The sequence below is a fragment of the Coregonus lavaretus genome (assembly GCF_964263955.1).
Source record: "Coregonus lavaretus genome assembly, contig: HAP1_SCAFFOLD_488, whole genome shotgun sequence".
NCBI lineage: Eukaryota > Metazoa > Chordata > Actinopteri > Salmoniformes > Salmonidae > Coregonus > Coregonus lavaretus.
Genome location: NW_028156813.1, coordinates 202949 through 275037, shown reverse-complemented (window position 1 = coordinate 275037; position 72089 = coordinate 202949). Strand labels below are relative to the sequence as shown.

At 43.3% G+C, this 72089-nt stretch overlaps 2 protein-coding genes across 2 annotated transcripts; both read right to left on the bottom strand.

Moving 5' to 3' along the window:
- Positions 1–29799: 29799 nt before the first annotated feature.
- Positions 29800–51513, bottom strand: LOC311119671 (uncharacterized protein; the record flags this gene model as incomplete). The annotated part of the gene is made up of 4 exons (XM_084194339.1): positions 51061–51513; positions 44256–44411; positions 43800–44067; positions 29800–29809 (listed from the first exon to the last, which is right to left on the bottom strand). The coding sequence occupies exons 1-4, from the start codon at positions 51317–51319 to the stop codon at positions 29800–29802; spliced, it is 693 nt and encodes a 230-aa protein (XP_084050465.1). The 5' UTR covers positions 51320–51513.
- Positions 51514–56194: 4681 nt separating this feature from the next.
- Positions 56195–70256, bottom strand: LOC311119672 (uncharacterized protein). The gene is made up of 5 exons (XM_084194340.1): positions 69467–70256; positions 68222–68319; positions 67914–68091; positions 62980–63102; positions 56195–57816 (listed from the first exon to the last, which is right to left on the bottom strand). Exons 1-5 carry the CDS (start codon positions 69990–69992, stop codon positions 56915–56917), a joined length of 1827 nt encoding a protein of 608 aa, XP_084050466.1. The 5' UTR covers positions 69993–70256; the 3' UTR covers positions 56195–56914.
- Between the last annotated feature and the right edge of the window lie 1833 nt (positions 70257–72089).

Genomic DNA, 72089 nt, shown 5'->3' with positions numbered 1-72089 from the left:
CATCCAAACTATGAAATAACACATATGGAATAATGTTGTAACCAACAAAGTGTTAAACAAATCAGAATATATTCCAGGTGACTACCTCATGAAGCTGATTGAGAGAATGCCAAGAGAGTGCAAAGCTGTCATCAAGGCAAAGGGTGGCTATTTGAAGAATCTCAAACATCATATTTTGATTTGTTTAACACTTTCATGATTCCATATGTGTTATTTCATAGTTTTGATGTCTTCACTATTATTCTAGTGAAGACATTTATTATTGTCTTCACTTCATTATTGTCTTCATTGTCTTCACTAGACACTATTATAATAATAATAATAGTGTCTTCACTATTATGCTAGTAAAGACACTATTATTCTTTGATGTCTTCACTAATTCCTGATAACCAGGTGGCGAATCGCATCTCTGCATGTCTGGCAGACATATCAGTATGGATGACGGATCACCACCTCAAGCTGAACCCTGGCAAGACGGAGCTGCTCTTCCTCCCGGGGAAGGACTGCCCGTTCCATGATCTCGCCATCACGGTTGACAACTCCGTTGTGTCCTCCTCCCAGAGTGTGAAGAGCCTTGGCGTGACCCTGGACAACACCCTGTCGTTCTCCGCTAACATCAAGGCGGTGACCCGCTCCTGCAGGTTCATGCTCTACAACATTCGGAGAGTACGACCCTGCCTTACACAGGAAGCGGCACAGGTCCTAATCCAGGCACTTGTCATCTCCCGTCTGGATTACTGCAACTCGCTGTTGGCTGGCCTCCCTGCATGTGCCATTAAACCCCTACAACTCATCCAGAATGCCGCAGCCCGTCTGGTGTTCAACCTTCCCAAGTTCTCTCACGTCACCCCCCTCCTCCGCACACTCCACTGGCTTCCAGTTGAAGCTCGCATCCGTTACAAGACCATGGTGCTTGCCTTTGGAGCAGCGAGGGGAACGGCACCTCTGTACCTTCGGGCTCTGATCAGTCCCTACACCCAAACGAGGGCATTGCGTTCATCCACCTCTGGCCTGCTGGCTCCCCTTCCTCTGCGGAAGCATAGTTCCCGCTCAGCCCAGTCAAAACTGTTCGCTGCTCTGGCACCCCAATGGTTGAACAAGCTCCCTCACGACGCCAGGACAGCGGAGTCACTCACCACCTTCCGGAGACATTTGAAACCCCACCTCTTTAAGGAATACCTGGGATAGGATAAAGCAATCCTTCTACCCCCCCCCCCCCCCCCCCCCACACACACAGCGGAGTCGCTCACCAACTTCCGGAGACATTTGAAACCCCACCTCTTTAAGGAATACCTGGGATAGGATAAAGTAATCCTTCTACCCCCCCCCCCCCCCCCCCCCCCCCCCCCCACACACAGCGGAGTCGCTCACCACCTTCCGGAGAGATTTGAAACCCCACCTCTTTAAGGAATACCTGGGATAGGATAAAGTAATCCTTCTACCCCCCCCCCAAAAAAAAATTGTAAAGTGGTTATCCCACTGGCTATAGGGTGAATGCATCAATTTGTGAGTCGCTCTGGATAAGAGCGTCTGCTAAATGACTAAAATGTAAAAATGTAATTCTACAACGTAAAAATAAAGAAAAACCCTTGAATGAGTAGGTGTGTCCAAACTTTTGACTGGTACTGTATATATTTCTTTCCACTTTCAAATGGTACAACAAAGACGTTTGGAGGTAGAGGGCTGCGGGCTCTGACAGAGATCATTGCAGCGCGGTCCGTATTTTTCATGTTGAGGGCGGTCAGACAGAAAACGTTGTGATAAATATACTTGTCCCTTAGATTATTTGGAAACGTTGTCTTTCTGCTGTGTATGCGTTAGCCTAGCTATTGTACTAAAAGCACCTCTGTCGTATTATTCACACACTAGCCTACCAGGCTGCCTATGAATGGGATAATAAGTCACGTGGCAGTTATCTTTCCAAGGAAAATCACTTAAATATAATTAGGCTATAGTTTACTACAGTGTCTGTTAATAGAAAGAAGTTGGGGACGCTCAACCAACGTGAGTCGAGGTGAAATCCCAAAATGTGATTATCAAAATAAAGCAAAAGGCGCAACATGGGGATCGAGCGTTGAGTCTTCTACTTTTCAATATATATTAATTATCTATTTATTTGTCTCTGACTGAAAATATTCCCGCTCCTGAAAGATAGGCTATATCCTACATGCAAAACGTAGGTCAAGAGACAGTGCAACGGACCACTCATCTTTCTTGCTGCTCCTAGTTCGGCAGCCACACCTCTCCTCTCCTAGTTCGGCAGCCACAACTCTCCTCTCCTCTCCTAGTTCGGCAGCCACACCTCTCCTCTCCTAGTTCGGCAGCCACACCTCTCCTCTCCTCTCCTAGTTCGGCAGCCACACCTCTCCTCTCCTCTCCTAGTTCGGCAGCCACACCTCACCTCTCCTCTCCTAGTTCGGCAGCCACACCTCTCCTCTCCTAGTTCGGCAGCCACACCTCTCCTCTCCTCTCCTAGTTCGGCAGCCACACCTCTCCTCTCATCTCCTAGTTCGGCAGCCACACCTCTCCTCTCCTCTCCTAGTTCGGCAGCCACACCTCTCCTCTCCTAGTTTGGCAGCCACACCTCTCCTCTCCTAGTTCGGCAGCCTCACCTCTCCTCTCCTAGTTCGGCAGCCTCTCCTCTCCTCTCCTAGTTCGGCAGCCTCTCCTCTCCTCTCCTAGTTCGGCAGCCTCTCCTCTCCTCTCCTAGTTCGGCAGCCTCTCCTCTCCTAGTTCGGCAGCCTCTCCTCTCCTCTCCTAGTTCGGCAGCCTCTCCTCTCCTAGTTCGGCAGCCTCTCCTCTCCTAGTTCGGCAGCCTCTCCTCTCCTAGTTCGGCAGCCTCTCCTCTCCTAGTTCGGCAGCCTCTCCTCTCCTAGTTCGGCAACTCTCCTCTCCTAGTTCAGAATCCTCTCCTAGTTGGGCGTGCCAGATTAGGTGAGCGTTTGGTCTCAATTAAATAGAGTAGTCTATATTTGAATGGATGGAGAAGCACGGGCAGTTATCTTCCCAAGGAAATGAACTTCCTAAATATTATTAGGCTATACAGTTCCTATGGAAAGTCTACACCCACTATAACTTTTTTCACATTTTTTTGCTTTAAAAAGTGGGATTGAAATAGATTTGATTATAATTTTTTGTAATTGAATTACACAAAATACTCCATAATGTGAAAGTGAAAACAAAATTCTACAAATTTGTACAAACAAATAAATAACTAAAATATAGTCATTGCATAAGTATTCACCCCCTTTGTTTAGTTAAGCCTAAATTAGTTCATAAGTAAAGTTGGTGTTAAGAAATCACATAATAAGTGATATGGACTGTAAACTAATAGCGGTTAACATGATTTTTTTGAATGACTAACCCTTCCTCTGTTAATAATGATATTGTGTATGGTGTATTAAGCCACCCAGACACATCAAAGATGTTCACAATAATCCCCAATAATGACCACCTACAACCCTGTACATGTGACTATTCACAATAATCCCCAATAATAATGACCACCTGCAACCCTGTACATGTGACTATTCACAATAATCCCCAATAATAATGACCACCTGCAACCCTGTACATGTGACTATTCACAATAATCCCCAATAATAATGACCACCTGCAACCCTGTACATGTGACTATTCACAATAATCCCCAATAATAATGACCACCTGCAACCCTGTACATGTGACTATTCACAATAATCCCCAATAATAATGACCACCTGCAACCCTGTACATGTGACTATTCACAATAATCCCCAATAATAATGACCACCTGCAACCCTGTACATGTGACTATTCACAATAATCCCCAATAATAATGACCCCCTGCAACCCTGTACATGTAACTATTCACAATAATCTCCAATAATAATGACCACATGCAACCCTGTACATGTGACTATTCACAATAATCTCCAATAATAATGACCACCTGCAACCCTGTACATGTGACTATTCACAAACCTCTCCCTCAACGTGACCAAGACAAAGGAGATGATTGTGGACTACAGGAAAAAAAAGAGGACTGAGCACGCCCCCATTCTCATCGACGGGGCTGTAGTGGAACAGGTTGAGAGCTTCAAGTTCCTTGGTGTCCACATCACCAACGAACTATCATGGTCCAAACACACCAAGACAGTCGTGAAGAGGGCACGACAAAGCCTATTCCCCCTCAGGAGACTAAAAAGATTTGGCATGGGTCCTCAGATCCTCAAAAAATTCTACAGCTGCACCATCGAGAGCATCCTGACTGGTTGCATCACCGCCTGGTATGGCAACTGCTTGGCCTCTGACCGCAAGGCACTACAGAGGGTAGTGCGTACGGCCCAGTACATCACTGGGGCAAAGCTTCCTGCCATCCAGGACCTCTATACCAGGCGGTGTCAGAGGAAGGCCCTCAAAATTGTCAAAGACTCCAGCCACCCTAGTCATAGACTGTTCTCTCTGCTACCGCACGGCAAGCGGTACCGGAGTGCCAAGTCTAGGTCCAAAAGACTTCTCAACAGCTTCTACCCCCATCCAATAAGACTCCTGAACAGCTAATCATGGCTACCCGGACTATTTGCACTGCCCCCCGACCCCATCCTTTTTACGCTGCTGCTACCATGTTAAGTATTTATGCATAGTCACTTTAACTCTACCCACATGTACATATTACCTCAACTAGCCGGTGCCCCCGCACATTGACTCTGCAACGGTACCCCCCTGTATATATAGCCTCCCTACTGTCACTTTATTTTACTTCTGCTATTTTTTTCTCAACACTTTTTTTGTTGTTGTTTTATTCTTACTTTTTTTGTTTAAAATAAATGCACTGTTGGTTAAGGGCTGTAAGTAAGCATTTCACTGTAATGTCTGCACCTGTTGTATTCGGCGCATGTGACCAATAAAATTTGATTTGATTTGATTTGATTTAATGACCACCTGCAACCCTGTACATGTGACTATATACAATAATCACCAATAATGACCACCTGCAACCCTGTACATGTGACTATTCACAATAATCCACAATATTAACACACTTTTTGGGCCTAAATGCAAAGCCTTAAATTTGGGTCAAATCCAACATAATATCACTGAGTAACTGCCTCCTTATTTCCAAGCATGGTGATGGCTGCATCACGGTAAGGAAATGCTTGACATCGTCAAAGACTGGGGAGTTTTACAGGATGAAAAGAAACAGGATTTCCTAGAGGAAAGCCTGCTTCAGTCTGCTTTACACCAGACACTGGGAGAGGAACTCACCTTTCAGCAAGACCGTAACCTACAACACTAAGCCACATCTAAATCTGTGGGAAGCTAAAAGGCTAGCTTGCTTACAGTTTTTAGCAAGCTGCTAGTGGAGTAGCCTACAGCCAACTGGCAAGCTGCTAGTGGAGTAGCCTACAGCCAACTGGCAAGCTGCTAGTAGAGTAGCCTACAGCCAACTGGCAAGCTGCTAGTTGAGTAGCCTACAGCCAACTGGTAAGCTGCTAGTAGATTAGCCTACAGCCAACTGGTAAGCTGCTAGTGGAGTAGCCTACAGCCAACTGGCAAGCTGCTAGTGGAGTAGCCTACAGCCAACTGGCAAGCTGCTAGTGGAGTAGCCTACAGCCAACTGGTAAGCTGCTAGTGGAGTAGCCTACAGCCAACTGGTAAGCTGCTAGTAGATTAGCCTACAGCCAACTGGTAAGCTGCTAGTGGAGTAGCCTACAGCCAACTGGCAAGCTGCTAGTTGAGTAGCCTACAGCCAACTGGTAAGCTGCTAGTGGAGTAGCCTACAGCCAACTGGTAAGCTGCTAGTAGAGTAGCCTACAGCCAACTGGTAAGCTGCTAGTGGAGTAGCCTACAGCCAACTGGCAAGCTGCTAGTGGAGTAGCCTACAGCCAACTGGTAAGCTGCTAGTGGAGTAGCCAACTGGCAAGCTGCTAGTGGAGTAGCCTAAAGCCAACTGGCAAGCTGCTAGTGGAGTAGCCTACAGCCAACTGGCAAGTTGCTAGTGGAGTAGCCTACAGCCAACTGGCAAGCTGCTAGTGGAGCCTACAGCCAACTGGCAAGCTGCTAGTGGAGCCTACAGCCAACTGTCACAAAATGATGTAAATTTAATACAAACCTAAACTTTTATTACATGTAGCTATTATTCAAATATGCAATTTCTTTGAAATGAGCTAACAGTGGTTATGTTTTCAACAGGATTATTTTTTGCTTTTATCCCAAATGGAGAGTCACTGCTATCCCCATTGTGAATATTGCTATTCGGGGGTCTAGGCACACATGGTGAGGGTATCATGTTACCAACAGGTGCATATTGCTCCAAAAGATCAGAGTCCACCCAAGCCCATACCCACACCAACAAAAAAAGAGTGATCTCTGGATTGGCCTTAACCCCCCACTTTACCCAGGCCACGTCCTGTTTCCCTAGGTCAGGGATGTCAGAGACTAATTATAATATGCTACAGTAGGCCTACGCAACAAGTACCAAAAGAACCGATAGATATTAAGCAAATGTCTGATATCAACAACTTGAGCTATTTGCTATAAAACCATTTGTCAGTCATGAATATATAACGAATCCATAATGAAACCAGAGTGTGTTGTTGTGTGTTAATAACATTAAGACTACGTTACCCAGCAGACAATGCGAGGGTGGGGGTGTTGAATAATGCCTTACGTGGCTACACAAGGATATTGGTAGCTGTAGTATCTGATTATTAAAAGAAGTTCAACCTACGCCCCGGGTTGTCATTAAACAATGAACAAACATAACATGGTGTCAGATTGGTAGTCGCTATGACGAGACAGAGAAAAGAAAGCACTAACTCTGAAAATGTACGCAAACATTCAACAAGTCAATAGACGTGTGTAGTCGAAGACTCTAGCTAGCAAAAACGTGACAGCAGAGAGAACGAGATGCATTGGAATTGGAAATGCATTGTATTGGCATGAGGAAGTGTTATTACGGTAATTAGCAACTGTTTTGCATTGGATTGTTGGGTATTGTGCATGTAGCTGTGTAGCGTTGTCATGACTTACTATTTATGAATTGTCCATGTTTGTAAAGCGGTGCAGTAGCCTGTATTCCTGCTGCAAGACAGCCGTGCGTGGCTGCAAATACATTGTGTGTAATTGTACTATCGATTATTATCCATCCTGTGTTATCAGCAAGCGAAAATAGTTGTGCCCCCATAGTCATTTCTGATGCCCCCTTGCCGAGTTCATCCTGCCGCCGGGCCTGGCTACGAGTAACCAGCTAAACTACACAAATTATTTTCCAAAAGTCAAGGACCATTAAATGCGTCCAGTGTAAAAGCATGAAGCAGGCTACAAAGACCCGTTATAAAAATGATTAAATGAATCTAAACTCACCTGATTCATTGTAGAAACGTGTGTTTATGGTCGATTGCAGAGTTCAGGCGAAGTTAACTAGATGACAATGTTTATCTGTAGTCTACGGACCTTTTAGATCAGGGAGGTAGAGGACCAAGACGTTATATTTCAACATGTGACTCTCTGCCTAAAGTCACAAGACAAAATGGAGAATAGAGAACATTCCGTTCGACTGAAAAACTTCCGCCAACATACAAATAATACTCCAGCAGGAGGCTTCTGTTTAGCTCATTTTCAAAAGTTACCGTCCGATATCATTTTAACATTCCTCCTTTGTTCAGTCATGTTGTCTGGTGTTCTACTCTGCACGGAGCGTAAAGTCACAAGAGAAAAGAGCCAGGCTCCGCCTTCACTTCCGTTCAACTGAAACGTTGGGATTCGGCCAACATACAAATAATACTCCTGTCGTAGGAAGCCTTCTGCTTTTAGTAACTCATTTTCTCAAGTTAACGCAGTTTCTCTGGACCCTACAATATTGGACATTGGACTTCTCCTTAATATTATAGATTATTTTCTGAGGCAAATGTTGGGAAATGACAAGGGTAAACCATAGTAAACATGGTTGATACTTTATAATCCAGATGCATGCCTGAAAAGGGAATGTAGCCAATACAGTGTGTAACTATTCTATCATGTATGTATGTATATTATTTTTTAAGAAAGTGTATAAGTCACGCCACCAATATAATGACATAAGGGAAAGAGGCCCCACCTGGAACAGCTCACATAGCCCTCGTAAAGTAAACACTACGTGGCCCTTGGACTGTGAAAGTGTGTTTGTGGCGTGGCACTGAAAGAGGTTAATCATTTACATAAAGAGGGGTAACTGTGGATGCATGACTATGCATTTGTGTCTGTATAAAAGGACAGCTTTGAGTCAAGGAAAGTTAGTTGCTCAATGGACAAGCTTGGATTTGTTTTACGAGTTATGATGAGGGAGGACATTTACATTTTAGTCATTTAGCAGACGCTCTTATCCAGAGCGACTTACAGTTAGTGAGTGCATACATTATTATATACAGTGGGGAGAACAAGTATTTGATACACTGCCGATTTTGCAGGTTTTCCTACTTACAAAGCATGTAGAGGTCTGTAATTTTTATCATAGGTACACTTCAACTGTGAGAGACAGAATTTAAAACAAAAATCCAGAAAATCACATTGTATGATTTTTAAGTAATTAATTTGCATTTTATTGCAAAAAGTAAACTGCTTTGCCACATTTTTTTGCATTATTACTTTAGTTCCTTGTTGCAAACAGGATGCATGTTTTGGAATATTTTTATTATGTACAGGCTTCCTTCTTTTCACTATGTCATTTAGGTTAGTATTGTGGAGTAACTACAATGTTGTTGATCCATTCTCAGTTTTCTCCTATCACAGCCATTAAACTCTGTAACTGTTTAAAAGTCAACATTAGCCTCATGGTGAAATCCCTGAGTGGTTTCCTTCCTCTCCGGCAACTGAGTTAGGAAGGATGTCTCTATCTTTGTAGAGGCTGGGTATATTGATACACCATCCAAAGTGTAATGAATGAAGGAATATTCAATGTCGTCTACCCATAGGTGCCCTTCTTTCCGAGGCATTGGAAAACTTCCCTGGTCTTTGTGGTTGAATCTGTGTTTGAAATTCACTGCTCGACTGAGAGACCTTACAGATAATTGTACAGTATGTCTGGGGTACGGAGATGAGGTAGTCATTCAAAAATCATGTTAAACACTATTATTGCACACAGAGTGAGTCCATGCAACTTATTATGTGACTTGTTGAGAAGATTTTTACTCCTGAAATTTCTTAGGCTTGTCATAACAAATAGGTTGAATTCTTATTAACTCAAGACATTTCAGCTTTTCATTTTTAATTAATTTGTTTCGAAAAACATGATTCCACTTTGACATTTTGGGGTATTGTGTTCATGCCAGTGACTAAATTAATCTCAATTTAATCAATTTTAAATTCAGGGTTGTAACAACAAAATGTGAAAAAGTGGAAGGGGTATAAATACTTTACAACATTTTATAAATCATATAATTGGTTTGTTACGTTGTCTAAGTAGTTAACTAAACATCTCCAATACGAACAGCTCTTAGTTGTGTTATTCACTCCTCTTCACGTCATGTTAGACAACAACTCTTAGTTGTTCACAATAATCCACAGGGTTGAGTGCCTTGTTGTTTAAATTCAATAACATCATAGAGATTTCAATCATATCAGTCTATCTTACCTTATAGGCCTAACTCAATATTAGGGACCTAATAACACCATAGAGAATCAAATCAAGCTTTATTTATACAGCACATTTCAGACATGGAATGGAACACAATGTGCTTCACAGGAAAAAAACTAATAAAAACAATTAAAATAAAACTAAATATATACTACACAAATATAAGAGGATAAAAAAACTAAAGAATTACAATAAAAAATGCACGACTAAAAAGCACCCTGAGGAAAAGCACCACTAAAAAGGTGTGTTTTAAGATCTATTTAAAAAAATGCCACAGTTTCGTTCCCCCTCAGGTTCTCTGGCTATTCCAGAGGCTGGGAGGCATAGTAACTAAAGGCTGCCTCTCCATGCCTCTTGGTCCTAGGCTTTGGGATAGTTAAAAAGGCCAGTGACACTGCAGGCCTTTTCTCTAATCAGAGCTTTCTGCTTCTCCCCAAGACAAAACTCACTGCTGTTAATCAGATATCCATCCTCCTCCTCCCCTTTCACTGTGACAGTCATCTCCCCCTCCTCCCCTTTCACTGTGACAGTCATCTCCCCCTCCTCCCCTTTCATTATGACAGTCATCTCCCCCCTCCTCCCCTTTCACTGTGATATCCTCCTCTTCCTCTTTCACGACAATGTTCAGCCCCAGAGCTTCTTTCTCCAACCAGCACACATCTTATTTTGTACGGGGCGAGTAGCTTATTGAGCTCCTGGTTGTGGACGTTAGTTGGCTAGCTAGTTAGCCTAGCACTACGCTAATGCTAATTATCTCAACAAGCTAACTGAACAACAACACAGGTGAGTGTTGACGAGGACAAGGCTGGAGATCACCCTGTCATGCTGATTGAGTTAGAATAACAGACTGGAAGCTTTAAAAGGAGGGTGGTGCTTGAAATCATAATTGTTCTTCCTCTGTTAACCATGGTTACCTGCAAGGAAATACGTGCCGTCATCATTGCTTTGCACAAAAAGGGCTTCACAGGCAAGGATATTGCTGCTAGTAAGATTGCACCTAAATCAACCATTTATCGGATCATCCAGAACTTCCAAGAGAGGTTCAATTGTGTGAAGAAGGCTTCAGGGCACCCAAGAAAATCCAGCAAGCGCCAGGACTGTCTCCTAAAGTTGATTCAGCTGCGGGATCGGGGCACCACCAATGCAGAGCTTGCTCAGGAATGGCAGCAGGCAGGTTTGAGTGCATCTGCACGCACAGTGAGGCAAATACTTTGGAGGATGGCCTGGTGTCAAGAAGGGCAGCGAGGAAGCCACTTCTCTCCAGGAAAAACATCAGGGACAGACTGATATTCTGCAAAAGGTACAGGGATTGAACTGCTGAGGACTGGGGTAAAGTAATTTTCTCTGATGAATCCCCTTTCCGATTGTTTGGGGCATCCGGAAAAAACCTTGTCCGGAGAAGACAAGGTGAGCGCTACCATCAGTCCTGTGTCATGCCAACAGTAAAGCATCCTGAGACCATTCATGTGTGGGGTTGCTTCTCAGCCAAGGGAGTGGGCTCACTCACAATTTTGCCTAAGAACACAGCCATGAATAAAGAATGGTACCAACACATCCTCAGAGAGCAATTTCTTCCAACCATCCAAGAACAGTTTGGTGACGACCAATGCCTTTTCCAGCATGATGGAGCACCTTGCCATAAGGCAAAAGTGATAACTAAGTGGCTCGGGGAACAAAACATCGAAATGTTGAGTCCATGGCCAGGAAACTCCCCAGACCTTAATCCCATTGAGAACTTGTGGTCAATCCTGAAGAGGCGGGTGGACAAACAAAAACCCACCAATTCTGACAAACTCCAAGCATTGATTAGGCAAGAATGGGCTGCCATCAGTCAGGATAATAATAATAATAATAATTGGTCATGTAGCAGACGCTCTTATCCAGAGCGACTTACAGGAGCAATTAGGGTTAAGTGCCTTGCTCAAGGGCACATCGACAGATTTTTCACCTAGTCGGCTCGGGGATTAGAACCAGCGACCTTTCGGTTACTGGCACAACGCTCTTAACCAGTAAGCTACCTGCCGCCCGATGTGGCCCAGAAGTTAATTGACAGCATGCCATTGCAGAGGTCTTGAAATTGAAGGGTCAAATATTGACTCTTTGCATAAACTTAATGTAATTGTCAATAAAAGCCTTTGACACTTATGGAATGCTTGTAATTATACTTCAGTATACCATAGTAACAGCTGAGAAAAATATCTAAAAACACTGAAGCAGCAAACTTTGTGAAGACCAATACTTGTGTCATTCTCAAAACCTTTGACCACGACTGTACATGAAATGGTCAAAAGAGCGCCGATGTTTTGGTTTCTATGTTTGCTAGCAAGCTACCGAGGAGGCTGATGAGTCTGTGTTGTTGTTGAAAAAGCTTCCTGTCCACTGGACTATACATCACGCAAGAAACAGCTCTTGAAAGACTCACATCGTCATCTGCTGACTGGAGTGGGTAACGCAGTTTGGGAAAATATTCACTATACTGTGTTCATTCTGCCAAATAATATCATGTCATTTCAAAATATGGTGAGCTGGATGGTAGACAGGGTTGATCATGGTGAGTTGGATGGTAGACAGGGTTGATCATGGTGATGGTGAGTTGGATGGTGGACAGGGTTGATCATGGTGAGGTGAGTTGGCTGGTAGACAGGGTTGATCATGGTGAGTTGGATGGTAGACAGGGTTGATCATGGTGATGGTGAGTTGGATGATAGACAGGGTTGATCATGGTGAGTTGGCTGGTAGACAGGGTTGATCATGGCGAGTTGGATGGTAGACAGGGTTGATCATGGTGATGGTGAGTTGGATGATAGACAGGGTTGATCATGAGGATGGTGAATTGTCCTCAGACATAGTTATCAGTCTTCAGATCCCTCTAGCTTGCTCGCTAAGCAAACCAAATAAATCGACTTGCCAACATTTCTGTAAACTCCTGGTATCATAGCATCTGTCAACAGACTGTGGGACGGCAGCGACTTAAGGGACTTTTCTGACCACATCCCAACTAGTCAACATGTTAAACGGATCCTTGCCTTAACCCTAACGATAGACTTGCAGAGAGAGGGGGAGGAGCTACCGCCCTGCTTTCTCTGAGCTGACCAATCCTGTTGTTGGGAAACACCCACACCATTCTGTTGTTGGGGTACGTACGCCCACACCATTCAAACACAGACTATTTCACTCACATTGCAATTAATAGAAATCTGGAAATAATGGATAGTTACAGTTTGAGGGTGGACCCCTTGTTGACAGTACATCAAATTACACTAAGGAAGGCCACATTAAGAAAGCTTGAGGTGGCAAAACTCACCCTGTAGGGCTTCTCTCCGGTGTGTGTACACTAGTCTACCATTAACAGGATTGAGCTAACAAAAGTGGAAAGGTTACCCAACAGTGTGGTGTTTTCTCTTGTGTCTAGCCAGGTTTCCTGACTGAGTGAATCTCTTCCCACATTGATCACAACCAAACGGCTTCTCTCCTGTGTGTATTCTCTTGTGTAAAACCAGGTTTTCTGACTGAGTGAATCTCTTCCCACACTGATCACAACCAAACGGCTTCTCTCCTGTGTGTATTCTCTTGTGTTCAGCCAGGCTTCCTGACTGAGTGAATCTTTTCCCACACTGATCACAACCAAACGGCTTCTCTCCTGTGTGTACTCTCTGGTGTACTAGAAGTCCTTTTGAAGTGGTTAAGCTCATTCCACAGTCAGAGCAGTGGTAAGGCTTCTCTCCTGTGTGTATTCTCTTGTGTCTAGCCAGGTGTTCTGACTGAGTGAATCTCTTCCCACACTGATCACAACCAAAAGGCTTCTCTCCTGTGTGTATTCTCTTGTGTAAAACCAGGTGTTCTGACTGAGTGAATCTCTTCCCACATTGATCACAGCTGTAAGGCTTCTCTCCTGTGTGTATTCTCTGGTGTGTTTTAAGTTTTGCTGAAGAGGTGAAACTCTTTCCACAGTCAAAGCAGCGGTGAGGTTTCTTCCCTGTAAGTCTCTGCTGGTGTTTCTTGAGGTGTTCTGATCTGGAGAGACTCTTCTCTGTCTCATCAGCATCATGATGTCGGTTAGCTTCCCCAGATGATAAGCCCCTTCTACTGAGAGAGCGACGGTTAGGGCTGTCCCCTGTGAAACAAAGACAGACAGTTAGGGTTCCTTCTTCAAATCGAAGTTAGTTCAAGGCCCAGCTTTCCAAACTCTTGTGATCAGATATGAGCATTTTGGATGGGTTAAAATCATCAATGTAACCAATGGGGTAGGAGTGCTTCTAATGAGTCTACATTTTAAGAAGGTATTTAATGGTAATTAAGGACATCTAGGGAGTGTCCCAAAATAAATGTATGTAAGAGCATAAACCCACTCCGTCCCGGTGTTTTCCTGCAGTCGACCAGCAGCACAGACACCCTCTTCAGACCCAGCAGTAAGTTACCAGGAGAGGCACGACCTGGGGACCCCAAGAGGGGGAGGGGGGAGGAGGGTTGGAGGGAGAGGGAGGAGGGGGGTGGGATAGGTGTTTCCTGTAAATCCCAAAAAGAGGGTAGTGGAGTGCAAGTTAGTACACTGAGGGTAAAACAACACAACAATGGTATGATGAGGTCTTGCATTTAAATGGGGACGCCACAACGGAGTGGAAACAATGCCCCCTTGCTGTTTAAGACTTAATGGACACCAAATACATTTTTTCCAAACTCTGCTTCTTCATTCCGGTCCGTTGAACAACAGGAAGTTACCAAACCACAGAAGATGAAAAATGTGGTTTTCAACGATGGGTTTATGATATAGTTTGCAACTTGTAAACGATTACCCATTCCTAAAAGTGAGTACCACTTTCACAGCATGTTAAAAATAATACACTATTTTACGATTTTACCTCGACTCACGTTGGTTGAGCGTCCCCAAATTATTTCTTTTAACAGACACTGTAGTAAACTATAGCCTAATCATATTTAAGTTAATTTCCTTGGAAAGATAACTGGCACGTGATTTATTCACCCATTCATAGGTAGCCTTGTAGGCTAGTGTGTGAATAATTTGACAGAGGTGCTTTTAGTACAATAGCTAGGCTAACGCATACACAGCAGAAAGACACCGTTTCCAAATAATCTGCGGAACAAGTATATTTATCACAACGTTTTCTGTCTGACCACCGGCAACATGAAAAATACGGACCGCGCTGCAATGATCTCTGTCGGAGCCCGCAGCCCTCTACCTCTAAACGTCTTTGTTGTACCATTTGAAAGTGGAAAGAAATATATACAGTACCAGTCAAAAGTTTGGACACACCTACTCATTCAAGAGTTTCTTTATTTTTACTATTTTTTACATTGTAGAATAGTATTGAAGACATCATAGCTATGAAATAACACCGATGGAATCGTGTAGTAACCAAAAAAGTGTTAAACAAATCAAAAACATGTTATATTTGAGATTCTTCAATAGCCACCCTTTGCCTTGATGAAAGCATTGCACACTCTTGGCATCCTCTCAACCAGCTTCATGAGGTAGTCACCTGGAATATATTTTGATTTGTTTAACACTTTTTTGGTTACTACCTGATTATTATTCTACAATGTAAAATATAAAATAAAACCCTTGAATGTGCAGGTGTCCAAACTTTTGACTGGTAATGCATATACACTGCTCAAAAAAATAAAGGGAACACTTAAACAACACAATGTAACTCCAAGTCAATCACACTTCTGTGAATGTCACGATCGTCGGGGTAAGGAGTAGACCAAGGCGCAGCGTTGCAGGCAAACATACTAATTTATTAAGCGAAACGAAACAAAAGACGGAGACGTGACAGTACACGGTATAACACAACCAACTCGAAACAAGAACCCACAAACACAAAGTGAAAACAGACAGTTTAAATATGGCTCCCAATCAGAGACAACCAGCGAACAGCTGACACGCGTTGCCTCTGATTGGGAGTCACTCAGGCAAACAAAGAAATACAACAACCTAGAACACCCAACCAAGAAACAGAACACAGTGAAACGAACACACCCTGGCTCAACATACAGAGTCCTGGAGCCAGAGCGTGACAGTACCCCCCCCTAAAGGCGCGGACTGCGACCGCGCCTCAACAAAACCCAAACAGGGGAGGGCTGGGTGGGCATTCCTCCTCGGAGACGGCTCCGGCTCCGAGCTTGACCACCACCCTTCCACAATCCCCCCGTAGCGCCCCCGGTCCGGTCTGACCCCGCTGGCTGGATCTGGACCGGACATCGACGGAGCGGATTGCTCAAACTCCGTTGTGGAGCAGCTGACCGGTACCTGATCAGGCACCGGACTGACGACGCGCACCCCTGGCTTGGCGCGTGAGGCAGGAACGGACCGGACCTGGCTGATGATGCGCACCCCTGGCCTGGTGCGTGGAGCAGTAACGGACCGGACCGGGCTGACGATACGCACCCCTGGTTTGGTGCGTGGAGCCGGAACGGGCCTCACCAGGCTGACGACTCGCATCCCTGGCTTGGTGCGAGTAGCAGGAACGGGCTGGATCGGGCTGGCGACGCGCGCCGTAGGTTTGGTGTGAGTGGCAGGAACAGGCCGGGTCGGGCTGGCGACGCGCACCGTAGGTTTGGTGCGAGTGGCAGGAACAGGCCGGACCGGGCTGGCGACGCACACCGTGGGCTTGGTGCGTGGAGCAGGGACCGGCCGGGCTGGGCTGGCAACGCACCCCGTAGGCTTGGTGCGTGGAGCAGGAACAGGCCGGGCTGGGCTGGCGACGCACACCGTGGGCTTAGTGCGTGGAGCAGGGACCGGCTGGGCTGACGACACACACCGTGGGCTTGGTGCGTGGAGCAGGAACAGGCCGGGCTGGGCTGGCGACGCACACCGTAGGCTTGGTGCGTAGAGCAGGAACAGGCCGGGCTGGGCTGGCGACGCACACCGTAGGCTTGGTGCGTGGAGCAGGAACAGGCCGGGCTGGGCTGACGACGCGCACCACTGACTTGGTGGGAGTGGCAGGAACAGGACGGGCTGGGCTGACGACGCGCACCACTGACTTGGTGGGAGTGGCAGGAACAGGCCGGACCGTACTGGGAACACACACCACTGGCCCTGCTTGGGGATCAGGAACAGGCCGGACCGGACTGGCCACACACGCCAGTACCTCTCGCCGTGCCTCTACAACCTCCTTCCCCCTGGTGACCAGTCAATCAATCAATCAATTTTATTTTATATAGCCCTTCGTACATCAGCTAATATCTCAAAGTGCTGTACAGAAACCCAGCCTAAAACCCCAAACAGCTAGTAATGCAGGTGTAGAAGCACGGTGGCTAGGAAAAACTCCCTAGAAAGGCCAAAACCTAGGAAGAAACCTAGAGAGGAACCAGGCTATGAGGGGTGGCCAGTCCTCTTCTGGCTGTGCCGGGTGGAGATTATAACAGAACCATGCCAAGATGTTCAAAAATGTTCATAAGTGACAAGCATGGTCAAATAATAATCAGGAATAAATCTCAGTTGGCTTTTCATAGCCGATCATTAAGAGTTGAAAACAGCAGGTCTGGGACAGGTAGGGGTTCCATAACCGCAGGCAGAATAGTTGAAACTGGAATAGCAGCAAGGCCAGGCGGACTGGGGACAGCAAGGAGTCACCACGGCCGGTAGTCCCGACGTATGGTCCTAGGGCTCAGGTCTCTCAGTTGGCTTTTCATAGCCGATCATTAAGAGTTGAAAACAGCAGGTCTGGGACAGGTAGGGGTTTCGTAACCGCAGGCAGAACAGTTGAAACTGGAATAGCAGCAAGGCCAGGCGGACTGGGGACAGCAAGGTGTCAGCATGCCCGGTAGTCCTGACGTATGGTCCTAGGGCTCAGGTTCTCAGAGAGAAAGAGAGAACGAGAGAATTAGAGAGAGCATACTTAAATTCACACAGGACACTGGATAAGACAGGAGAAGTACTCCAGGTATAACCAACTAACCCCAGCCCCCGACACATAAACTACTGCAGCATAAATACTGGAGGCTGAGACAGGAGCGGTCCGGAGACCTTTCCGTTCACCTTCACACTCCTGGGCCAGACTACACTCAATCATATGACCTACTGAAGAGATAAGTCTTCAGTAAAGACTTAAAGGTTGAGACCGAGTCTGCGTCTCTCACATGGGTAGGCAGACTGTTCCATAAAAATGGAGATCTATAGGAGAAAGCCCTGCCTCCCGCTGTTTGCTTAGAAATTCTAGGGACAATTAGGAGGCCTGCGTCTTGTGACCGTAGCGTACGTATTGGTATGTACGGCAGGACCAACTCGGAAAGATAGGTAGGAGCAAGCCCATGTAACGCTTTATAGGTTAACAGTAAAACCTTGAAATCAGCCCTTGCCTTAACAGGAAGCCAGTGTAGGGAAGCTAGCACTGGAGTAATATGATCAAATTTCTTGGTTCTAGTCAGGATTCTAGCAGCCGTATTTAGCACTAACTGAAGTTTATTTAGTGCTTTATCCGAGTAGCCGGAAAGTAGAGCATTGCAGTAGTCTAACCTAGAAGTAACAAATGCATGGATAAATTTTTCTGCATCATTTTTGGACAGAAAATTTCTGATTTTTGCAATGTTACGTAGATGGAAAAAAGCTGTCCTTGAAACAGTCTTGATATGTTCGTCAAAAGAGAGATCAGGGTCAAGAGTAACGCCGAGGTCCTTCACAGTTTTATTTGAGACGACTTTACAACCATCAAGATGAATTGTCAGATTTAACATAAGATCTCTTTGTTTCTTGGGACCTAGAACAAGCATCTCTGTTTTGTCCGAGTTTAAAAGTAGAACGTTTTCAGCCATCCACTTCCTTATGTCTGAAACACAGGCTTCTAGCGAGGGCAATTTTGGTGCTACACCATGTTTCATTGAAATGTACAGCTGTGTGTCATCCGCATAGCAGTGAAAGTTAACATTATGTTTTCGAATAACATCCCCAAGAGGTAAAATATATAGTGAAAACAATAGTGGTCCTAAAACGGAACCTTGAGGAACACCGAAATGTACAGTTGATTTGTCGGAGGACAGACCATTCACAGAGACAAACTGATATCTTTCCGACAGGTAAGATCTAAACCAGGCCAGAACTTGTCCGTGTAGACCAATTTGGGTTTCCAGTCTCTCCAAAAGAATGTGGTGATCGATGGTGTCAAAGGCAGCACTAAGGTCTAGTAGCACGAGGACAGATGCAGAGCCTCGGTCTGACGCCATTAAAAGGTCATTTACCACCTTCACAAGTGCAGTCTCAGTGCTATGATGGGGTCTAAAACCAGACTGAAGCATTTCGTATACATTGTTTGTCTTCAGAAAGGCAGTGAGTTGCTGCGCAACAGCTTTTTCTAAAATGTTTGAGAGGAATGGAAGATTCGATATAGGCCGATAGTTTTTTATATTTTCCGGGTCAAGGTTTGGCTTTTTCAAGAGAGGCTTTATCACTGCCACTTTTAGTGAGTTTGGTACACATCCGGTGGATAGAGAGCTGTTTATTATGTTCAACATAGGAGGGCCAAGCACAGGAAGCAGCTCCTTCAGCAGTTTAGTAGGAATAGGATCCAGTATGCAGCTTGAAGGTTTAGAGGCCATGATTATTTTCATCATTGTGTCAAGAGATATAGTACTAAAACACTTAAGTGTCTCTCCCGATCCCAGGCCCTCGCAGAGCTGTGCAGATCCAGGACAGCTAAGCCCTGGAGGAATACGCAGATTCAAAGAGGAGTCTGTAATTTGCTTTCTAATGGTCATGATCTTTTCCTCAAAGAAGTTCATGAATTTATTACTGCTGAAGTGAAAGCCATCCTCTCTTGGGGAATGCTGCTTTTTAGTTAGCTTTGCAACAGTATCAAAAAGAAATTTTGGATTGTTCTTATTTTCCTCGATTAAGTTGGAAAAGTAGGATGATCGAGCAGCAGTGAGGGCTCTTCGGTACTGCACGGTACTGTCTTTCCAAGCTAGTCGGAAGACTTCCAGTTTGGTGTGGCGCCATTTCCGTTCCAATTTCCTGGAAGCTTGCTTCAAAGCTCGGGTATTTTCTGTATACCAGGGAGCTAGTTTCTTATGACAAATGTTTTTCGTTTTTAGGGGTGCAACTGCATCTAGGGTATTGCGCAAGGTTAAATTGAGTTCCTCAGTTAAGTGGTTAACTGATTTTTGTCCTCTGACGTCCTTGGGTAGGCAGAAGGAGTCTGGAAGGGCATCAAGGAATTTTTGTGTTGTCTGAGAATTTATAGCACGACTTTTGATGCTCCTTGGTTGGGGTCTGAGCAGATTATTTGTTGCGATTGCAAACGTAATAAAATGGTGGTCCGATAGTCCAGGATTTTGTGGAAAAACATTAAGATCTACAACATTTATTCCATGGGACAAAACTAGGTCCAGAGTATGACTGTGGCAGTGAGTAGGTCCAGAGACATGTTGGACAAAACCCACTGAGTCGATGATGGCTCCGAAATACTTTTGGAGTGGGTCTGTGGACTTCTCCATGTGAATATTAAAATCACCAAAATTTAGAATATGATCTGCTATGACTACAAGGTCTGATAGGAATTCAGGAAACTCAGAGAGGAACGCTGTATATGGCCCAGGAGGCCTGTAAACAGTAGCTATAAAAAGTGATTGAGTAGGCTGCATAGATTTCATGACTAGAAGCTCAAAAGACGAAAACGCCATTTTTTTTTTTTGTAAATTGAAATTTGCTATCGTAAATGTTAGCAACACCTCCGCCTTTGCGGGATGCACGGGGAATATGGTCACTAGTGTGACCAGGAGGTGAGGCCTCATTTAACACAGTAAATTCATCAGGCTTAAGCCATGTTTCAGTCAGGCCAATCACATCAAGATTATGATCAGTGATTAGTTCATTGACTATGACTGCCTTTGAAGTGAGGGATCTAACATTAAGTAACCCTATTTTGAGATGTGAGGTATCACGATCTCTTTCAATAATGGCAGGAATGGAGGAGGTCTTTATCCTAATAAGATTGCTAAGGCGAACACCGCCATGTTTAGTTTTGCCCAACCTAGGTCGAGGCACAGACACAGTCTCAATGGGTATGGCTGAGCTGACTACACTGACTGTGCTATTAGCAGACTCCACTAAGCTGGCAGGTTGGCTAACAGCCTGCTGCCTGGCCTGCACCCTATTTCACTGTGGGGCTAGAGGAGTTAGAGCCCTATCTATGTTGGTAGATAAGATGAGAGCACCCCTCCAGCTAGGATGGAGTCTGTCACTCCTCAGCAGGTCAGGCTTGGTCCTGTTTGTGGGTGAGTCCCAGAAAGAGGGCCAATTATCTACAAATTCTATCTTTTGGGAGGGGCAGAAAACAGTTTTCAACCAGCGATTGAGTGCTGAGACTCTGCTGTAGAGCTCGTCACTCCCCCTAACTGGGAGGGGGCCAGAGACAATTACTCGATGCCGACACATCTTTCTAGCTGATTTACACGCTGAAGCTATGTTGCACTTGGTGACCTCTGACTGTTTCATCCTAACATCGTTGGTGCCGACGTGGATAACAATATCTCTATACTCTCTACACTCGCCAGTTTTAGCTTTAGCCAGCACCATCTTTAGATTAGCCTTAACGTCGGTAGCCCTGCCCCCTGGTAAACAGTGTATGATCGCTGGGTGATTCGTTTTAAGTCTAATACTGCGGGTAATGGAGTCGCCAATGACTAGGGTTTTCAATTTGTCAGAGCTAATGGTGGGAGCCTTCGGCGTCTCAGACCCCGTAACGGGAGGAGTAGAGACAAGAGAAGACTCAGACTCAGACTCCGACTCGCTACATAATGGGGAAAACCGGTTGAAAGTTTCTGTCGGCTGAATGAGCGACACCGGTTGAGCATTCCAACAGTATTTCCCTCCAGAAGCCATGAGAAAGTTGTCCGGCTGCGGGGACTGTGCGGGGGGATTTATACTAACGTTACTATCTGTACTTACTGGTGGCACAGACGCTGTTTCTTCCTTTCCTACACTGAAATTACCCTTGCCTAACGATTGCGTCTGAAGCTGGGCTTGTAGCACAGCTATTCTCGCCGTAAGGCGATCGTTCTCCTGTATATTATGAGTACAGCGACTGCAATTAGAAGACATCATGTTAATGTTACTACTTAGCTTCGGCTGTTGAAGATGTTGACGAACCATGTCCAGATAAAGCGTCCGGAGTGAAAAAGTTGAATGAGGGAAAAAAGTTGTGATGGAAAAACTAAAAATATAAACGGTAATTAAAAACAAAACAAAACAAAAGAAACATAAAGTTGTCAGCTAGCAAAATAAAGTAAAGTTGGCAGCAAAAACGCACAGCAACAAAACGCACAGCAACACGTCTGATGGACCAGTGACTCCCCTAACCTGGCGGCCTCCTCTGCCATCCTTCTGCACCACTCTATCCCGTACTCCTGCTGCCCGACGTAATGAGCCCCCCCCTAAAAATGTTCTGGGGGTCTCTCCTCCCCGTGGACCAGGCCTCCATCATTCTCGCCCAATTCTCGCTCTTCTGTCTCCAACTCTCGCCATTCAGCTCCTCAATGGGCTTGACCCAGTCGATGCTGCCACAGAGATCTGCCAGCGATGGCTCCTGGACACGCTGCTTGGTCTGGTTTAGGTGGGTTCTTCTGTCACGGTCGTCAGGGTAAGGAGTAGACCAAGGCGCAGCGTTGCAGGCAAACATACTAATTTATTAAGTGAAACGAAACAAAAGACGGAAACGTGACAGTACACGGTATAACACAACCAACTCGAAACAAGAACCCACAAACACAAAGTGAAAACAGACAGTTTAAATATGGCTCCCAATCAGAGACAACCAGCGAACAGCTGACACGCGTTGCCTCTGATTGGGAGTCACTCAGGCAAACAAAGAAATACAACAACCTAGAACACCCAACCAAGAAACAGAACACAGTGAAACGAACACACCCTGGCTCAATATACAGAGTCCTGGAGCCAGAGCGTGACAGTGAAATCAAACTGTCCACTTAGGAAGCAACACTGATTGACAATACATTTCACATGCTGTTGTGCAAATGGAATAGACAACAGGTGGAAATTATAGGCAATTAGCAAGACACCCCCAATAAAAAAAATCTGGTTTTGCAGGTGTTGACCACAGACCACTTCTCAGTTCTGGTCACTTTTGAATGCTGGCGGTGCTTTCAGTCTAGTGGTAGCATGAGACAGAGTCTACAATCCATACAAGTGGCTCAGGTAGTGCAGCTCATCCAGGATGGCACATTAATGCGAGCTGTGGCAAGAAGGTTTGCTGTGTCTGTCAGCGTAGTGTCCAGAGCATGGAGGCGCTACCAGGAGACAGGCCAGTACATCAGGAGACGACAAGGAGGCCGTAGGAGGGCAACAACCCAGCAGCAGGACTGCTACCTCAGCCTTTGTGCAAAGAGGAGCAGGAGGAGCACTGCCAGAGCCCTGCAAAATGACCTCCAGCAGGCCATACATGTGCATGTGTCTGCTCAAACGGTCAGAAACAGACTCCATGAGGGGGGTATGAGGGCCCGACGTCCACAGGTGGGGGTTGTGCTTACAGCCCAACACCGTGCAGGACGTTTGGCATTTGCCAGAGAACACCAAGATTGGCAAATTCGCCAATGGCGCCCTGTGCTCTTCACAGATGAAAGCAGGTTCACACTGAGCACGTGACAGACGTGACAGAGTCTGGAGACGCCGTGGAGAACGTTCTGCTGCCTGCAACATCCTCCAGCATGACCGGTTTGGAGGTGGGTCAGTCATGGTGTGGGGTGGCATTTCTTTGGGGGGCCGCACAGCCCTCCATGTGCTCGCCAGAGGTAGCCTGACTGCCATTAGGTACCGAGAAGAGATCCTCAGACCCCTTGTGAGACCATATGCTGGTGTGGTTGGCCCTGGGTTCCTCCTAATGCAAGACAATGCTAGACCTCATGTGGCTGGAGTGTGTCAGCAGTTCCTGCAAGAGGAAGGCATTGATGCTATGGACTGGCCCGCCCGTTCCCCAGACCTGAATCCAATTGAGCACATCTGGGACATCATGTCTCGCTCCATCCACCAACGCCACGTTGCACCACAGACTGTCCAGGATTTGGCGGATGCTTTAGTCCAGGTCTGGGAGGAGATCCCTCAGGAGACCATCCGCCACCTCATCAGGAGCATGCCCAGGCGTTGTAGGGAGGTCATACAGGCACGTGGAGGCCACACACACTACTGAGCCTCATTTTGACTTGTTTTAAGGACATTACATCAAAGTTGGATCAGCCTGTAGCGTGGTTTTCCACTTTAATTTTGAGGGTGACTCCAAATCCAGACCTCCATGGGTTGATACATTTGATTTCCATTGATAATTTTTGTGGGATTTTGTTGTCAGCACATTCAACTATGTAAAGAAAAAAGTATTTAATAATATTATTTCATTCATTCAGATCTAGGATGTGTTATTTTAGTGTTCCCTTTATTTCTTTGAGCAGTGTATATTTTTTCCACTTTCAAATGCTACAACAAAGACGTTTGGAGGTACGGGCTGCGGTCTGTATTTTTCATGTTGAGGGCAGTCAGACAGAAAACGTTGTGATAAATATACTTGTCCCGCAGATTATTTGGAAACGGTGTCTTTCTGCTGTGTATGCGTTAGCCTAGCTATTGTACTAAAAGCACCTCTGTCAAATTATTCACACACTAGCCTACCAGGCTACCTATGCATGGGCGAATAAATCATGTTGCAGTTATCTTTCCAAGGAAATTAACTTAAATATGATTAGGCTATAGTTTACTACAGTATCTGTTAATAGAAATAATTTTGGGGTGCTCAACCAACGTGAGTTGTCATCATAAAGCAAAAGGCGCAACATGGAGAGCGAGCGTTGACTCTTCTCCAGCCATACCTCTCCCTTCCTAGTTCAGCAGCCATACCTCTCCCGTCCTAGTTCAGCAGCCATACCTCTCGCGTCCTAGTTCAGCAGCCATACCTCTCCCGTTCCTAGTTCAGCAGCTATACCTCTCCCGTCCTAGTTCAGCAGCCATACCTCTCCCGTCCTGGTTCAGCAGCCATACCTCTTCTGTCCTAGTTCAGCAGCCATACCTCTTCTGTCCTAGTTCAGCAGCCATACAGTGGGGGAAAAAAGTATTTAGTCAGCCACCAATTGTGCAAGTTCTCCCACTTAAAAAGATGAGAGGCCTGTAATTTTCATCATAGGTACACTTCAACTATGACAGACAAAATGAGAACCTTTTTTCCAGAAAATCACATTGTAGGATTTTTAACGAATTTATTTGCAAATTATGGTGGAAAATAAGTATTTGGTCAATAACAAAAGTTTCTCAATACTTTGTTATATACCCTTTGTTGGCAATGACACAGGTCAAACGTTTTCTGTAAGTCTTCACAAGGTTTTCACACACTGTTGCTGGTATTTTGGCCCATTCCTCCATGCAGATCTCCTCTAGAGCAGTGATGTTTTGGGGCTGTCGCTGGGCAACACGGACTTTCAACTCCCTCCAAAGATTTTCTATGGGGTTGATATCTGGAGACTGGCTAGGCCACTCCAGGACCTTGAAATTCTTCTTACGAAGCCACTCCTTCGTTGCCCGGGCGGTGTGTTTGGGATCATTGTCATGCTGAAAGATCCAGCCACGTTTCATCTTCAATGCCCTTGCTGATGGAAGGAGGTTTTCACTCAAAATCTCACGATACATGGCCCCATTCATTCTTGCCTTTACACGGATCAGTCGTCCTGGTCCCTTTAAAGAAAAACAGCCCCAAAGCATGATGTTTCCACCCCCATGCTTCACAGTAGGTATGGTGTTTGGATGCAACTCAGCATTCTTTGTCCTCCAAACACGACAAGTTTAGTTTTTACCTAAAAGTTATATTTTGGTTTCATCTGACCATATGACATTCTCCCAATCCTCTTCTGGATCATCCAAATGCACTCTAGCAAACTTCAGACGGGCCTGGACATGTACTGGCTTAAGCAGGGGGACACGTCTGGCACTGCAGGATTTGAGTCCCTGGCGGCGTAGTGTGTTACTGATGGTAGGCTTTGTTACTTTGGTCCCTGCTCTCTGCAGGTCATTCACTAGGTCCCCCCGTGTGGTTCTGGGATTTTTGCTCACCGTTCTTGTGATCATTCTGACCCCACGGGGTGAGATCTTGCATGGAGCCCCAGATCGAGGGAGATTATCAGTGGTCTTGTATGTCTTCCATTTCCTAATAATTGCTCCCACAGTTGATTTCTTCAAACCAAGCTGCTTACCAATTTCAGATTCAGTCTTCCCAGCCTGGTGCTGGTCTACAATTTTGTTTCTGGTGTCCTCTGACAGCTCTTTGGTCTTGGCCATAGTGGAGTTTGGAGTGTGACTGTTTGAGGTCGTGGACAGGTGTCTTTTATACTGATAACAAGTTCAAACAGGTGCCATTAATACAGGTAACGAGTGGAGGACAGAGCAGCCTCTTAAAGAAGAAGTTACAGGTCTGTGAGAGCCAGAAATCTTGCTTGTTTGTAGGTGACCAAATACCTATTTTCCACCATAATTTGCAAATAAATACATTAAAAATCCTACAATGTGATTTTCTGGAATTGATTTTCTGATTTTGTCTGTCATAGTTGACGTGTACCTATAATGAAAATTACAGGCCTCTCTCATCTTTCTAAGTGGGAGAACTTGCACAATTGGTGGCTGACTAAATACTTTTTTCCCCCACTGTACCTCTCCTCTCCTAGTTCAGCAGCGACACCTCTCCTCTCCTAGTTCAGCAGCGACACCTCTCCTCTCCTAGTTCGGCAGCCATACCTCTCCTCTCCTAGTTCAGCAGCCATACCTCTCCTCTCCTAGTTCAGCAGCCATACCTCTCCTCTCCTAGTTCAGCAGCCATACCTCTCCTCTCCTAGTTCAGCAGCCATACCTCTCATTTTACATTTCAGTCATTTAGCAGACACTCTTATCCAGAGCGACTTAGAGTTAGTGAGTGCATAATTTTTTTTTCTTCATACTGGCCCCCCCTGGGAATCGAACCCACAACTGAGCTACAAGGCCTCTCCTCTCCTAGTTGGGCGTGCCAGATCAGGTGAGCGTATGTTCTCAATTAAATAGAGTAGGCTATATATATATATATATATATATATATATATATATATATATATATATATATATATATACATACAGTGGGGAGAACAAGTATTTGATACACTGCCGATTTTGCATGTTTTCCTACTTACAAAGCATGTAGAGGTCTGTAATTGTTATCATAGGTACATTTCAACTGTGAGAGACGGAATCTAAAACAAAAATCCAGAAAATCACATTGTATGATTTTTAAGTAATTAATTTGCATTTTATTGCATGACATAAGTATTTGATACACCAGAAAAGCAGAACTTAATATTTGGTACAGAAACCTTTGTTTGCAATTACAGAGATCATATGTTTCCTGTAGGTCTTGACCAGGTTTGCACACACTGCAGCAGGGATTTTGGCCCACTCCCCCATACAGACCTTCTCCAGATCCTTCAGGTTTCAGGGATGTCGCTGGGCAATACAGACTTTCAGCTCCCTCCAAAGATTTTCTATTGGGTTCAGGTCTGGAGACTGGCTAGGCCACTCCAGGACCTTGAGATGGTTCTTACGGAGCCACTCCTTAGTTGCCCTGGCTGTGTGTTTCGGGTCATTGTCATGCTGGAAGACCCAGCCACGACCCATCTTCAATGCTCTTACTGAGGGAAGGAGGTTGTTGGCCAAGATCTCGCGATACATGGCCCCATCCATCCTCCCCTCAATACGGTGCAGTCATCCTGTCCCCTTTGCAGAAAAGCATCCCCAAAGAATGATGTTTCCACCTCCATGCTTCACGGTTGGGATGGTGTTCTTGGGGTTGTACTCATCCTTCTTCTTCCTCCAAACAGGGCGAGTGGAGTTTAGACCAAAAAGCTATATTTTTGTCTCATCAGATCACATGACCTTCTCCCATTCCTCCTCTGGATCATCCAGATGGTCATTGGCAAACTTCAAATGGGCCTGGACATGCGCTGGCTTGAGCAGGGGGACCTTGCGTGCGCTGCAGGATTTTAAACCATGACGGCGTAGTGTGTTACTAATGGTTTTCTTTGAGACTGTGGTTCCAGCTCTCTTCAGGTCATTGACCAGGTCCTGCTGTGTAGTTCTGGGCTGATCCCTCACCTTCCTCATGATCACTGATGCCCCACGAGGTGAGATCTTGCATGGAGCCCCAGACCGAGGGTGATTGACCGCCATCTTGAAATTCTTCCATTTTCTAATATTTGCGCCAACAGTTGTTGCCTTCTCACCAAGCTGCTTGCCTATTGTCCTGTAGCCCATCCCAGCCTTGTGCTGGTCTACAATTTTATCCCTGATGTCCTTATACAGCTCTCTGGTCTTGGCCATTGTGGAGAGGTTGGAGTCTGTTTGATTGAGTGTGTGGACAGGTGTCTTTTATACAGGTAACAAGTTCAAACAGGTGCAGTTAATAAAGGTAATGAGTGGAGAACAGGAGGGCTTCTTAAAGAAAAACTAACAGGTCTGTGAGAGCCGGAATTCTTACTGGTTGGTAGGTGATCAAATACTTATGTCATGCAATAAAATGCAAATTAATTACTTAAAAATCATACAATGTGATTTTCTGGATTTTTGTTTTAGATTCCGTCTCTCACAGTTGAAGTGTACCTATGATAAAAATTACAGACCTCTACATGCTTTGTAAGTAGGAAAACCTGCAAAATCGGCAGTATATCAAATACTTGTTCTCCCCACTGTATATATGAATGGACGGATAAGCACGGCAGTTATCTTCCCAAGGAAATTAACGTCCTAAATATTATTAGGCTATACAGTTCCTATGGAAAGTCTACACCCACTATAACATCTTTCACATTTTGTTGCTTTAAAAAGTGGGATTGAAATAGATTTGATTATACTTTTCCGAAATTCATCAACACAAAATAATGTGAAAGTAAAAACAAAATTCTACTAATTTGCACAAACAAATACAAAACAATAACTAAAATAGTAATTGTGATATGAACGACTAACCCTTCCTCTGTTAATAATGATGTTGTGTATGGTGTATTAAGCCACCCAGACACATCAAAGATGTTCACTATAATCCACAATAATGACCACCTGAAATATGAATATTTCAGATCTTGTTTGCAACAAGGCACTAAAGTAATACTGCTAAAAAAAATAACAGGGCAAATGAATACACTTTTTGGGCCTAAATGCAAAGCCTTAAGTTTGGGGCAAATCCAACATAATATCACTGAGTAACTGCCTCCTTATTTCCAAGCATGGTGATGGCTGCATCATGGTAAGGAAATGCTTGACATCGTCAAAGACTGGGGAGTTTTACAGGATGAAACGAAACGGGAGATCCTAGAGGAAAGACTGCTTCAGTCTGCTTTACACCAGACACTGGGAGAGGAACTCACCTTTCAGCAAGACCATAACCTACAACACTAAGCCATATCTAAATCTGTGGGAAGCTAAAAGGCTAGCTTGCTTACAGTTTTTAGCAAGCTGCTAGTAGAGTAGCCTACAGCCAACTGGTAAGCTGCTAGTGGAGTAGCCTACAGCCAACTGGCAAGCTGCCAGTGGAGTAGCCTACAGCCAACTGGTAAGCTGCTAGTGGAGTAGCCTACAGCCAACTGGCAAGCTGCTAGTAGAGTAGCCTACAGCCAACTGGTAAGCTGCTAGTAGAGTAGCCTACAGCCAACTGGTAAGCTGTTAGTGGAGTAGCCTACAGCCAACTGTCAAGCTGCTAGTAGAGTAGCCTACAGCCAACTGGTAAGCTGCTGGTGGAGTAGCCTACAGCCAACTGGCAAGCTGCTAGTGGAGTAGCCTACAGCCAACTGGTAAGCTGCTAGTGGAGTAGCCTACAGCCAACTGGCAAGCTGCTAGTAGAGTAGCCTACAGCCAACTGGTAAGCTGCTGGTGGAGTAGCCTACAGCCAACTGGCAAGCTGCTAGTGGAGTAGCCTACAGCCAACTGGTAAGCTGCTAGTGGAGTAGCCTACAGCCAACTGGTAAGCTGTTAGTGGAGTAGCCTACAGCCAACTGTCAAGCTGCTAGTGGAGTAGCCTACAGCCAACTGGCAAGCTGCTAGTGGAGTAGCCTACAGCCAACTGGTAAGCTGCTAGTGGTGTAGCCTACAGCCAACTGGTAAGCTGCTAGTGGAGTAGCCTACAGCCAACTGGCAAGCTGCTAGTAGAGTAGCCTACAGCCAACTGGTAAGCTGCTAGTGGAGTAGCCTACAGCCAACTGGCACAAAACAATGTACATTTAATACAAACCTAAACTTGTATTACATGTAGCTATTATTCAAATATGCCATTTCTTTGAAATGAGCTAACAGTGGTGATGTTTTCAACAGGATTATTTTTTGCTTTTATCCCAAATGGAGAGTCACTGCTATCCCCATTGTGAATATTGCTATTCGGGGGTCTAGGCACACATGGAACGGTGAGGATATCATGTTACCAACAGGTGCATATTGCTCCAAAAGATCTGAGTCCGCCCAAGCGCATGCCCACACCAACAAAAAACCCCAGTGATCTCTGGATTGGCCTTAACCCCCCACTTTACCCAGACCACGTGCTGTTTCCCTAGGTCAGGGATGTCAGAGACTAATTATATAATATGCTTTACCCAGACCATATTCCACCCCTGCGTTGTCTTGGCTGTGTGCTTAGGGTCGTTGTCCTGTTGGAAGGTAAAACCTTCGCCCCAGTCGGAGGTCCTGAGTGCTCTGGAGCAGGTTTCATCAATGATCTCTCTGTACTTTGCGGTGTTCATCTTTCCCCACAATCCTGACTAGTCTCCCAGTCCCTGACGCTGAAAAGGATCCCCACAGCATTATGCTGCCACCACCATGCTTCACCGAAGGGATGGTGCCAGGTTTCCTCCAGATGTGACGCTTGGCATTCAGCCAAAATAGTTTAATTTTGGTTTCATTAGACCAGAGAATCTTGTTTCTCATGGTCTGAGGGTCATTTAGGTGCCTTTTGGCAAACTCCAAGCGGGCTGTCGTGCCCTTTACTGAGGAGTGGCTTCCGTCTGGCCACTCTACCATAAAGGCCTGATTGGTGGAGTGCTGCAGATATGGTTGTCCTTCTGGAAGGTTTTCCCATCTCCACAGAGGAACTCTGCAGCTCTGTCAGAGTGAGCATCGGGTTCTTGGTCACCTCCCTGACCAAGGCCCTTCTCCCTCGATTGCTAAGTTTGGCCTGGCAGCCAACTTTAGGAAGAGTCTTGGTGGTTCCAAACTTTTTCCATTTAAGAATGATGGAGGCCACTGTGTTCATGGGAACCTTAAATGCTGCAGAATTGTTTTGGTACCTTCCCCAGATGTGCGTATGTTTTCACTTTGTCATCATGGGGTAGTGTGTGGATTGATGAGGGACAAAAATAATTTCATCTATTTTAGACTAACGTAACAAAATCTGGAAAAAGTAAAGGGGTCTGAATACTTCCCGAATGCACTGTATACAATAGCTTTCAGCTAGATGAGGCAAACAAAACATTGACTGTGCTCATGGCTAAATTTGAGGAGTACTTTGAAGCAAGCCAGAACATCACATTTGAGAAATACACGTTTTTCTCTCATGATCAGAAACAGGAAGTCAGTTTTGACCAGTACTTGGCTGAGCTGAACACAATAAGCAAAACGTGTGAATTTGAAAAATCTGAAAGACTCACTAGTGAAAGGATAGTCTGAAGCATACTTGATAATGGACTCAATGAGAGATTGCTGCGTGAGCAAGATGTAACTTTGGATAAAGCAGTGAATACAGTACCAGTCAAAAGTTTGGACACACCTACTCATTGAAGGGTTTGTCTTTCTTTTGAAAATGTTTAACATTGTAGAATAATAGTGAAGACATCAAAGTGGCTTCGCCAGGGCACAACGGCAGCATCGGATCAAAGTGGCGGGGAGAAGCCTGCCACAGAGGCCAAAGGCAAGGCCGCTGGGCCGACGCTAATCACTGAGGCCAAGGCCGCCGAGCCCAGCAGCAAAGGCACCTGAGCAACCGTCTTGCAGCCTGGTGACATAGGAGGTGATGAGGACCCAGCGCAGGTTTGTCTGGGGAAATACCCAACCCGCCTGAACTGGGAGAGAAAACTGGCATTTTGTAGCACGTGGTTCAAAGGCAGATGCAGTTTGATGAGTTATGGGAGAAATGCAAGCACACTTGGACACCCCCTCCCCCCCCTCCAAGCAAATGGCAAAGAGTAGTGAGTAGTAATCTGAAAGAATATGTGGTGGATCTATATATGGATATGAGAGGGATCTTACAAGCACATTCCGTGGGGAACAAGAGACTGCTGAGGAGGTTCAACACAGCATCAAGGCGGCTACAACTCTTGAATCTGGGTAAGAACAGGCAGCCTGGCTGGGCTTGGGTTATTTTGGTATTTGCTAGCTTTTGGAAATGCGTGGCAAACGTCAGAAATAGGCCTAGAGGTGATTTTCTTTATTGGCGTTGCTGCTAAGTTTACTGCTTGATTTTTGTGATTAGATTGGAAATGTTTGGTTTATAATATAATTGGATTGTTTTATAATGTAGAAGAGGTGCTTTGCATTACATTGATGAGGGTGAGCAGACCTTGAACAATGGATGAGTAACGATGTAGCTATAGTGTTGCCATAAACAACTCGTAGCTATGGAATAGTAATTCCTCTGTTATCATACGCAGCGTAGGACGGCACTCTTGTGGGAAGACAGCTTGGTAGCTGCGTCCAAGCTGCATTGTACCGATAAGTCGTTGGTAGTGCATTGTACATTATTGTTTGCTTTCCGCGATTGGAAATGCATTGTATTGCGGTAATTAGCCACTGTTTTGCATTGGATTGTTGGGTATTGTGCATGTAGCTGTGTAGCGTTGTCATAACTTGCGATTTATGAACTGTCCATGTTTGTAAAGCGGTGCAGTAGCCTGTATTCTTGCTGCAAGACAGCAATGTGTGTAATTGTACTATCGATTATTATCAATCCTGTGTTATCAGCAAGCGAAAATAGTTGTGCCCCCTTAGTCATTTCTGATGCCCCCTTGCCGAGTTCATCCTGGCGCCGGGCTTGGCTACGAGTAACCAGCTAAACTACACAAACGATTTTCCAAAAGTCAAGGACCATTAAATGCGTGCAGTGTAAAAGCATGAAGTAGGCTACAAAGAACCGTTATAAAATGTGTAAAATTAATCTGAACTCACCGGATTCATTGTAGAAACGTGTGTTTATGGTCAATTGCAGAGTTCAGGCGAAGTTCTGCCTAAAGTCAAAAGACAAAATGGAGAATAGAGAACATGTGACTCCACCTTCGCTTCCGTTCGAATGAAAAATAGGACTTCCGCCAACATACAAATAATAATACAGCAGTAGTCTGCTTAGCTCATTTTCAAAAGTTACAGTCCGATATCATTTTAACATTCCTCCTTTGTTCAATCATGTTGTCTGGTGTTCTACTCTGCACAGAGCGTAAAGTCACAAGAGAAAAGAGCCAGGCTCCGCCTTCACTTCCGTTCAACTGAAACGTTGGGATTCGGCCAACATACAAATAATACTCCAGTCGTAGGAAGCCTTCTGCTTTTAGTAACTCATTTTCTAAAGTTAATGCAGTTTCTCTGGACCCCGCAAGGTTGGACTTTGGGCCTCTATATATGAAATAAAATCGAATGTTTCAGCCAGATATCCACTCACAAACCGATCGCTGTACATCGTGCTGAAATAGAGACATGTCTATGCGGCTTCATGCCTAATTAATCGATGATAGGGTTCCTGTGGTGCAAGAGCATGTAAAGGTTTGCTTTAGCTAATGGATAAAGGTTTATTGGTAGGCCTCTATTTGGTCGTCATTTTCTCATGTTAAACATTTTAGTCATTTAGCAGACGCTCTTATCCAGAGCGACTTACAGTTACTGAGTGCATATTTTTTATTTATTTTTTCATACTGGCCCCCGTGGGAATCGAACCCACAACCCTGGTGTTGCAAACGACATGCACTACCAACTGAGCTACACGGGGCCTAACATTTCACGAAATCTATACACGGTGTAGTAATGCTGCAATTTTATAGCCTGCTGGCTTGTGGTAATAATGTCATTTATTGTTCAGGAATTAAAACTGGACATTCAAACATTGCAGATTTTAAAATAAATGTTCCGTGCATACTAATCAGCTACTTATAGATTTTTAAAAATAATATACAACTGTCCTGTAGCTGCTACCTGAACCTGCATGACATGAACCATCCTCGTGCTCTCTCCAAGCTTGGATAGAATGCTGTTGTGCATAAATCTATTTAAATTAAATAAAGAAAAATCTCATTTACATACACTACCGGTCAAACGTTTTAGAACACCTACTCATTCAAGGGTTTTTCTTAATTTTTTAATATGCTCTACATTGTAGAATAATAGTGAAGACATCAAAACTATGAAATAACACATATGGAGTCATGTAGTAACCAAAAAAGTATTTGTATTCATTAGGGATCCCCATTAGCTGCTCCCAAGGCAGCAGCTACTCTTCCTGGGGTCTAAAAAATATTTGTGATTCTTCAAATAGCCACCCTTTGCCTTGATGACAGCTTTGCACACTCTTGACATTCTCTCAACCAGCTTCATGAGGTAGTCATCTGGAATGCATTTCAATAAACAGGTGTGCCTTCTTCAAAGTTAATTTGTGGAATTTCTTTCCTTAATGCGTTTGATTCAATCAGTTTTGTTGTGACAAGGTAAGGGGGGTACACAGAAGATAGCCATATTTGGTAAAAGACCAAGTCCATATTATGGCAAGAACAGCTCACATAAGCAAAGAGAAACGACAGTCCATCATTACTTTAAGACATGAAGATCAGTCACTCCGGAAAATTTCAAGAACTTTGAACGTTTCTTAAAGTGCAGTCGCAAAAACCATCAAGCTCTATGATGAAACTGGCTCTCATGAGGACCGCCACAGGAATGGAAGACCCAGAGTTACCTCTGCTGCAGAGTATAAATTCATTAAAGTTACCAGCCTCAGAAATTGCAGCCCAAATAAATGCTTCAGAGTTCAAGTCACAGACACACCTCAACATCAACTGTTCAGAGGGGACTGTGTGAATCAGTCCTTCATGGTCGAACTGCTGCAAAGAAACCACTACTAAAGGACACCAATAAGAAGAAGAGACTTGCTTGGGCCAAGAAATACAAGCAATGGACATTAGACCGGTGGAAATTTGTCCTTTGGTCTGTAGTCCAAATTGGAGATTTTTGGTTCAAACCGCTGTGTCTGTGTGAGACGCAGTGTGGGTGAACGGATCAAATCAAATCAAATCTTATTGGCCAAATGCACCGAATACAACAGGTGCAGACATTACAGTGAAATGCTTACTTACAGCCCTTAACCAACAGTGCATTTAATTAAAAAAAGTAGAATAAATAAAAGAACAAAAGTGTTGAGAAAAAAAAAGCAGAAGTAAAATAAAATAATAGTAGGGAGGCTTTATATACATGGGGGTACAGGTGCAGAGTCAATGTGCTGGGGCACCGGCGAGTTGAGGTAGTTGAAGTAATATGTACATGTGGGTAGAGTTAAAGTGACTATGCATACATAATTAACAGAGTAGCAGCAGCGTAAAAAGCTGGGGTGGGGGGGCAGTGCAAATAGTCCGGGTAGCCATGATTAGCTGTTCAGGAGTCTTATTGGATGGGGGTAGAAGCTGTTGAGAAGTCTCACGTCACCCCCCTCCTCCGCACACTCCACTGGCTTCCAGTTGAAGCTCGCATCCGCTACAAGACCATGGTGCTTGCCTATGGAGCAGTGAGGGGAACGGCACCTCTGTACCTTCAGGCTCTGATCAGTCCCTACACCCAAACGAGGACATTGCGTTCATCCACCTCTGGCCTGCTGGCTCCCCTTCCTCTGCGGAAGCACAGCTCCCGCTCAGCCCAGTCAAAACTGTTCGCTGCTCTGGCACCCCAATGGTGGAACAAGCTCCCTCACGACGCCAGGACAGCGGAGTCACTCACCACCTTCCGGAGACATTTGAAACCCCACCTCTTTAAGGAATACCTGGGATAGGATAAAGTATTCCTTCTAACCCCCCCCCCCCCAAATTGTAAAGTGGTTATCCCACTGGCTATAGGGTGAACGCACCAATTTGTGAGTCGCTCTGGCTAAGAGCGTCTGCTAAATGACGTTAATGTGCCCTTGAGCAAGGCACTTAACCCTAATTGCTCCTGTAAGTCGCTCTGGTTAAGAGCGTCTGCTAAATGACTAAAATGTAAATGTATGTAAATGTCTTTTGGACCTAGACTTGGCACTCCGGTACCGCTTGCCGTGCGGTAGCAGAGAGAACAGTCTATGACTAGGGTGGCTGGAGTCTTTGAGAATTTTGAGGGCCTTCCTCTGACACTGCCTGGTATAGAGGTCCTGGATGGCAGGAAGCTTGGCCCCAGTGATGTACTGGGCCGTACGCACTACTCTCTGTTGCGCCTTGCGGTCGGAGGCCAAGCAGTTGCCATAAGTCTGTGATGCAACCAGTCAGTATGCTCTCGATTGTGCAGCTGTATATATTTTTGAGGATCTGAGGACCCATGCCAAATATTTTCAGTCTTCTGAGGGGGAATAGGCTTTGGCGGATGATCTCCGCATGTATATTTCCCACCGTAAAGCATGGAGGAGGAGGTGTTATGGTGTGGGGGTGCTTTGCTGGTAACACTGTGATTTATTTAGAATTCAAGGCACACTTAACCAGCATGGCTACCACAGCATTCTGCAGTGATACACCATCCCATCTGGTTTTAACTTAGTGGGACTATCATTTGTTTTTCAACAGGACAATGACCCACTTCCAGGCTGTGTAAGGGCTAATTTACCAAGGAAAGTGATGTAACTGCTGCATCAGATAACCAGGCCTCCACAATCCCCCAACCTCAACCAAATTGAGATGGTTTGGGATGAGTCGGACCGCATAGTGAAGGAAAAGCAGCCAACAAGTGCTCAGCATATGTGGGAACTCCTTCAAGACTGTTGGAAAAGCATTCCAGGTGAAGCTGGTTGAGAGAATGACAAGAGTGTGCAAAGCTGTCATCAAGGCAAAGGGTGGCTATTTGAAGAATCTGAAATATAAAACATTTCTTGATTTGTTTAACACTTTTTTGGTTACTACATGATTCCATATGTGTTATTTCATAGTTTTGATGTCTTCACTATTAGTCTACAATGTAGAAAATAGTCCAAATAAAGAAAAACCCTTGAATGAGTAGGTGTTCTAAAACCTTTGACCAGTAGTGTAAGTATTCACACCCGAGTCAATACTTTATAGAAGCACCTTTTAGCAACGGTTACAGCTGAGTCTTTCTGGGTAAGTCTCTAAGAGCTTTCTAAACCAAATTGGATGTTGTCTATCACAGTGCTATCCGTTTTGTCTCCAAAGCCCCATATAATACCCACCACTGTGACCTGTACGCTCTTGTTGGCTGGTCCTCACTACATATTCGTCGCCAAACCCACTGGCTCCAGGCCATCTATAAATCACTGCTAGGCAAATCCCCGCCTTATCTTAGCTCATTGGTCACCATAGCAACACCCACCCGTAGTCTGCGCTCCAGCGGGTATATCTCACTGGTCATCCCCAAAGCCAACACCTCCTTTGGCCGCAATTCCTTCCAGTTCTCTGCTGCCAATGACTGGAACAAATTGCAAAAATCTCTGAAGCTGGAGACACTTATCTCCCTCACTAACTTTAAGCATCAGTTGTCAGAGCACCTTACCGATCACTGCACCTGTACACAGCCCATCTGAAATTAGCCCGCCCAACTACCTCATCCCTATATTGTTATTGATTTTGCTCATTTGTACCCCAGTATCTCTATTTGCACATCATCTCTTGCACATCTATCATTCCAGTGTTAATACTAATTGTAATTATTTTGCACTATAGCCTATTTTATTGCCTTACCTCCAAAACTTGCTAAATTTGCACACTGTATATTATATGTATTTCTGTTGTATTTTTTACTTTGTTTTGTTTTACCCCATATGTAACTCTGTGTTGTTGTTTTTATCGCACTGCTTTGCTTTATCTTGGCCAGGTCGCAGTTGTAAATGAGAACTTGTTCTCAACTGGTTTACCTGGTTAAATAAAGGTGAAATAAAAATAAATAAAAAAGAGCTTTCTAAACCTGGATTGTGCAACATTTCCCCATTGTTATTTTACAAATTCTTCAAGCTCCGTCAAATTGGTTGTTGATCATTGCTAGACAACAGTGGCCGTAAATGCCGTTTAAGATGAGGGAGGACCATTATTAATTTTTTTATGAGCATGGCCTCATTTATATTACAGCATGTTGGATGACTGACATTCATATTCCATTCACCCAGTTCAATGTAACATCAATAGGTTTAGGCTACTATATGATACTCAAATTTTCCCTATACCCATCATGAGGTTGCTACAACCTAGTCTATGAATGAAAGTTTACAACGTAGGTGACATACGGACAGTGACACATTCAATACCGCCTTGCACACTCTTGCCTGCAATTAGCTTATCTAGGGTGTAATCATTTGTCCAACAGTTGCAAACAAGAGTTTCTAATGGTCAAATTCAGATATGTTTATATGTTTGAGCCGGGTGCTTGAGTAAATAAACTAGCCAGCTAGCTAACATAGCATCCCTCTGTTTGAGCCGGGTGTTTGAGTAACTAAACTAGCCAGCTAGCTAACATTGCATCACTCTGTTGGAGCAGGTTGTTTGAGTAACTAAACTAGCCAGCTAGCTAACATAGCATCCCTCTGTTGGAGCAGGGTGTTTGAGTAACTAAACTAGCCAGGTAGCTAACATTGCATCACTCTGTTGGAGCAGCGTGTTTGAGTAACTAAACTAGCCAGCTAGCTTGATGGGAGTTGTGCTATCATACAGAGTGCTGTTGAGGCTACTGTAGACCTTCATTGCAAAACAGTGTGTTTTAATCAATTATTTGGTGACAGGTGAATATATTTAGTATAGTTTTATCTATAAAGGATGACTTTTTCAATGATTTACCATTTTTATGAAATTCACTGAGGAGGATGGTTCTCATCCCTTTCCTACTTGGAGGAGCCTCCACTGCTAGACAACCATTTTCAGGTCTTGCCATAGATTTTCAAGTAGATTTAAGTCAAAATTGTAACTCGGCCACTCAGGAACATTCATTATCTTCTTGGTAAGCAACTCCAGCGTAGATTTGGCCTTGTGTTTTAGGTTATTGTCCTGCTGAAAGGTGAATGCATCTCACAGTGTCTGTTGGAAGCAGACTGAACCAGGTTTTCCTCTAGGATTTCTGACTGTGCTAAGCACCATTCCATTTATTTTTATCCTGAAAAACTCCCCAGTGCTTAATGATTACAAGCATACCCATAACATGATGCAGCCACCACTAAGCTTGAACATTTGAAAAGTGGTAGTCAGTAATGTGTTCGATTGGATTTGCCCCTAACATAACACTTTGTATTCAGGACAAAAAGTTAATTGCTTTGCCACATTTTTTTGCATTATTACTTTAGTTCCTTGTTGCAAACAGGATGCATGTTTTGGAATATTTTTATTATGTACAGGCTTCCTTCTTTTCACTCTGTCATTTAGGTTAGTATTGTGGAGTAACTACAATGTTGTTGATCCATTCTCAGTTTTCTCCCATCACAGCCATTAAACTCTGTAACTGTTTAAAAGTCAGCATTAGCCTCATTGTGAAATCCCTAAATGGTTTCCTTCCTCTCCGGCAACTGAGTTAGGAAGGATGTCTCTATCTTTGTAGAGGCTGGGTATATTGATACACCATCCAAAGTGTAATGAATGAAGGAATATTCAATGTCGTCTACCCATAGGTGCCCTTCCTTGCGAGGCATTGGAAAACTTCCCTGGTCTTTGTGGTTGAATCTCTCCGGCAACGTTAGTTGTGTGTTATTCGTCATGTTAGAGAACAGCTATTAGTTGTACAATAATCCACGGGGTTGAGTGTCTTGTTGTTTCAATTCAATAACACCATAGAGATTCCAATCATATCAGTCTATCTTACCTTATAGGCCTAACTCAATATTAGGGACCTAATAACACCATAGAGAATCAAATCAAGCTTTATTTATACAGCACATTTCAGACATGGAATGGAACACAATGTGCTTCACAGGAAAAAAACTAATAAAAACAATTAAAATAAAACTAAATATTTACTACACAAATATAAGAGGATAAAAAACTAAAGAATTACAATAAAAAATGCACGACTTCAAAGCACCCTGAGGAAAAGCACCACTAAAAAGGTGTGTTTTAAGATCTATTTTTAAAAATGCCACAGTTTCGTTCCCCCTCAGGTTCTCTGGCTATTCCAGAGGCTGGGAGGCATAGTAACTAAAGGCTGCCTCTCCATGCCTCTTGGTCCTAGGCTTTGGGATAGTTAAAACTCACTGCTGTTAATCAGATATCCACCCTCAGGCCTGGAAATACATCCACAGGTACACCTCCAATTGACTCAAATTATGTCAATTAGCCTATCAGAAGCTTCTAAAACCATGACATCATTTTCTGGAATTTTCCAAGCTGTTTAAAGCCACAGTCAACATAGTGTAAACTTCTGACCTGCTGGAATTGTGATACAGTGAATTATAAGTTAAATAATCTGTCTGTAAACAATTGTTGGAAAAATTACTTGTGTCACGCACAAAGTAGATGTCCTAACCGACTTGCCATAACTATAGTTTGTTAACAAGACATTTGAGGAGTGGTTGAAAAACGAGTTTTAATGACTCCAACCTAAGTGTACGTAAACTTCCGACTTCAACTGTATATGACATGTAATAACTAGTAAGCACACAGACTGTGTTTAAAACCCTGCTGTTAATATACAGTCTTGGTCAAAAGTTGAGAATGACCCAAATATTAATTTTCACAAAGTCTGCTGCATCAGTTATGATGGCAATTTGCATATACTCCAGACTGTTATGAAGAGTGATCAGATGAATTGCAATTAATTGCAAAGTCCCTCTTTGCCATAAAAATGAACTTAATCCCCCAAAAACATTTCCACTGCATTTCAGCCCTGCCACAAAAGGACCAGCTGACATCTTGTCAGTGATTCTCTCGTTAACACAGGTGAGAGTGTTGACGAGGACAAGGCTGGAGATCACTCTGTCATGCTGATTGAGTTAGAATAACAGACTGGAAGCATTAAAAGGAGGGTGGTGCTTGAAATCATTGTTCTTCCTCTGTTAACCATGGTTACCTGCAAGGAAACACGTGCCGTCATCATTGCTTTGCACAAAAAGGGCTTCACAGGCAAGGATATTGCTGCTAGTAAGATTGCACCTAAATCAACCATTTATCGGATCATCAAGAACTTCAAGGAGAGAGGTTCAATTGTTGTGAAGGCTTCAGGGCGCCTAAGAAAATCCAGCAAGCGCCAGGACCGTCTCCTAAAGTTGATTCAGCTGCGGGATCGGGGCACCACCAGTGCAGAGCTTGCTCAGGAATGGAAGCAGGCAGGTGTGAGTGTATCTGCACGCACAGTGAGGCGAAGACTTTTGGAGGATGGCCTGGTGTCAAGAAGGGCAGCGAGGAAGCCACTACTCTCCAGGAAAAACATCAGGGACAGACTGATATTCTGCAAAAGGTACAGGGATTGAATTGCTGAGGACTGGGGTAAAGTCATTTTCTCTGATGAATCCCCTTTCCGATTGTTTGGGGCATCTGGAAAAAAGCTTGTCCGGAGAAGACAAGGTGAGCGCTACCATCAGTCCTGTGTCATGCCAACAGTAAAGCATCCTGAGACCATTCATGTGTGGGGTTGCTTCTCAGCCAAGGGAGTGGGCTCACTCACAATTGAGAGCAACTTCTCCCAACCATCCAAGAACAGTTTGGTGACGAACAATGTCTTTTCCAGCATGATGGAGCACCTTGCCATAAGGCAAAGGTGATAACCAACTGGCTCGGGGAACAAAACATTGAAATATTGGGTCCATGGGCAAGGAAACTCCCCAGAACTTAATCCCACAAATTCTGACAAACACCAAGCATTGATTAGGCAAGGATGGGCTGCCATCAGTCAGGATGTGGCCCAGAAGTTAATTGACAGCATGCCATTGCAGAGGTCTTGAAATAGAAGGGTCAACGCTGCAAATATTAACTCATTGCATAAACTTAATGTAATTGTCAATAAAAGCCTTTGACACTTATGGAATGCTTGTAATTATACTTCAGTATACCATAGTAACACCTGAGAAAAATATCTAAAAACACTGAAGCAGCCAACTTTGTGGTTTGTTTGTTTGCTTGCAAGCTACCGAGGCGGCTGATGAGTCCTTGTTGAAAAAGCGTCCTGTCCACTGGAGGAAACAGCTCTTGAAAAGACTCACATCGTCATCTGCTGACTGGAGTGGGTAACGCAGTTTGGGAAAATATTCACTATACCGTGTTCATTCTGCCAAACAATATCATGTCATTTCAAAATAAGGTGAGTTGGATGGTAATAATAATAATAATATGCCATTTAGCAGACGCTTTTATCCAAAGCGACTTACAGTCATGCATGCATACATTTTTTGTGTATGGGTGGTCCCGGGGATCGAACCCACTACCTTGGCGTTACAAGCGCCGTGCTCTACCAGCTGAGCTACAGATGACCACTAGACAGGGTTGATCATGGTGAGTTGGATGGTAGACAGGGTTGATCATGGTGAGTTGGATGGTAGACAGGGTTGATCATGGTGATGGTGAATTGTCCTCAGACATAGTTATCAGTCTTCAGATCCCTCTAGCTTGCTCGCTAAGCAAACCAAATAAATCGACTTGCCAACATTTCTGTAAACTCCTGGTATCATAGCATCTGTCAACAGACTGTGGGACGGCAGCGACTTAAGGGACTTTTCTGACCACATCCCAACTAGTCAACATGTTAAACGGACCCTTGCCTTAACCCTAACGATAGACTTGCAGAGAGAGGGGGAGGAGCTACCGCCCTGCTTTCTCTGAGCTGACCAATCCTGTTGTTGGGAAACACCCACACCATTCTGTTGTTGGGGTACGTACGCCCACACCATTCAAACACAGACTATTTCACTCACATTGCAATTAATAGAAATCTGGAAATAATGGATAGTTACAGTTATCAGAGGGTGGACCCCTTGTTGACAGTACATCAAATTACACTAAGGAAGGCCACATTAAGAACGCTTGAGGTGGCAAAACTCACCCTGTAGGGCTTCTCTCCGGTGTGTGTACACTAGTCTACCATTAACTGGATTGAGCTACCAAAAGTGGAAAGGTTACCCAACAGTGTGGTGTTTTCTCTTGTGTAAAGCCAGGCTTCCTGACTGAGTGAATCTCAGCCCACAGTCAGTGGTAAGGCTTCTCTCCTGTGTGTATTCTCCTGTGTAGTACAAGTCCACGTGAAGTGGTTAAGCTCATTCCACAGTCTGAGCAGTGATAAGGCTTCTCTCCTGTGTGTATTCTCTTGTGTACAGCCAGGTTTCCTGACAGAGTGAATCTCTTCCCACACTGATCACAACCAAAAGGCTTCTCTCCTGTGTGTATTCTCTTGTGTTCAGCCAGGTTTCCTGACTTAGTGAATCTCTTCCCACACTGATCACAGCTATAAGGCTTCTCTCCAGTGTGTATTCTCTGGTGAACTTTTAAATCCCCTGAAGTAGTACAACTATGCCCACAGTCTGAGCAGTGGTAAGGCTTCTCTCCTGTGTGTATTCTCTTGTGTTCAGCCAGGCTTCCTGACTTAGTGAATCTCTTCCCACATTGATCACAACCAAAAGGCTTCTCTCCTGTGTGTATTCTCTTGTGTACAGCCAGGCTTCCTGACTTAGTGAATCTCTTCCCACACTGATCACAGCTATAAGGCTTCTCTCCAGTGTGTGTTCGCTGGTGATCTTTTAAATCCCCTGAAGTAGTACAACTCATTCCACAGTGTGAGCAGTGATAAGGCTTCTCTCCTGTGTGTATTCTCCTGTGTACTAGAAGTCCGTTTGAAGTGGTTAAGCTCATTCCACAGTCTGAGCAGTGGTAAGGTTTCTCTCCTGTGTGTATTCTCTTGTGTAACTCCAGGCTTCCTGAATGAGTGAATCTCTTCCCACACTGATCACAACCAAAAGGCGTCTCTCCTGTGTGTATTATCTTGTGTACAGCCAGGTTTCCTGACTTAGTGAATCTCTTCCCACATTGATCACAGCTAGAAGGTTTCTCTCCTGTGTGTATTCTCTTGTGTAAAGCCAGGTGTCCTGACTGAGTGAAACTCTTCCCACACTGATCACAGCTATAAGGTTTCTCTCCTGTGTGTATTCTCTTGTGTGTATTAAGATTTGTTGAAGAGGTAAAACTCTTTCCACAGTCAAAGCAGCAGTGAGGTTTCTTCCCTGTAAGTCTCTGCTGGTGTTTCTTGAGGTGTTCTGATCTGGAGAGACTCTTCTCTGCCTCATCAGCATCATGATGTTGGTTAGCCTCCCCAGATGATAAGCCCCTTCTACTGAAAGAGCGACGGTTAGGGCTGTCCCCTGTGAAACAAAGACAGACAGTTAGGGTTCCTTCTTCATATCGAAGTTAGTTCAAGGCCCAGCTTTCCAACTCTTGTGATCAGATTTGAGCATTTTGGATGCGTTAAAATCATCAATGTAACCAATGGGGTAGGAGTGCTTCTAATGAGTCTACATTTTAATAAATGTATCTAAGAGCATAAACCCACTCTGTCCCGGTGTTTTCCTGCAGTCGACCAGCAGCACAGACACCCTCTTCAGACCCAGCAGTAAGTTACCAGGAGAGGCACGACCTGGGGACCCCAAGAGGGGGAGGGAGGAGGAGGGTTGGAGGGAGAGGGAGGAGGGGGGTGGGATAGGTGTTCCTGTAAATCCCAAAAAGAGGGTAGTGGAGTTCAAGTTAGTACACTGAGGGTAAAACAACACAACAATGGTATGATGAGGTCTTGCATTTAAATGGGGACGGCCACAACGGAGTGGAAACAATGCCCCCTTGCTGTTTAAGACTTAATGGACACCAAATATATTTTTTCCCAAACTCTGCTTCTTCATTCCGGTCCGTTGAACAACAGGAAGTTACCAAACCACAGAAGATGAAAAATGTGGTTTTCAACGATGGGTTTATGATATAGCTTGCAACTTGTAAACGATTACCCATTCCTAAAAGTGAGTACCACTTTCACAGCATGTTAAAAATAATACACATTGTCTGTTTGCTTGCTACGCAGATTTGCAGCGCTCAAATATTGTAACTGTATGTAACACGCACGATATGAACCCGGGGCTCCCACGGGAGAAACCAATATATTACACTTCAGACCAATAGGACATTCCCTATCGGGAAAAAGGGCAAATTGATTTAGCTTATTTTTATTTTAGACACCAATTACGTTTCTATGTGAGAATTCCAATAATATTTTTGGCCATTGCTGGCGATGGAATCAGCCAATAACCAAAGGGATGGAAGTATAGAAAGCGTTCCTTGATCTGATCTGCAGGCTATTTGATCTGATCTACAGGCTATTTGATCTGATCTTCAGGATATGCATCAGACTATTTTGAAATGTTAACCTAATATAATACATTGCCTTTAGAATGTCTGCACTCCCTTGAACCTTTTTCACATTTTGTTACGTTACAAAGTGTGATTTACATTTATTAAATTGTATTTTTTTGTAATTGATGTGCTAATTTCAAATTGTCGATGTGGCTTTGATTGGATAGTTGATGCTACGTTGGAAAGCTTTATGTTTATGACAGTTTGCGATAGAACACATGAAAAAAAGGGTGGGTGTCATGTTTTGGCTGACAAATGTACTAAAATGTAATAACATCCAGTACCAGTCAAAAGTTTGGACACCTTCACATTCAAGGTTTTTATTTTCACTATTTTCTACATTGTAGAATAATAATGAAGACATCAAAACTATGAAATAACACATATGGAATCATGTTGTAACCAACAAAGTGTTAAACTAATCAAAATATATTCCAGGTGACTACCTCATGAAGATGGTTGAGAGAATGCCAAGAGTGTGCAAAGCTGTCATCAAGGCAAAGGGTGGCTATTTGAAGAACCTCAAATATAAAATATATGTTATTTCATAGTTTAGATGTCTTAACTATTATTCTACAATGTAAAAAATATTAAAAATAAATAAAAACCCTTGAATGAGCAGGTGTGTCCAAACTTTTGACTGGTACTGTATATATTTCTTTCCACTTTCAAATGGTACAACAAAGATGTTTGGAGGTAGAGGGCTGCGGGCTCCGACAGAGATCATTGCAGCACGGCCCGTATTTTTCATGTTGAGGGCGGTCAGACAGAAAACGTTGTGATAAATATACTTGTTCCGCAGATTATTTGGAAACGGTGTCTTTCTGCTGTGTATGCGTTAGCCTAGCTATTGTACTAAAATTACCTCTGTCACATTATTCACACACTAGCCTACTAGGCTACCTATGAATGGGCGAATAAATCACGTGGCAGTTATCTTTCCAAGGAAATTCACTTAAATATAATGAGGCTATAGTTTACTACAGTGTCTGTTAATAGAAAGAAGTTGGGGACGCTCAACCAACGTGAGTCGAGGTGAAATCCCCAAATGTGATTATCAATATAAAGCAAAAGGCGCAACATGGGGATCGAGCGTTGAGTCTTCTCCTTCTCAATATATATTAATTATCCATTTGTCTCTGACTGAAAATATTCCCGCTCCTAAAAGACAGGCTATATCCTACGTGCAAAACGTAGGTCAAGAGAAAGTGCAACGGACCGCTCATCTTTCTTGCTGTTTCAAGTTCAGCAGCCATACCTCTCCTCTCCTAGTTCAGCAGCCATACCTCTCCTCTCCTAGTTCAGCAGCCATACCTCTCCTAGTTCAGCAGCCATACCTCTCCTGTCCTAGTTCAGCAGCCATACCTCTCCTCTCCTGTCCTAGTTCAGCAGCCATACCTCTCCTCTCCTGTCCTAGTTCAGCAGCCATACCTCTCCTCTCCTGTCCTAGTTCAGCAGCCATACCTCTCCTCTCCTGTCCTAGTTCAGCAGCCATACCTCTCCTCTCCTGTCCTAGTTCAGCAGCCATACCTCTCCTCTCCTGTCCTAGTTCAGCAGCCATACCTCTCCTGTCCTGTCCTAGTTCAGCAGCCATACCTCTCCTCTCCTAGTTCAGCAGCCATACCTCTCCTGTCCTGTCCTAGTTCAGCAGCCATACCTCTCCTCTCCTAGTTCAGCAGCCATACCTCTCCTCTCCTAGTTCAGCAGCCATACCTCTCCTCTCCTAGTTCAGCAGCCATACCTCTCCTCTCCTAGTTCAGCAGCCATACCTCTCCTCTCCTAGTTCAGCAGCCATACCTCTCCTCTCCTATTTCAGCAGCCTCTCCTCTCCTAGTTCAGCAGCCATACCTCTCCTCTCCTAGTTCAGCAGCCATACCTCTCCTCTCCTAGTTCAGCAGCCATACCTCTCCTCTCCTAGTTCAGCAGCCATACCTCTCCTCTCCTAGTTCAGCAGCCATACCTCTCCTCTCCTAGTTCAGCAGCCATACCTCTCCTCTCCTCTCCTCTCCTAGTTCAGCAGCCATACCTCTCCTCTCCTAGTTCAGCAGCCATACCTCTCCTGTCCTAGTTCAGCAGCCATACCTCTCCTCTCCTAGTTCAGCAGCCATACCTCTCCTCTCCTAGTTCAGCAGCCATACCTCTCCTCTCCTAGTTCAGCAGCCATACCTCTCCTCTCCTAGTTCAGCAGCCATACCTCTCCTCTCCTAGTTGGGCGTGCCAGATCAGGTGAGCGTTTGGTCTCAATTAAATAGAGTAGTCTATATATGAATGGACGGAAAAGCAGAGCAGTTATCTTCCCAAGGAAATGAACTTCCTAAATATTATTAGGCTATACAGTTCCTATGGAAAGTCTACACCCACTATAACTTTTTTCACATTTTGTTGCTTTAAAAAGTGGGATTGAAATAGATTTGATTATAATTTTTCGTAAATCATCTACACAAAATAATGTGAAAGTAAAAACAAAATTCTACAAATTTGTACAAACAAATACAAAACAATAACTAAAATAGTAATTGTGTGATATGAATGACTAACCTTTCCTCTGTTAATAATGATGTTGTGTAAGGTGTATTAAGCCACCCAGACACGTCAAAGATGTTCACAATAATCCACAATAATGACCACCTGCAACCCTGTACATTTGACTATTCGCAATAATCCACAATAATGACATGCAACCCTGTACATGTGACTAGTTTTTCATACTGGCCCCCCATGGGAATCGAACCCACAACCCTGCCGTTGCAAACGCCATGCTCTACCAACTGAGCTAAATCCCTGCTGGCCATTCCCTCCCCTACCCTGGACGACGCTGTGCAGTGCAGTGCGATGCAGTGCCTTAGACCACAGTGACCACCTGCAACCCTGTACATGTGACTATTCACAGTAATCCATAATAATGACCTAAATGACAGAGTGAAAGGAGAATATAAATATTTCAGATCTTGTTTGAAGGAAAAGGATAGCTTGCTTAGTTTTTAGCAAGCTGCTAGTAGAGTAGCCTACAGCCAACTGGCAAGCTGCTAGTGGAGTAGCCTACAGCCAACTGGTAAGCTGCTAGTAGAGTAGCCTACAGCCAACTGGTAAGCTGCTAGTAGAGTAGCCTACAGCCAACTGGTAAAGCTGCTAGTAGAGTAGCCTACAGCCAACTGGTAAGCTGCTAGTGGAGTAGCCTACAGCCAACTGGTAAGCTGCTAGTAGAGTAGCCTACAGCCAACTGGTAAAGCTGCTAGTAGAGTAGCCTACAGCCAACTGGTAAAGCTGCTAGTAGAGTAGCCTACAGCCAACTGGTAAGCTGCTAGTAGAGTAGCCTACAGCCAACTGGCAAGCTGCTAGTAGAGTAGCCTACAGCCAACTGGCAAGCTGCTAGTAGAGTAGCCTACAGCCAACTGGTAAGCTGCTAGTGGAGTAGCCTACAGCCAACTGGCAAGCTGCTAGTGGAGTAGCCTACAGCCAACTGGCAAGCTCCAACTAACTGCATTGTACCGATAAGTCATTGGTAGTGCATTATTGTTTGCTTTCCACGATTGGAAATGCATTGTATTGCATGAGGAAGTGTTATTACGGTAATTAGCAACTGTTTTGTATTGTTGGGTATTGTGCATGTAGCTGTGTAGCGTTGTCATGACTTGCTATTTATGAATTGTCCATGTTTGTAAAGCGGTGCAGTAGCCTGTATTCTTGCTGCAAGACGGCCGTGCGTGGCTGCAAATACATTGTGGGTAAATGTACTATCGATTATTATCGATCCTGTGTTATCAGCAAGCGAAAATAGTTGTGCCCCCTTAGTCATTTCTGATGCCCCTTTGCCGAGTTCATCCTGCCGCCGGGCCTGGCTACGAGTAACCAGCTAAACTACAAAAATGATTTTCCAAAAGTCAAGGACCATTAAATACGCGCAGTGTAAAAGCAGAAAGTAGGCCACAAAGACCCGTTATAAAAATTATTAAATTAATCTAAACTCACCTGATTCATTGTAGAAACGTGTGTTTATGGTCGATTGCAGAGTTCAGGCGAAGTTAACTAGATGTTTATCTCTAGTCTACGGACCTTTTAGATCAGGGAGGTAGAGGACCGAGACGTTATATTTCAACATTTGACTCTCTGCCTAAAGTCAGAAGACAAAATGGAGAATAGAGAACATGTGACTCCACCTTCACTTCCGTTCGACTGAAAAATGGGACTTCCGCCAACATACAAATAATAATACAGCAGGAGGCTTCTGTTTAGCTCATTTTCAAAAGTTACCGTCTGACATCATTTTAACATTCCTCCTTTGTTCAATCATGTTGTCTGGTGTTCTACTCTGCAAGGAGCGTAAAGTCACAAGAGAAAAGAGCCAGGCTCCGCCTTCACTTCCGTTCAACTGAAACGTTGGGATTCGGCCAACATACAATTCATTTTTATTTTTTTATTTTATTTAACGTTTATTTAACCAGGTAAGCCAGTTGAGAACAAGTTCTCATTTACAACTGCGACCTGGCCAAGATAAAGCAAAGCAGTGCGATAAAAACAATAACCCAGAGTTACATATGGGGTAAAACAAAACATAAAGTCAAAAATACAACAGAAAATATATATACAGTGTGTGCAAATGTAATAAGTTATGGAGATAAGGCAATAAATAGGCCATAGTGCAAAATAATTACAATTAGTATTAACACTGGAATGATAGATGTGCAAGAGATGATGTGCAAATAGAGATACTGGGGTGCAAATGAGCAAAATAAATAACAATATGGGGATGAGGTAGTTGGGTGGGCTAATTTCAGATGGGCTGTGTACAGGTGCAGTGATTGGTAAGGTGCTCTGACAACTGATGCTTAAAGTTAGTGAGGGAGATAAGAGTCTCCAGCTTCAGAGATTTTTGCAATTTGTTCCAGTCATTGGCAGCAGAGAACTGGAAGGAATTGCGGCCAAAGGAGATGTTGGCTTTGGGGATGACCAGTGAGATATACCTGCTGGAGCGCAGACTACGGGTGGGTGTTGCTATGGTGACCAATGAGCTAAGATAAGGCGGGGATTTGCCTAGCAGTGATTTATAGATGGCCTGGAGCCAGTGGGTTTGGCGACGAATATGTAGTGAGGACCAGCCAACAAGAGCGTACAGGTCACAGTGGTGGGTAGTGTATGGGGCTTTGGAGACAAAACGGATGGCACTGTGATAGACTACATCCAATTTGCTGAGTAGAGTGTTGGAGGCTATTTTGTAAATGACATCGCCAAAGTCAAGGATCGGTAGGATAGTCAGTTTTACGAGGGCATGTTTGGCAGCATGAGTGAAGGAGGCTTTGTTGCGAAATAGGAAACCGATTCTAGATTTAACATTGGATTGGAGATGCTTAATGTGAGTCTGGAAGGAGAGTTTACAGTCTAATGTTAATGAAAATGGATTAGTGACGTACTAGTGGCAGACATGACAAAATGTTTACAATCCAATTTTACTTCAAAGTTAACTGTAATATAGAATAAGTAATTATATTAACCTATATTTTAATATGGAGATCGTATGGTAAGCAACGGTCATCACACTGGATTCATGATTTACTAAAAACATATCAAGCTCATTTAGATCGTCCTGTGTGTGTATCATGACCGTAAACACATCTTGCTTTGACAATTTAACATTTCCTAAACAGCACCAACGTCAGGCTACTGCAACCTCTGCAGCCTCACTCTACCCGTGATATCAAAGTCATTTTTAGAATGATTTGTAGCTATCGTTTCTGTCGGAGCATTAGAGAGCATCCGACTCAGTTTCCCTCCCAGAAAACACGCGGTACAGTTAAGTGGTATCTATTCGGTAAGAAAATTCAGGCGGAAACAGAAGGGTGGGTGTCTTGACCACGTTTTGCGAATGACGGCTCACTTGACCGCAGTCTTTAAGACGACACATTAGTTCAATAGTTCAACAACTACAGAGTTTGTGCCACTGTTTTTAAAATACTACTTACTGGTGTTAATCAGCTCTCCAGTCTCCTCTTCTTCCTCCAATGTGACAGTAATCTCCCCCTCCTCCTTCACTCCAAAAACTGCCTCCTCCTCTTTCACTCTGAAACCTTCTTCCTCTTCTTTCACGGTAACAGCTTCACCCTCTACTTCTGTTTTAACTGTGACAGCCTCCTCTTCCTCCTCTTCTTTCACTGTAACGTCTTTCTCTGTCCAGCAGACCTCCTCTTCTTTAGGAGGAGGAGAGTAGCTTAGTGAGCACATGGTTGGGGATGTTATCTAGCTAGTTAGCATTAGCCTAGTGTTACTTAGCCAGATAGCTAATAACGTAAATGTGAAATCAAATGGAGTAACTGGTAAATACACAGACAGTGTGTTTAAAACACTGATGTTAATATACACAAAAATGGTCTAAAGAGCTTCAATATTTTGGTTTTATGTTGGCTAGCAAGCTACCAAGGCGGCTGAGTTGTTGTTTTTGTAAAAGCGTCCCGTCCCGTCCACTAGAATATACGTCACGCAAGAATCATCACCTGAAAGACTCACATCGCCATCTGCTGACTGGAGTGGGAAGAAGCATCACCTGAAAGACTCAGTAGCTTTCCATTTAAGTTGTCAATGCCAGGAGGTTTGTCATTATTGATCGATAACAATACTTTTCCCACCTCTCCCACACTAACTTTACAAAATTCAAACTTTCAATGTTTTTCTTTCATTATTTGTTTTTTTATGCATGAATACGATGGCTCACTGTTCCTTGTTGGCATTTCCTGCCTAAGTTTGCCCACTTTGCCAATTAAGTAATCATTAAAATAATTGGCAACATCAAATGGTTTTGTGATGAATAAGCCATCTGATTCGATGAAAGGTGGAGTTGAATGTCATTCTACCCATATTTCAGTTAAAGTGCTCCAAATCTGTTTTCCATCATTCTTTATATCATTGATCTTGGCTTCATAATACAGTTTCTTCTTCTTTTTGTTGAGTTTAGTCACATAATCTCTCAATTTGCAGTAAGACAGCCAGACTTATTAGCCACTCCTTTTGCCCCGTCTCTTTCAACCGTACAGTTTTTCAATTCCTCATCAATCCACGCAGCCTTAACAGTTCTAAGTCTCCTGAGTGGCGCAGTGGTCTAAGACACTGCATCGCAGTGTTAACTGTGTCACTAGAGATCCTGGTTCGAATCCAGGCTCTGTCGCAGCCGGCCGCGACCGGGAGACTCATGGGCGGCGCACAATTGGCCCAGCGTCGTCCAGGGTAGGGGAGGGAATGGCCGGCAGGGATGTTGATAGAGCATGGCGTTTGCAACGCCAGGGTTGTGGGTTCGATTCCCACGGGGGGCCAGTATAAAAAAAAAAAAAAAAAAAATGTATTCACTAACTGTAAGTCGCTCTGGATAAGAGCGTCTGCTAAATGACTAAAATGTCTAACAGTCAGTAACCAAACAGGTGCATGTTTATCAATAATTAAAATAAACTCTGCTATAATAAACCCTGTTATAATGAACCCTGTTATGACTTTTCATTTACAGGGGATCTGCACTAAAAAGCTGAGGCTGGAGAAATAGAACCACTCTCAAATTCACAGAGCTATGGATGCAAATTCACAGAGCTATGGATGCAAGATGATATTTTAAATTCTAGTTTATCCATGTTTTCAGGCGAACAGTGTTTACAATGTTTACAAACCAATGGAGTTAAACAGGTTGGTTTCTGATGGGGTATGGCAGTTGGCAGTTGAACTAAGCTCATTAGGCATGCATACGTTTATATTCTTAAAAAGAGTCAATGGGTACATAAATCATTAATTTAAAAGTTTGAAATTGGATGTAGCAAATTGCTTATTTCCCCTTTAAAGTCGCTCAGAAAAAAACAAGCTCTTGTAGTGTATTGACAATATGATGGTGTTAAATGTTGTTTAAATGGAACTGAAAGAAGGTTGATTGTTGCTATCAAGAGGGAAGGTTTTAGCGTGACGTCACCTATGACAGACAGGAAGTGGGTTGTAAGATACAGGGATTGAACAGTAGAGGGAGCCAGTCAACTCTTGGGCTATATAAAGGGGGGAGCAACGACGGAGTGTTAGAATACAGCAAGATTTATTTGGGTCTGGTTCTCCGGACATTGTGTCCGTACTTACCTGGTTTGAATAAAGGCCTTTGAACACGATACAGCCTAAGCAGACTCCTTGATTGACAGTAACACCGACGAATAACCTACACTACACTCTGACTAGGAACAATTATATTTCAATGGTTCAACTCTTATTTCCAATTCGGAAATCTTTCTACATCTCCGACTTTCCGACCTGAAAATCACTGATGTCATGATTTGACCTCTTCCCCCCCCAGTTTACCTGTTTAATGGACGCAAATCACTGTCACCACGCACTCCTGAGGCTATATGCTATCAATTTCTATGGAGGGCTTCACGTGTTATGGTTAAAAGCAGGTATTGAACTTGAGGGCGTGTGTGACGATGTAGTTCTAACCCTTGTTATAGCAAATGGCAAAAAGCATCGGCTACCCGTTGTTGGCTCATAAATGGTGATAAAAAAAACACAATGATCCACGGTGCAAGTATCATTATCCCACAGAAAATATGGTTGTTTTAAATGATCCGGAATTTGAGTGGTTGGTTATGCTTATAAACATGTTCAGGAGTGGGGAATTGCATTGAATCAGGCTATTCGTTTCAGTGCAGTTGCGTTCTTCCCCATAACCTATAGCCTAAACCGAACCCTTACAACTAAATATTGCAGTTTTTGAAACTGCTGTAAAAGTGCAGTAACGGCAGTCGACTGTGGTATTTTGGACGCAGTAATTGCAGTTATACTGCTCTCTGATTGCATTTTTTTTTCTGTAAGGGAACCCGAACACGTCCCAGCCTATTTTGATCATAGATCAAGAATGAACAATTCGGCTAGCTTATATTTATTCTGGATTTGACCATTTATAGCCCGACTTCTAGGATCTTTTGACTTCTCCCCGCGGCTGTTTGTTATGTTTCCGATTGGGATAAATGTAGTCATATGAATACGTTCAGAATGTTGTCCTGTTAATTTGAAAAGACTAACCATTGTGATTAATGATATTTACTATCTTCTGCTTTTTATGAATAAACATGAATCGGTAAAAAAAATAATAATTGGTTTCGAGGTTCCGCATTTGTCCTTTGAATGTTCCTTTGTTTTTCATAAATGACTACTGCTTTATACCCGAACACGTTTTTAAAGTTCCCCCGAGGCTTATTCCTTGTAAAGATCGGGCTATGCATATTGAGTATAATACAAACAGATGTCTAGACCAGAAGGAGGGAATGATGTGAGGCGAAAACGCACTATAGGCAAGTCTCTGTCTCCAGACAAATAGTGCGCATGTATTGTGACGTAGCGTGAGTTGTTTAGGCCACCTTTTGTTTGTTCATGTTGATCAATTCCCCGTTGTATCATCACCGGTCAATGTTCACCGTTAATTTCTGTCTTTTATCATCTACAAGGTTTATTTACGATTCATTTGTGTTAACGCAATTCAAACTGCTATACTTGATGAACAACTTTTGTTTTATTTCATACCATTTACGAGTTTTGTCAATTTCTAAATTGTTGTGTACAAAACAAAAATCAACCAGCATTTACATATTTCTTTTTCAGCTACATTACTCTCATCATTGACATCAATTTTAATCAGCAATGACAAGAGAGAAACTAGAAGAAACCCGCACACTGCTCCTGATAGAATCACTGCTCTTTATTATCTTTACGTATCCGCCTCGAGGCCTTCGTCAGAGCTTCTGTGAGTGTTTTGAATTTACACATTTATGTAGACGTTGCTCCACCCACATCCGTTCAATGCATTTTTTTACATTTTAGTCATTTTAGCAGACGCTCTTATCCAGAGCGACTTACAGTTAGTGATTACATTATTTATTTTTTATACTGGCCCCCCGTGGGAATTGAACACACAACCCTGGCGTTGCAAACGCCATGCTCTATCAACTGAGCTACATCCCTGCCGGCCATTCCCTCCCCTACCCTGGACGACGCTGGGCCAATTGTGCGCCGCCCATGAGTCTCCCGGTCGCGGCCGGCTGCGACAGAGCCTGGATTCGAACCAGGATCTCTAGTGGCACAGTTAGCACTGCGATGCAGTGCCTTAGACCACTGCACCACTGCGCCACCCAATGCATCCAATGGGGTTGAAGTCGAGGGAAAATAAACAAGTAAATATAAGTATTCTACTGAAGTGTGTACATAAAACGTATTAAAACACGTATGTAAAACAACAACGAGCACATCGACCTATCAAGTTAGTTTTCATAACTCATTGGGTACAGTGCAAGAAGAAACATCAGAGTAGTCTGAAGTGGCCGCATTAGTTCACGTTCTCATTTACAACATAACATGCATGGACATTTCATCATTTAGACCTTTAGGGAATAATGTCTGGAGGGTGAAAATCCCAAAACATGCTCTTTTACTCAAGAGTTCTTTATATCGCCTCGTTTGTCTGATATCTTGACTTTCTCTTTGACACTAAATCTAAAAAGGTAGAAATGTGATGTTTTTGGTCATTATAATGTCACTTGATAATCCCTGTCGTTTCTTCCGGTTGAACTTTTATGTTCACGAATTCTCTGGTTTGAGAGAACGAGAGGTTTTACCTACATCCCACAGCCCACATGGACATTTAATCATGGAGATGACATGGGTGGAGGAGCACCTAATAATGCCATTTATTTGGAACTGTTTTCCTTTCCGTGGGTGGCATATTGTTGCACTGTGCGCAGCCTCTGCATTTATAGCTGCCGTTCGGAAGAGGCCGTAAACGAGCCTGGCTCATTTTGGCAGTTGGCATCGACCAACATGTCGCGTAAATTGCGACCTCTCCTTTGTACAATAAGCTGGCAGAGCTGGGTCCGATGATAAAACATGCCAGTGTTTCTTGACAGCAGCCTCTGCCCGCTAGATTATACGTCACAATGGCAGCATTGCCTGAAAGACCCACATCGCCACCTGCTGACTGCAGTTAGTAATAACGTCAGGTCAAATCTTTATTTTATTTTCAAACAAAACGTTTGTTTTTCATGCATTTTATTAAAATAAATAAAATATATGTAAAAGTACAAAGAGAATCATGTGTTGATCATTACAGATTTTTAATGAGTGAGTATTTTAAACATAAGGTTACAACAATATCAAGATATGCAGTTGGGTCTATACTGTGCCTACATTGTGTAACGATACATCATGTAGATGTACAGTATCAGTCAATGTATGGACACACCTATTCATTCAAGGGTTTTTCTTCATTTTTACTATTTTATACATTGTTGAATAATGGTGAAGACATCAACAATATGAAAAAACACATATCGAATCATGTAGTAACCAAAAAGTGTTAAACAAATCAATATATCTTTTATATTTACATTCTTCAAAATGGCCACCCTTTGCCTTGATGACAGCTTGGCATTCTCTCAACCAGCTTCATGAGGAATTATTTTCCAACAGTCTTGAAGGAGTTCCCACATATGCTGAGCACTTGTTGGCTTTGTTTCCTTCACTCTGCGGTCCAACTCATCCCAAACCATCTCAATAGAGGTTCAGGTCGAGTGATTGTGGAGGCCAGGTCATCTGATGCAGCACTCCATCACTCTACTTCAGTACGGAAAACACTGGAAAGTCAATACACAAGACACATTCAGAGTCTCTACGGCCTACTGATCCACCATGTATTGGACCTACATCTGTCCTATGTCCTACTGTTCAGCCTACATCTGTCCTATGTCCTACTGTTCAGCCTACATCTGTCCTATGTCCTACTGTTCAGCCTACATCTGTCCTATGTCCCACTGTTCAGCAGCCTACATCCTTATCTCCTGTGTGCGTCCTCTCATGTCTTCTCATGTGACCTAACCAGGCAAAACTCTTTTCACATTGGGAGCAGTGGTACGGCTTCTCCCCTGTGTGTATTCTCTCATGCTGTTTCAGGTGACTTAACTGGGTAAAACTCTTTCCACACCGGGAGCAGTGATGAGGCTTCTCTCCTGTGTGTATTCTCTCATGTATTTTCAGGTACCCTAACCAGGCAAAACTCTTTTCACATTGGGAGCAGTGGTAGCACTTCTCCCATGTGTGTATTCTCTCATGCACTTTCAGGTGTCCTAACTGGGTAAAACTCTTTCCACACTGGGAGCAGTGATGAGGCTTATCTCCTGTGTGTATTCTCTCATGTATTTTTAGGCTCCCTAACTGGGTAAAACTCTTTCTACACTGGGAGCATTGGAAAGGCTTCTCCCCTGTGTGTATTGTCTCATGTCGTTTCAGGTCCCCTAACTGGTTAAAACCCTTTCCACACTGGGAGCAGTGATGAGGCTTCTCCCCTGTGTGTATTGTCTCATGTCGTTTGAGGTCCCCTAACTGGTTAAAATCCTTTCCACAGTGGGAGCAGTGATGAGGCTTTTCCCCTGTGTGTATTCTCCCATGCACTTTCAGGTGTCCTAACTGGGTAAAACTCTTTCCACACTGGGAGCAGTGATGAGGCTTTTCCCCTGTGTGTATCCTCTCATGTATTTTCAGGCTCGCTAACAAGGAAAAACTCTTTCCACACTGGGAGCAGTGATGAGGCTTCTCCCCTGTGTGTATTCTCTCATGTCGTTTCAGGTCCCCTAACTGATTAAAACCTTTTCCACAGTGGGTGCAGTGGAATCGTCTTGCTGGTTTGGACGTCTCTGGTTCCTCTGAATCTGGTCTTTCTCCTGCCAAAGACAGAGCGTTTATTTAAACAGAGACCTGAATGAAACCTCCACAACTCTGCATATTGGTTATTGATTTGGACACGTTAAAACTGTGTTTTGACATTGGGCTATCCCACCTTGCAAAATGTTGTTGAAAAGAAGACTATGCTCGAGGTCCAATCTATGTTCGGTTTTGGTTGAAAGTGAAAGTTGAAGAGATTTCTCAGGTCGTTGTTTCAACGACTTGAAAACAACTTCATTCAACGTACTTGCAGCCTATAAACATTGACGCAGCGTCTATGAACAATTTTATTAACAATCTTACATCACTCCAGTATTTCTTGACAATATTCAAGTGCTAATTGTCTTTATTCCACTACTGAAGAAGCATGACTCAAATCACCTACTCATATTTCAAACATCCAGCCTGACAAAATATACATTTGTAATTATTCCATGCCTCCCTATTGGAAATGAATTATTGCCAATACATACAGTGGGGAAAAAAATTATTTAGTCAGCCACCAATTGTGCAAGTTCTCCCACTTAAAAAGATGAGAGAGGCCTGTAATTATAAATAGGTACACGTCAACTATGACAGACAAAATTAGAAAAAAATCCAGAAAATCACATTGTAGGATTTTTAATGAATTTATTTGCAAATTATGGTGGAAAATAAGTATTTGGTCACCTACAAACAAGCAAGATTTCTGGCTCTCACAGACCACGAAGGTCGAGAGCCGCACTGCTTCTTGACACAATGCTCGCTTAACCCGGAAGCCAGCAGCACCAATGTGTCGGAGGAAACACCGTACTGTTGCGCCCGGCCTGCCACAGGAGTAGCTAGAGCGCAATGGGACAAGGACAAACCCAGGCCGGCCAAACCCTCCCCTGAGCCGGACGACGCTGGGCCAACTGGGCACCGCATCATGGGTCTCCCGGTTCACGGCCGGCTGGGATCTAACCAGGATCTGTGGTGACGCCTTAGAACGCTGCATGCTTTTGAGCACTACTGAAAAAGTACTATTTACATGTGAAAGACGAAATGCTGCATTTACTACAGGCCTATTGTTTACCTTTGTGTTGGGGACACTTTGATATCTTGATACTATGCAGCTGTTTAAAGGGCAAAATCCACAGATGAAACAATAACAAAACGGTCGACCCTGCCTCTGTTTTGGTAAACAGCTGAGGGATGGGAGAAATGTAATGTAAGATGAATAGACAGAGCTATGGATGCAAGGACTGACCATCCATGATATCAACATTATTGTTTTAAACATGTTATGAGGCTATATAGTGTTTGTTTACATTTACAATGTTTACAAACATTGGAGAAAAACAAGCTTACATTTTGGGTTCTCATGGAGTGTAACAGTTGAACTCATGAGGCATTTAGAAGTTATATTCTTCAAGAATCAATGGATGGATGGATGATAATAGTAGAGAGAGTGATTTATTTAAGCTTTTATTTCTTTCATCACATTCCCAGTGGGTCAGAAGTTTATATACACTCAATTAGTTTTTTGGTAGCATTGCCTTTAAAATGGTTTAACTTGGGTCAAACGTTTCGGGTAGCCTTCCACAAGCTTCCCACAATAAGTTGGGTGAATTTTGGCCCATTCCTCATGACAGAGCTGGTGTAACTGAGTCAGGTTTGTAGGCCTCCTTGCTCGCAAACGCTTTTTCAGTTCTGCCCACACATTTTCTATAGGATTGAGGTCAGGGCTTTGTGATGGCCACTCCAATACCTTGATTTTGTTGTCCTTAAGCCATTTTGCAACAACTTTGGAAGTATGCTTGGGGTCATTGTCCATTTGGAAGAACCATTTGTGACCAAGCTTTAACTTTCTTACTGATGTCTTGAGATGTTGCTTCAATATATCCACATAATTTTCCTTCCTCATGATACCATCTGTTTTGTGAAGTGCACCAGTCCCTCCTGCAGCAAAGCACCCCCACAGCATGATGCTGCCACCCCCGTGTTTCACGGTTGGGATGGTGTTCTTCGGCTTGCAGGCTCCCCCATTTTCCTCCAAACATAACGATGGTCATTATGGCCAAACAGTTCTGTTTTTTGTTTTATCAGACCAGAGGACATTTCTCCAAAAAGTAAGATTTTTGTCCCCACGTGCAGTTGCAAACCGTAGTCTGGCTTTTTTATGGCGGTTTTGGAGCAGAGGCTTCTTCCTTGCTGAGCGGCCTTTCAGGTTATGTCGATATAGGACTAGTTTTACTGTGGATATAGATACTTTTGTACCTGTTTCCTCCAGCATCTTCACAAGGTCCTTTGTTGTTGTTCTGGGATTGATTTGCACTTTTCGCACTAAAGTACGTTAATCTCTAGGAGATAAAAAGCGTCTCCTTCCTGAGCGGTATGACGGCTGCGTGGTCCCATGGTGTTTATACTTGTGTACTATTGTTTATACAGATGAACGTGGTACCATCAGCCATTTGGAAATTGCTCCCAAGGATGAACCAGACTTGTGGAGGTCTACCATTTATTTTCTGAGGTCTTGGCTGATTTCTTTTCATTTTCCCATGATGTCAAGCAAAGAGGCACTTAGTTTGAAAGTAGGCCTTGAAATACATCCATAGGTACATCTCCAAATTGACACAAATTATGTCAATTAGCCTATTAGAAGCTTCTAAAGCCATGACATCATTTTCTGGAATTTTCCAAGCTGTTTAAAGGCACAGTCAACTTAGTGCATGTAAACTTCTGACCCACTGGAATTGTGATACAAATGAATTATAGGTGAAATAATCTGTCTGTAAACAATTGTTGGAAAAATGACTTGTGTCATGTACAAAGTAGATGTCCTAACCGACTTGCCAAAACTATAGTTTGTTAACAAGAAATGTGTGGAGTGGTTGAAAAACGAGTTTTAATGACTCCAACCTAAGTGTATTTAAACTTCTGACTTCAACTGTATATATATATACACACACACACTACCGGGCAAACATTTTAGAACATTTTCATATACAGTACCAGTCAAAAGTTTTAGAACACCTACTCATTTAAGGTTTTTCTTTATTTTTACTATTTTCTACATTGTAGAATAATAGTGAAGACATCAAAACTATGAAATAACATATATGGAATCATGTATTAACCAAAAAAGTGTTAAATCAAAATATATTTGAGATTCTTCAAAGTAGCCACCCTTTGCCTTGATGACAGCTTTGCACACTCTTGGCATTCTTTCAACAGGTATTTCAATGCATTTCAATTAACAGGTGTGCCTTCTTAAAAGTTCATTTGTGGAATTTCTTTCCTTCTTAATGCGTTTCAGCCAATCAGTTGTGTTGTGACAAGGTAAGGGGGGATATACAGAAGATAGCCCTATTTAGTAAAATACCAAGTCCATACTATGGCAAGAACAGCTCAAATAAGCAAAGAGAAATGACAAGTCCATCATTACTTTAAGACATGAAGGTCAGTCAATACGGAACATTTCAACAACTTAAAGGAAAATAGAATAATCAGAACAGTTGTCAGTCCAAAACAACAGTCAGAACAAAGCCTCTGTATTCTCTCATGTCATCTCAGGTCCTCTAACACTACACAGCCCATTCAAATCAGAAAAACTTGATGATGAGTTGGTTAACTGAATAAGTTGTGCTCTACGGCCTACTGATCCAACATGTATTGGACCTACATCTGTCCTATGTCCTACTGTTCAGTATCCTACATCTGTCCTAAGTCCTACTGTTCAGTATCCTACATCTGTCCTAAGTCCTACTGTTCAGTATCCTACATCTGTCCTATGTCCTACTGTTCAGTATCCTACATCTGTCCTATGTCCCACTGTTCAGCCTACATCTGTCCTATGTCCTACTGTTCAGTATCCTACATCTGTCCTATGTCCTACTGTTCAGTATCCTACATCTGTCCTATGTCCTACTGTTCAGTATCCTACATCTGTCCTATGTCCTACTGTTCAGTATCCTACATCTGTCCTATGTCCTACTGTTCACCAGCCTACATCTGTCCTATGTCCTACTGTTCAGTATCCTACATCTGTCCTATGTCCTACTGTTCAGTATCCTACATCTGTCCTATGTCCTACTGTTCAGTATCCTACATCTGTCCTATGTCCTACTGTTCAGTATCCTGCATCTGTCCTATGTCCTACTGTTCAGTATCCTACATCTGTCCTATGTCCTACTGTTCAGCCTACATCTGTCCTATGTCCTACTTTTCAGTATCCTACATCTGTCCTATGTCCCACTGTTCAGCAGCCTACATCTGTCCTATGTCCTACTGTTCCGTATCCTACATCTGTCCTATGTCCTACTGTTCAGTATCCTACATCTGTCCTATGTCCTACTGTTCAGTATCCTACATCTGTCCTATGTCCTACTGTTCAGCATCCTAAATATGTCCTATGTCCTACTGTTCACCAGCATACATCCTTATGTCCTGTGTGTATTCTCATGTCTTCTCAGGTGACCTAACTGGTAAAAAACTATTTCCACACTGGGAGCAGTAATGAGGCTTCTCTCCTGTATGCGTCCTCTCATGTCTTCTCAGGTTAGCTAACCAGGCAAAACTCTTTTCACATTGGGAGCAGTGGTAGGGCTTCTCCCCTGTGTGTATTCTCTCATGCTCTTTCAGTTGTCCTTTCAGGTTAAAACTCTTTCCACACTGGGAGCAGTGATGAGGCTTCTCTCCTGTGTGTATTCTCTCATGTATTTTCAGGCTCGCTAACTGGGTAAAACTCTTTCCACACTGGGAGCATTGGAAAGGCTTCTCCCCTGTGTGTATTCTCTCATGCTCTTTCAGGTATTCTTTCCGGTTAAAACTCTTTCCACACTGGGAGCAGTGATGAGGCTTTTCCACTGTGTGTATTATCTCATGCACTTTCAGGTGTCCTAACTGGGAAAAAATACTTCCACACTGGGAGCATTGGAAAGGCTTCTCCCCTGTGTGTATTCTCTCATGCCCTTTCAGGTGTTCTTTCCGGTTAAAACCCTTTCCACACTGGGAGCAGTGATAAGGCTTTTCCCCTGTGTGTATTCTCACATGCACTTTCAGGTGTCCTAACTGGGTAAAACTCTTTCCACACTGGGAGCAGTGATGAGGCTTATCTCCTGTGTGTGTCCTCTCATGTCTTTTCAGGTTCGCTATCAAGGAAAAACTCTTTCCACACCGGGAGCATTGGAAAGGCTTCTCACCTGTGTGTATTCTCTCATGTTGTTTCAGGACCCTTAACTGATTAAAACCTTTTCCACAGTGGGAGCAGTGGAATCGTCTTGCTGGTTTGGACGTCTCTGCTTCCTCTGAGTCTGGTCTTTCTCCTGCCAAAGACAGAGCGTTTATTTAAACAGAGACCTGAATGAAACCTCCACAACGTCTTGCTAGGAGGTTTAATCCAAATCAGATCCCTCAATAACCCGAGGCCAGTTTACAAAAAAAATTCACATTTAAAATAATCTTGGCAGGGTTGATTGGTTGGGTTACTTTCTAAATGTAATCCGTTACAGTTGCTAGTTACAGTGGGGAAAAAAAGTATTTAGTCAGCCACCAATTGTGCAAGTTCTCCCACTTAAAAAGATGAGAGAGGCCTGTGATTTTCATCATAGGTACATCAGCTATGACAGACAAAATGAGAAAATCCAGAAAATCACATTGTAGGATTATTAATGAATTTATTTGCAAATTATGGTGGAAAATAAGTATTTGGTCAATTACAAAAGTTTCTCAATACATTGTTATATACCCTTTGTTGGCAATGACACAGGTCAAACGTTTTCTGTAAGTCTTCACAAGGTTTTAACACACTGTTGCTGGTATTTTGGCCCATTCCTCCATGCAGATCTCCTCTAGAGCAGCGATGTTTTGGGGCTGTCGCTGGGCAACACAGACTTTCAACTCCCTCCAAAGATTTTCTATGGGGTTGAGATCTGGAGACTGGCTAGGCCACTCCAGGACCTTGAAATGCTTCTTACGAAGCCACTCCTTCGTTGCCCGGGCGGTGTGTTTGGGATCATTGTCATGCTGAAAGACCCAGCCACGTTTCATCTTCAATGCCCTTGCTGATGGAAGGAGGTTTTCACTCTTTGGATGCAATTCAGCATTCTTTGTCCTCCAAACACGACGACTTGAGTTTTTACCAAAAAGTTATATTTTGGTTTCATCTGACCATATGACATTCTCCCAATCCTCTTCTGGATCATCCAAATGCACTCTAGCAAACTTCAGACGGGCCTGGACATGTACTGGCTTAAGCAGGGGGACACGTCTGGCACAGCAGGATTTGAGTCCCTGGCGGTGTAGTGTGTTACTGATGGTAGGCTTTGTTACTTTGGTCCAAGCTCTCTGCAGGTCATTCACTAGGTCCCCCCGTGTGGTTCTGGGATTTTTGCTCACTGTTCTTGTGATCATTTTGACCCCACGGGGTGAGATCTTGCATGGAGCCCCAGATCAAGGGAGATTATCAGTGGTCTTGTATGTCTTCCATTTCCTAATAATTGCTCCCACAGTTGATTTCTTCAAACCAAGCTGCTTACCTATTGCAGATTCAGTCTTCCCAGCCTGGTGCAGGTCTACAATTTAGTTTCTGGTGTCCTTTGACATCTCTTTGGTCTTGGCCATAGTGGAGTTTGTAGTGTGACTGTTTGAGGTTGTGGACAGGTGTCTTTTATACTGATAACAAGTTCAAACAGGTTCCATTAATACAGGTAACGAGTGGAGGACAGAGGAGCCTCTTAAAGAAGAAGTTACAGGTCTGTGAGAGCCAGAAATCTTGCTTGTTTGTAGGTGACCAAATACTTATTTTCCACAATAATATGCAAATAAATTCATTAAAAATCCTACAATGTGATTTTCTGGAGAAAGAAAAATCTAAATTTGTCTGTCATAGTTGACGTGTAACTATGATGAAAATTACAGGCCTCTCTCATCTTTTTAAGTGGGAGAACTTGCACAATTGGTGGCTGACTAAATCCTTTCCCCCCCACTGTACCTGTCAAACAGTGTAATCAGTAAAGTAATATTCCATTCCATCAGCAGACTATATGATCTATAATATCAAAAGCCGCACTGAAGTCTAACAAAACAGCCCCCACAATCTTTTTAACATCAATTTCTCTCAGCCAATCATCAGTCATTTGTGTAAGTGCTGTGCTTGTTGAATGCCCTTCCCTATAAGTGTGCTGAAAAGTCTGTTGTCAATTTGCTTACTGTAAAATAGCATTTTATCTGGCCAAACACAACTTTCCCCAAAACGTTACTAAGGGTTGGTAACAGGCTGATTGGTCGGCTATTTGAGCCAGTAAAGGGGGCTTTACTATTCTTTGGTAGCGGAATGACTTTTGCTTCCCTCCAGGCCTGAGGGCACACACTTCTAGTAGGCTTAGATAGAAGATATGGCAAATAGGAGTGGCAATATTTATTAGACCTAATTGATAAATAGACTAGTCAGTATAGGATCCATTTATTAGACCTAATGGATCAATAGACTAGTCAGTATAGGATACATTTATTAGATCTAATGGATAAATAGACTAGTCAGTATAGGATACATTTATTAGACCTAATGGATAAATAGACTAGTCAGTATAGGATACATTTATTAGACCTAATTGATAAATAGACTAGTCAGTATAGGATCCATTTATTAGACCTAATGGATAAATAGACTAGTCAGTATAGGATACATTTATTAGACCTAATGGATAAATAGACTAGTCAGTATAGGATACATTTATTAGACCTAATGGATAAATAGACTAGTCAGAATAGGATACATTTATTAGACCTAATGGATAAATAGACTAGTCAGTATAGGATCCATTTATTAGACCTAATGGATAAATAGACTAGTATAGGATCCATTTATTAGACCTAATGGATAAATAGACTAGTCAGTATAGGATCCATTTATTAGACCTAATGGATAAATAGACTAGTCAGTATAGGATACATGTATTAGACCTAATGGATAAATAGACTAGTCAGTATAGGATCCATTTATTAGACCTAATGGATAAATAGACTAGTATAGGATACATTTATTAGACCTAATGGATAAATAGACTAGTCAGTATAGGATACATTTATTAGACCTAATGGATAAATAGACTAGTCAGTATAGGATCCATTTATTAGACCTAATGGATAAATAGACTAGTATAGGATCCATTTATTAGACCTAATGGATAAATTGACTAGTCAGTATAGGATCCATTTATTAGACCTAATGGATAAATAGACTAGTCAGTATAGGATACATTTATTAGACCTAATGGATAAATAGACTAGTATAGGATACACTTTAAATGTACATTATTGTTATTTGATAGGCTACTAGACCTAAAGAGGCATTCTGCAGTTCAAACAACAAAAAAGGTGTCACCCTGCCACTGTTTTGGTATACAGCTGAGGGATGGGGTCAAACATTAAATACACTACATGACCCAAATGATGTGGCCACCTGCTCATCGAAAAATATAATTCCAAAATCATGGGCGTTAATATGGAGTTGGTCCCTCCTTTGCTGCTATAACAGCCTCCACTCTTCTGGGAAGGCTTTCCACTGGATGTTGAACATTGGTGTGGGGACTTGCATCCATTCAGCCACAATAGCATTAGTGAGGTCGGGCACTGATGTTGGGCGATTAGGCCTGGCTCGCAGTCGGCGTTCCAATTCATCCCAAAGGTGTTCGATGGGGTTGAGATCAGGGCTCTGTCCAGGCCAGTCAAGTTCTTCCACACCAATCTCAACAAATAATTTCTTCATGAACCTCGCTTTGTGCACAGGGGCATTGTCATGCTGAAACAGGAAAGGGCCTTCCCCAAACTGTTGCCACAACGTTGGGAGCACAGAATCGTTTAGAATGTCATTGTACGCTGTAGCGTTAAGATTTCCCTTCACTGGAACTAAGGGGCCTAGCCCGAACCATGACAAACAGCCCCAGACCATTATTCCTCATCCACCAAACTTTACAGTTGGCACTACGGTAGCGTTCTCCTATAGCCACCTCCTATTTGTACTGGACTCCAAGTGCATCCTCAAATCAACCAATCACTCTAATCTTAATTCCAAGCCTTAGACGTCCACAGACTAACCCATATTTCCCAGTATAATACAACTTTACTATTTCCTTCGGGCAATACATCCTTCACCACTGAACAAAAATATAAACGCAACATGCAACAATTTCAAAGATTTTACTGAGTTCCAGTTCATATAAGGAAACCAGTCAGTACCTGGTGTGACCATTTGCCTCATGCAGCGTTACACCTTCACATAGAGTTGATCAGGCTGTTGATTGTGGCCTGTGGAATGTTTTCCCACTCGAGCTGTTGCATATTGGCGGAAACTGGAACACGCTGTCGTACACGTCATTACAGAGCATCCCAAACATGCTCAATGGGTGACATGTCTGGTGAATATGCAGGCCATGGAAAAAACTGGGACAGTTTCAGCTTCCAGGAATTGAGTACAGATCCTTGCGACATGGGGCCGTGCATTATCCTGCTGAAACATGAGGTGATGGCGGTGGATGAATGGCACGACAATGGGCCTCAGGATCTCGTCACATTATGAATAGTATAGCACATTAGTGTGATGTTATTGGTCCGTTTTAAAGGCCAATTCCAGACCTGAATAGTATAGGGTGCTTCATTATTCGTCCCTTCCAGGGGAACTTTCAATTATTTAGAACAGCCATGGAGTGGTCTTGGTGTCTGGGAATAGTTGGTTATCAATGTAATACCATAACCATCCTTCACCACACTCTCTGGATTTACTCTGCTGGTTGTCCTGCTAACAGATACCAGTATATATTCATGTCAACTAACAGAACTCTGCTGGTTGTCCTGGTAACAGATACCAGTGTATCTTCATGTCAACTAACAGAACTCTGCTGGTTGTCCTGGTAACAGATACCAGTATATATTCATGTCAACTAACAGAACTCTGCTGGTTGTCCTGGTAACAGATACCAGTGTATCTTCATGTCAACTAACAGAACTCTGCTGGTTGTCCTGGTAACAGATAACAGTATATATTCATGTCAACTAACAGAACTCTGCTGGTTGTCCTGGTAACAGATACCAGTGGGCAGATCTATTTTATTTGTTCAAACTAAACTACAGCACTTACTTTGATGAGTCAAATCTGCTCCTTTCTTCTCTTCTCCTCCTCTCACAGTTCCACTCAGCCCCGTTGTTTTCCTGCAGTCCACCAGCCGCACAGACAACCTCTTCAGACCCAGCAGTAAGGTGCTACTGGGAGAGGTACGACACAGGGACTCTGGGAGGGCGGAAGGGCTAGCGTTGTCCTGGTAACCATATAGAGGGGACACAGACACATATCATTATGGATGCTGATGTCACTGTTGTCATAAAGTACTTTACAGAAACCCAGACACCGTTAGAGCAAGCTGTATGCTAGACCAGACCAAGCTGTACCATCTGGTGTTCTGATCTGGAGAGACTCTTCTCTGCCTCGTCAGCATCAGGATGTTGTTGAGGCTCCCCAGAGGATACATGATAGTCATGTCTCCCTCCTGTGTGAACGAGAACATCAAACAGATGGTAAACATGTGACCTCAGGGTCTAAAAAGTGCCTAAAATGTCTAGTTTCATCCTGATAAACAATATAGATATTGATATAAATGTAAAAAGCATGTCAAACATCCTTCCTCCAAATGAAGTTTCTATGTTGTTTTTGGGCTGTCCTGGCGTGGAATCGCCTAATAATAATATTATAATAATATGCCATTTAGCAGACGCTTTTATCCAAAGCGACTTACAGTCATGTGTGCATACATTTTTACGTATGGGTGGTCCCGGGGATCGAACCCACTACCCTGGGCGTTACAAGCGCCGTGCTCTACCAATTGAGCTACAGAGGCCCACGATTTGATTGGTCCTCATCTCGCAGCTCAGACACTTGATTCAGGATAAAGTGGAGTCAGCAGGTTTAGAGTTGAAGGATTTGTTGCCATAGAAACGTACAAGGCTAACAGGTAAGCAACCTTCAACGGTTATCCTGAGTTGAATTCAGAATTGACCAAAATCAGCTCACTAACTCCTCTATCCCACTACATAGAGTTAAACATGCTGTTCTGATGGGGTTGAATGGGGTTGATGACCGTTGAACTAAAGTTGTTGGGCATTTAGAAGTTATATTCGTCAAGAATCATTGGCTACAACTCTCTCTCTTATTTGGCACCAGTTTCTTGGACTTCTCCTCTGCTTTTAAACTCTTAGATGTGAAGTTCTGGTTCCCAGTTACATTTTGTGTACAAAGCGCTCCGTGAATTTCATAGGGTCCCGTGCCTCATAGCGCCAGAAAGCCCTGTCTGTCTGCTGTCTGTTTTGCATTCTCTCAGCGGACCTGACTTGAACTATCAGGTTTCAGACCCCAACATTTGCATAGGTAGTTACGTGTCACATTTTCTGGCTATCCAGAAAAATGATCAATTATCTCTTCCTCTGAGCAAGTGAGACCAGCTTGGGAGACAGCTCCCAGTGTGGAAAGATATTTACCCGCTGACTTCACAAAATGATTTTCGATGTAAATGGGATATAAAGTATCAATCAATTAAAAGTCATAAAATTCATACACCAATCACAGATTGCCCCTTTAACAATTCATACAGAACTGAACAACCTATTCGAGTGCAGAACCTTTTTTAGACAGTTACTCACTGGTGTTAATCAGATATTCTGTCTCCTCCTCTTTCACTCCCAGAACGTCTTCAACCTTCTCTTTTATTGAGATAGGTTCGTCTTTCACTATAACATCCTCTTCTTCTTTCACAATAACAGCCTCCTCTTCCTCCTTTTTTATTCTGAAAGCATCTACCTCCTCTTCTTCCACTGTGATAGCCTCTATCCCCTCATCCTCTTTCACTCCAAACGGATCTTTCTCTTCTTTCACTAAAACATCCTTCTCTTCTTTCAATGTGATATCCTCCTCCTCTTCTTTCATTCTGAAAGCTTCTACCTCCTCTTCCAGTGTTACAGCCGTTATTCCCTCTTCCACTCCAAAATGCTCCACTTCTTCTTTCAATGTGATAGCCTCCTCTTCCTCCTTTTTCATTCCGATAGCTTCTTCCTCTCCTTTCACTGTAATATCCTCCTCTTTTACGACAATGTTCATCCCCAGAGCTTCTTTCTCCGTCCAGCAGACCTCCTCTTCTTTAGCAGGAGGAGAGTAGCTTAGTGAGCTCATGGTCGGGGATGTTAGCTAGCTAGCATTAGCTGGTTAGCATTAACGACTAGCCTAGTGCCGGGCTCAATATCAATCTTAACAAGCTAACACATTTAACATCTAGCAAATGACGTTAAAGTTAAGAAGTTGATACGTAAACATAATTGTGTTTAAAACGCTGAGACTAATATACACAAGAATGAGCTTCAATGTTTCATTTTCATGTTGACTAGCAAGCTATCGAGGTGGATAAGTAGCCGTGTTGCTGTTCTTAGCATCCCGTCCACTAGATTATACGTCACGCAAGAAGCACCTGAATGACTCACATCGCCATCTGCTGACTGAATTGGGTAACGCAGTTTAACAAAAGATTCTGTCAAACGTCATAACAAATCATTTCAAAGTAAGGATTTTCCTCACTTCTTATCGGAAGAAACCGGAAACATCCGTTTTCATGGATACACAGTATCTTCAAGTTAGCTTCCTTATACCATTTTCTTCTATTCAGATTCATTAAATTTTTTACATTTTAGTCATTTAGCAGACGCTCTTATCCAGGGCGACTTACAGGAGCCATTAGGGCAGGGTTTCCCAGATTCGGTGAGTCCATACATTTTTCATACTGGCGCTTGTAACGCCAGGGTAGTGGGTTTGATTCCCGGGACCATCCATATGTACAATGTATGCATGCATGACTGTAAGTCGCTTTGGATAAAAGCGTCTGCTAATTGCCTTATATTATTATTATTGATATACCTCTTTCCACACTGGGAGCAGTGGTAAGGCATCTTCCATGTGTGTGTTACCACATGGTCTTTCCCTAACTGGGTAAATATCTTTCCACACTGGGAGCATCTACCTCCTCTTCTTTCACGGCACGAACACACAGAGAGAGCCAAGCTAACGTTAACTAGGCCATGTGAGGGAGCATTGATAACGTTTCTCTTAGGTGTGGATTCTTTCATGCTCTTTTAGTTGCCTTGACCAGGTCAATTTAAATCCAGAGTGGGAGCAGTGGTAAAACTTCACTCCAAAGTGTATTCTCTGATGTATTTTCAGAGTCCCTAACCGGGTAAAACACTTTACACACTGGGAGCATTGGAAAAGCTTCTCTCCTGAGTGTGTCCTCTCATGTGATTTTAGGCACCATGATGAGGAAAATCTCATTTCACATCGGCAGTAGTGGTAAGGCTTCTCCCTTGTGTATTATCTCATGTCTTTTCATGCTCCCTAACTCTGTAAAACTCTTTCCACACTGAGAGCATTGGAATGTTTTTTCTCCTGAGTGTGTCCTCTCATACCATGTCAGATATAGAGTTGGAATGTATTACATTAGACACCTGTACCATGTCAGATATAGAGTTGAAATGTATTACATTTTGAGTTTGCGTCCCGATATTACACTTCATATACATCACAGAACACTGAAATACTGTATAACAAAACTGTTTAACATACAAATACCAGATTTTCAGAGTTACATTCGTAAGATTTTATGAATTATGAAATTCTGAAAAATATGAATAACATTGCACCCTTGAGGCCACCAGAGAGCGATTTGGACATTTGACTGTAGGAAAGGGCTACGTGCCCCGCCTCCCTATACCTTATAGCTAAATATTAAGGACCTAATAAAACCATTGAGATTTAAATAACAAATGAACACTTAGTTTCTGATGAGTTATTTTACAACTGATATCAACACTTAGTTTCTGATGAGTTATTTTACAACTAATATCAACACTTAGTTTCTGATGAGTTATTTTACAACGGATATCAACACTTAGATTCTGATGAGTTATTTTACAACTAATATCAACACTTCGTTTCTGATGAGTTATTTTACAACTAATATCAACACTTAGATTCTGATGAGTTATTTTACAACTGATATCAGCACTTCAATTTAGGTTCTGATGAGTTCTTTTACAACTAATATCAACACATAGTTTCTGATGAGTTATTTTACAACTAATATCAACACTTAGTTTCTGATTAGTTATTTTCCTTCTGTAAGTTTCAGAAACATTGCTGTGCTGTACTATACTCTACTGTGACGGTGGGCTGGACTGTTGGTACTTAAAACGGGAGGAATGAGACAGAATATCTATCTAAACA

What these genes read in the sequence shown, in the direction of transcription:
- LOC311119672 (XM_084194340.1), bottom strand. Translation starts at nt 69,992, where the DNA reads ATGAGCTCACTAAGCTACTCTCCTCCTGCTAAAGAAGAGGAGGTCTGC. An exon ending in AGAATATCTGATTAACACCA is followed by an intron (nt 68,320 to 69,466) that starts GTGAGTAACTGT and finishes TCGTTCACACAG; the next exon opens with GAGGGAGACATGACTATCAT. An exon ending in ACATGAGAGAATACACACAG is followed by an intron (nt 57,817 to 62,979) that starts GTGAGAAGCCTT and finishes TGTCTTTGGCAG; the next exon opens with GAGAAAGACCAGATTCAGAG.